This window comes from Aplidium turbinatum, chromosome 14 (genome assembly GCF_918807975.1).
Source record: "Aplidium turbinatum chromosome 14, kaAplTurb1.1, whole genome shotgun sequence".
NCBI classification, from domain to species: Eukaryota; Metazoa; Chordata; class Ascidiacea; order Aplousobranchia; family Polyclinidae; genus Aplidium; species Aplidium turbinatum.
Genome location: NC_137485.1, coordinates 441,522 through 506,300, shown reverse-complemented (window position 1 = coordinate 506,300; position 64,779 = coordinate 441,522). Strand labels below are relative to the sequence as shown.

Below are 64,779 nucleotides of genomic sequence, written 5' to 3'. Positions count from 1 at the left end.
ATAAATTCGCTAAATTTATCTAAGATACCAAAAAGATGACACTAACAAACTTCCCTGACCAGCAAATCGTAAAAAATATCAACAGGCTACTAAATTACACGGCTACACGCTTGCAAACTTTCGTTGACATCGGCGAATCTGGCACTCATTCAATTGCGAAAATAAAAACGACAACATCGCTGTGACGTCACAGTAAGCGGGAAGGTTACATTCTTTCTCTGTGATGACTTGGTAAAGTATGGTACGGCTACTGCAAAACGTGAATGTGTGGGGCTCTGTTGGTCTACAGCAGGGGTCGGCAACCCCTGGCATGCGTGCCACTTGTGGCACACGAGATGATTTTTCATGGCACGCCAAATGATTTGATGTGCACGTTATAGCACCTTAAGAAAGTGAAACCATTGCGTCACTAACATTATTATTACATCACTAACACTAGCGCTAACTGTCCAGTCGAGATAAGGGTCTTTTTGGCAGGGAAAGGCAAGGTCTACCCTGAACTGGAGGATAAAAAGTGGCTTGTAAAACTAATGTTTCTTGCAGATGTCACCACCCACCTTAACGAACTTAATCTTCGTTTGCAAGGTTCACAACAAACGGTGATGGATCTTTTTGAGGCATGGAAAGGTTTTGTAGATAAATTGGATATCTACACAAGGGACATCCAAACTGCAACTTTTCGCTACTTTAAATACCTCAGGTTTTCTCATTGGATCACCAAGTCAAAATAGTTGAAATTGATGTGTACATGAGGGATCTAACGTCTCAATTTTGCAATAGATTTCAAGATTTTCAACATTTTGGTTCTGTATTTTCATTTCTCATCAAGCCCGAGAGCAGCGAAGACTTGAACTTGTCTGCATTTAAATGGTTGAACATCGAAGACTTCCAGATGCAGATTGATTTCAAAGCATCCTTATTGTGGACATCAAAATTCGTCGAATTGCGGAAATCGCTGGAAACGATTGAAAACAAGCAAACAAGCATTTTGACGTGCTGGAAATCTTTGTCGGAGAAATTTAGCTGTCTCAAGAAGATGTCAATAGCTTTGCTATCCGCATTTGGCTCCACTTATTTGTGTGAACAAATATTTTCGCACATGAATTTTATTCTCAGTCCACATCGCAGCCGACTTACGAAAGATCATTCGGAAGCATGTGTTCTACTTAAAGTGTCCAAATATAATCCTAATACTACAGAGCTAAGCAAGAAAAAGCAAGGACAAGGATCTCATTAAAAGTGACTCTTATGACTGCATTCGATGTTTTCCAATAAAGTTAATAAAACAAATTTGTTTCCAGTCTGTTAACTAAGTCAACTTTACTGTTTAATTTTAACATTAGATAGTTGCCAGTACAAAACCAAACATACAAAAATGTTTGCCACGCGAGTTGTTGATATTTTGATATTATTCATAAACTGGCACACTGCATACGAAAGGTTGCCGACCCCTGGTCTACAGCATGTGCAAATTAAGAATTACCGAAATGAAAAAGTGAACTTATTATTACTATCAGGTTTCGATCAAATAGGTTGAGTTTACTTTTATCAAACAGCATCTCACAATTCAATTGAAATTGCAGTTTCATAGGGCTACAATTTTCATACTTTTTTATTTGTCCTAATCTGGGTAATAGCCATTTGCAGTGTAACAACAGTATCTCACAAACAGTACCTTTAATTTATGGTTGCTAGGCAATGCCTACAAATTGCTGTTTAGTGTTTATGTGACATTGTCAGTGACAAAGGCCGTGTGCTTTCTTTTCCCACAAAACAAGGTAGCCTACTGAGAAGAAAATGGTCAAAGTTTTCTTCAAGTGTTCGAAAGTGGGATGGGCCATACAAAACTAGTCGTATATGTTCACTTCACTGAAGATGATTTTGTTAATACCACTTAAGTAGAAATGCCTACAGGCATGTGTTGGAGTGTACTGTATACTACAAGTTGATGCTCTCGGAAGCCACAATCGGATTGTGATGCCGTCATGCGTTGTTTGGCGAATCCGAAACAATTTTCCAGATCCAGATGGCCGTTACACAGGATTTCAATGGCCAACTGAAGGCACATTATGAGAGAAGAGAGAACTTTTATTTATTTTTGAATAGTGATGATGAATTAAATATGAATGATGATTCGTACGATTTCTTCATGTTTCACTTCAAGTATATATATTTTAGGTTTTGTAGGAACGTATCCAGTACAGTTTTATTAAACTGCAAAAAACAATAAATATCCGAAAAAAGCAACCGCTTGTACCAACTCTGACCAAACTGTGATCCACCAATTATATACATCTAGGAAGCGTTTGTTTCATCCGTTGCTAACGACGTCCACTTAGGATGACGTAATACTACCAAAGTCGTCCCGAGCAGTGAAATATGGAGTTTCGCCTGTGGGGGCACTGCGGAGTAGTCTTTTGATTAAATTACGCCCTAACCAGTCGAACTACGAGGTTAAGATTAAAAAGTTCGCTAAGTGTAATTCTGCGCTAGGAAATGCTTTAAAAAGTTACTATACTTGGATCCAACCTGTCAAGGGCACTTTAAATCAGCTACGGTATTTGTTGATTCTATATATTTCAAATATAATATATCTCATCCAATGTTTACTTTTGTGTGCTTTCAGCCTGTAAGTTAGTATTTTGAAGGCAGTGGCTATTTGACCGGCTCCGGTCTTTGAATCTGAAACACTATTTGACCGGTCATGACGTCACTGCATAAGCACTTTTTTCTTTTTCTCTTTCAAAGCAAGAGACGAGAAGCACACAGGTATAAGTTCTAAATTCCCGACGTATTCTTCAACTCAGTTCGTGGCACGTAGGGTTCGTCTCCGGTTGTCAATCTAGAGGGGTGAGTTCGATACTATCCAGAGGTATTCTTTTTTTCATTTTTTTTTTCTAAATTTTGACCTAAGCGCATTTATGTGGTCAATTTTTAATTTGAGTAGCCTACAGTCCAAGTTAGTTAATAGTTCTCAAGTATAGTTCTCAAGTTAGTTATATACAATACTTCTTTTAAAAGAAATGATAATGGTAAAACCATTTTTTAAAGAAGTATTGTATATAACTAACTTGAGAGAAAAATGTAGGGTTGTTCGGCAACACACGTTCACTTATGACGATCGGAAAATTACCAAGAGAAATTCTCAAATTCCAGCAAATTAAAAAAACTCCAACATTATTACTCACATTTGAAAAGACATAAAAAATGGGCTGTAGGCTACTCAAATTAAAAATTGACCACAAAAATGCGCTTCGGGTGAAAATTTAGATAAAAAAAAAATGAAAAAAAAAAATGCTTCCGGAAAGTGTCGAACTCATCCCCTCTAGATTGGCAACCGGAGACGTATCGCACGCGCCATGGACTGATTTGAAGAATACGTGTTGAAGTTAGAACTTATATCGGCGCTTCTCGTCTGTTGCATTGAAAGAGAAAAATAAAAAAGTGCTTATGCAGTGACGTCATGACCGGTCAAATAGTGTTTCAGATTTAAAGACCGGAGCCGGTCAAATAGCCACTGCCTATTTTGAATGGGTTCAACCTAATTCGTACCCTGAAAAGATCAAGAGAAAAATTAATAAAAGCCGAAATTGCTGATTGGAGTTTCCGCAAACATTTCAAAAGGGTTAGGGTTGATCGGAGTTTCCGCAAACATTTTAAAAATTCCGGTAATGATCTTAAGATTTTTTGTTTGTTTGCGGAAACTCCGATCAGCGACTTTGGCTTTTTAAAAAAATTTCTCTCGATCTTTTCAGGGTACGAATTTGGTGCATCCTTTTGAACAGACTGTTCAAACTACATATTTGTTTTATATCAAAACAACCTTTTTTGGAGCACGTCTTTTAGATGCAGATGGTTAGGTGCCTGCCAAATAGGTAAGCACACTGTCGTGTCAGGATATTTAGGTGCGATGCACTGTGGTGCCTAGCATTTGCCGGTAGGTGCTAGTGCCAGTAAAGTCTATTTCATTAGGTGTGCCGCACCTAAGTATTCTGATGCCACAGTGCACACCTATTTGGCAGGCACTTACTGTCTAAACCTAAAAGACGTGCCAAAGGGGGCATTCTTAAAACGCCTTGGCTCGATAACCTTAATTTTTTAAGACTCCTGGTGAGCGTATTATGTATAATATTCGCATTATGTATAATATAATTGTACTCTGGGTTTTTTTTTTCGGTCATTGACCGATTTTTTAGCAAAATGTCCGAAAAAAATATAGTCAATTCGGTCAAAATGTCCGAAAAAATATATAGTCAATTGACATTTTATTATTCTATTTGATTTTATTATTCTATTTGATTTTATAATTCTATTTTATTATTCTAATGATTCTATTTGAATAAGACCTTCTGATGATCCGTTAGGTGAAACAATTTGTAAAGGCTTCAGATAGTAATAACTATATTTGATATAGTCAATTGACTATATATGACCAAAAATGACTAAAAATGAACAAAATAAATAAAAAATGACCGAATTTTTCCAAGTCATTTCGGACAAATGACCGAAATGTCTCAGCGAAAAAAAAAAACCAGAATTTGTACTGTACTATTCTTGCAACAGACAAACTAAAAGGTTGCCCTCTCATCAGAGTGACAGAGTGAGTTCTGGTTCAATGGAGTTCAGTTCTTTCCATTTAAAAAAATTAAAATGGCAAATTCGTATTAACAGTGTTGCCAGACGCTTTGTCAACTTCTAGTTTTCGGAAGGAAAACTTTTTCTCTTACTTTCATCATCACCTGTTTGTTCTTTTATTAATAGATGAGAGTAGAGACCTGGCATTTGTCTCTGCTAGTAGTGGTCCACCGACCACCGGTTTTAAACATAAAGATAACATTGGTTGGTTCATTTGTTATGGCCGGTTCATTCATCAGATGAACAGTTCAGTTCAGTTCAGTTGTTTTTTTATTTCTGACCATCATATCAACACAATACACATCAACATAGCAAAGGTCAAGAAAAAGGTAGAAGCAACTAGTGCAACTAGCAACTAGTGCTAGAAGCGAAGCTTAGCAAGTTGGATGCCCAGTGAGAACATCAATATTGTCCAAATGTCCATGGGTGTAGGGCGCAGGCACTCTGTCACCGTGCACAATCAATCAATCAATCAATCAATCAATCGTTTATTTATCAAAAAACAAAACACAAAAGTGACATAAAACAATAATACATACAATGTTGAGGTTTTGTTATTGATAGGGAGACAACGAAACGACCATACGGTCAACTAGTCAGTTGCCACCCTGGAAAGAATAATTTGAGTTATGAAACTAATCAACAATTTAACCAAATTAGTTACAATCAAAAAAGAAAACACAAACAAGACTAATACTTCGACTAGTAGCTTACAATTAATTGTCAGCTTCATAAAATTGTGTGCGAGATTTTCCAACAAATAGTAATCATGAAAATCAGTGGACACTGGACACCATGACAATAGACATTGTTGAATGTAAGAGCTTAGGCCAAATGAAGACCCACTTATCAAGTATCATAACTTTGCAAAGCTGATGCTTTGCTATGTTTTTTGAAATCATAAAAAGATAACTTTTTGAGATTGCTTGGAACCTCTGACCACACCACTGGTCCAAATACTTGTATGGATTTTTTGCCAAATTCTGTATTAGTGCGTTTAACAAAATAATTATTGTTTGCTTGATATCTAGTGTTATGGTTGTGGATGAGTGAAGAAGGTGGTGGTGCAGAGGGTGGTGCAGATGATAGTGACGATGGCAGTAAGCACTGCCACCAAACAGGTGCACAGTACTCTACTGAAAAGTAGACAAGGGCTATAGTGAGCAAAATATTAGCTCTAGCTCTATTTGCTATTAGCTGGAGCCTGCCAGGCGCTTTGATATAACACAGCTTCCGATCTAACAGTTTCTTTTGCGGTGATGATGTATTTCTGGTTTGAATGGTAAAAAGAAACAAACATGCGCCATTTTTCGTGCGACGTTTGTGTATGCTGAAGATAGTTTTGTATGTTCGGTCACTTCGGTTGGAATCTCGCCTAAGACTGCCCGGGGCTCCGAAAGCGGAGGGCAGGGGGTGCAATGGTGCCCTTTTAAAGTCATGTAGACTACTGCACATTTTGCAATATAACAATTTCTGCTATTCGCTTTTAGCCTAATTATAATTTTTCATTTTTGCCTCAAAATAATATTTAGCCTACGGCACAAAATTAGGCCTTAAAACTCGTTTTTTTTTTCGGCATCCATCGTGGTCTACCCGGAGCTCCTTCTCGGCGGCCAAATCTGCGTGCTTGGATGCCAAAATACAAATAACGATAGCACAAGTAAATAAAATTAAACTTGCAACGATGCTGAAATAATCACTTAACGTTGTTGAAGTCTGGGCCTGGGCGACGTCCTACAATAGAATCGTTGCACCACGCAATAACTGCTTTATCGGGATTGTAATCCAGTACTGCGGGACCATCTAACCACAGTCTCTATATTACTGTGATCATGATTACTGTAATATGATCATGATTACTGTTACTGTATGATCATGATTACTGTATTACTGTAATATAGAGACTGTGATCTAACGACACTCGCACGAGTGTCTCCAATGTGGCTGATTGTAAAGAAATTCGCCACTCCCCTAGAATTATTTTTAGCAACGAAAAACAACGTTCGACATGCAGTGGCGTAGCTATAGGGAATGTGCCGCCCGGAGCGGATTCAGATTTTGCCTCCCCTTCAAGAAAAAGCATGTGAAAACAGGCCCGGATTTAGGGGGGCAGAGGGTGCAGGTGCCCCAGACCTCCCGGTTTTTAAAGGGGCCCCCTACGTAGAAAAAATGTGATTTTGTATTATTTTTTTTGTTTCAGCCTTTGTAGTTTCTGCAAAATGCTGTGCAGTGCTGGATTAATGCTACTGTAGACGTCGGGGGGTGTTTCGCGCCGTAGGCTTCAAAAATTTTTTTGCACGGGGCCCCCCGATCTAAAAGTGCCCCGGGCTCCCCATCAGCTAAATCCGGCCCTGTGTGAAAATAAAATGCGTTTTTTTTATCAGATTGTAATAAAAATCATAAATCGTAGTCTGAAAGTGCCGCCCCCAGACGTGCCGCTCGGGGCGGTTGGATATAGTGTATCAACAACAACGCAGTTGGATAGCCTATATTGCATCAACAACAAATATTCCGGCACAATGCAACAGTGGCGATTATGACGCGCTGACCTAATTTTGCGTCACTCTTTGATACTACATATTTTCGACAGTTAATCCACAATCCTTCTATTGCGAAATTAAATAATCGGCTAGAAGAGACCGGCGGCCAAACTTGGCCGATTGAGGAGGTAGCACCGGCGGTCATTCAAGCACTACTTAGCGCCATGGCCGCAAGCTGCTTTAAGGCTTGACAATAGGTTACATCATTATAACATAGCATGATGCCCTTCTTTGTATACTGGACACTTGTAGGCTATCATTAGGCCTACTCAATACGTATTAGTGAGCTGGTAGATTAGCATTATCGCTATTTCTTATCTTAAAACTTGAAAAAGAATTGGCCTTTTAGTAAACAAAAGTGCCTTTTTTTCGCAATCTTGCCCCCCCCCAGTCAAAAATCGTTCCGGCGCCCCTGAAGACTGCACATATTGGCCTAGAACAGGGCCGTAGCCAGACCGCAGAGCAAGGGGGGCCAACTTTTTTTTACGGAGGCCGAAATAATTAAATCATTATAATTGTAGCTGTCGCTCGAGAATGTTGGGATTTTTCCGGGGGGGGGAGGGGGGTGGGGGCGAGGCCCCTCTGGCCCCCGGCTGGCTACGGGCCTGGCTTAGAAACAAAATGCTTAATTACGTAGAGGCAATCTAATCGAAAAACAAAAAAACAAAATGTAGGCCTATAAGCTTATATTAAAACTAAGCTCAGCAAAGGTCTCTGAAACTAAACTGTTTTTATCTTTGGTGTTATTAAATAAAAAATGAATAAATCACCAATAGCACTGAAGATGAAAACAGTTTAGCTTTCAAAATATTTGCTGAACATGACTTTAGTGTTTTAAAGGGAAGGCCTCAAACTCAAATTGTTCTGAGGGCCAAATGAACACTTGTAAATTAACCCCAGGGTCGCGATACACAGTAAGAAAAATCAATAAAGAAAATAATGCAGTTACAACGCAATAAAAAAGACAGTAAGAACACACCAAGAACGTTACATCGCAAGAAAAAGTAGTAAGAACAAAAAGATGGAAAATCAACGTAGCCAGGCGCGAATCTAAGAGTTTTTTTAGGGGGGGGGCCAGAAAATTTGAAAATCAATTACAAAGAAAGAAAAAGCTAAACAGATATGAACAATGATACTACGACATATACGATATGCTAGAAAGAGACATTAAAACAACCATTTTCATCAATTGTGATGCCGAGGGACTAATATCAGCTGTTTAGAAGCATATCAAACCATTTGATGCGGAAACATACAATTTTTCACAAAATTTCGGGGGGCCCGGGCCCCCTGGGCCCCTCCCATAAATCCGCGCCTGACCGTAGCCTACGAACGCGAAAAAACGCAAATGAAAAAAAAGAACGCAAACGAAACGACGAACCTGGAGAGTAGGCCAAAAATCTTGCAATCAACTTTCAACAGCGGAAAAAACTACCTTGGAGAACTGACTTCAGCAAATACCAAGATTGTTATTGCGATAACGCAGTGGTTCCCAACCGGGGAGGAATTCCTCCCTAGGGAGGAATTTCATGAGTTCAGGGGAGGAATTTCAGTTTTTGCCGTTCGTGTGCAAGAGCTACATTTAATAAGTTAATAGCTGTTTATTTGCTAATAAATTTCATACAAATATTACCCTAAAAGTGTTTCCAGAAAGCGCTATAATCCATTATTTTAGTGTAATTTTGCAAAAATTTTCCGGGGGAGCATGCCCCCGGGCCCCCCTAGAATACGCGTGCCTTCGGCACGCTCTAACCTCCCACCAGTTTTATTGCTTCCCTTGCTCAACCGACCAGGGTACGCCACTGCACATGAGGTAGCGATGTCTTTAATCAAACACTTTGTTGTTCTCTTCGATCCATCAAATATTTGGCCCCCCCAAAAAAACATTTCTGGCTACGCCACTGGCCAACACGCCACTAAAAAACCTTCACATACCTTGGGTTCCGCTTGCGCAGAATGAGGATGATCGACACGATGGTTTTGATAAGCCAAACCAAAAACTGGCATATCTGGTAATTTTTATAGACCGCCGGCTGTGCGGTCCCTGATCCCGTTTTTACTTCCGATCGGAATGAGGAAAGAGTCTTAGAACCCTAACATAATGGTGTCTATTACAATCTGGGGGAATTCTAGAGAAACCATTTTAGTTAAAATTCTAGGGTTTCTAAAATTTAAGACTCCCTTTTTTGTTTTTAGTAATATGGGGAGGAATGAATAGTTCCAAAATAGGCAAAGGGAGGAACGCAAAAAGGTTGGGAACCACTGCGATAACGATTCAAAATGAATAGGCAATGTGATTGTGATATAACAATACGAGTATCTCGCAAGCAATAAAATGATGGAACAGTAGGCGTAATGCTAAATAGTTATGTGAAGTTTGATGGGCAATTTCAGATTTTTTGAGCAATTTTAGATTGAATTTCACCTTTCTGAATCTATAGAAAGAATATGTAGGCTAGGCCTACTGTGCTGTAGCCTAATTGCTGACCGTTTCAACGTTTAAAAATGCATTGCGGCCGCACCAAAAGTCCCGCATGCTGCTCGCGTGCTAGAGACCCTAGGTTTAAAGGCTCTATACTATTTTGATCAGATTAAGTCTACACAGTTTTTAGAACTTTACATAAAAATTGAGTACTTTTGAAAATTTCAACACATCATATTGTATCTATTTTTCACTTGCCATAATTTTCTGATACAACATTGCATTATGCTTCAAGCTGTTTTAAGTCAGGCACGTGCAAATTGTGATTATTAACTACCATGATAACTGGTTGGTTTTGGTTTTTGAATTTCCATCCTCGGACTGACAAAGCCTTGATTAGTTATTCTTTGTAGTTTCGCATACTTGTAGAGGCTCTTCAATTGTTTTCCGTATGTTGATTTGTTGTTGCCGGGGAATTATTCCATTCATTAGATGCCACTGAATGGAGAACAGTCCTGTTATGCGTTTCTCAAGCGCACACCCCGAGAGTTGAACTTGCGCCGCGTGATCTTGAGCTGGGCGCGTATCCACTGAGCTAACGAGGCGGACCATGGTGCATAACTATGGTTCATTGCAAGTGAACATAAGCAAGATAACATTGTTTTTGAGCCGTGCAACTTATAGCTGACAAATGATGAACGATTAGAACCACAAAGGTACAATAAATTGATTGTTACGTTTTTGTCATCAGGTTATATGGTAAAAACAGAGTGAAACTGTTCACCTGACATTTGATAAATAAAGAGACTTGCGTTCTTCTGGTGACTATAAGCTGGGTATCGTCCTTAAACTGCCTCTGAGAGGAAAATAAATTCGCTAAATTTACCTAAGATACCAAAGAGATGACACTAACAAACTTCCCTGACCAGCAAATCGTAAAAAAATATCAACAGGCTACTAAGTTACACGCTTGTAAACTTTCGTTCACTTTCGATGAATCCGGCACTCATTCAATTGCGAAATTAAAAAACGGCAACACCGCTGTGACGTCACCATGGGTGAGAAGGATACATTTTCTCTGTGGTGAGTTGGTAAGGTATGGTATGACTACTGCCAAACGTGAATGTGTGGGGCTCTGTTGGTCTAAAGCAGGGGTTCCTAACCTTTTTTACACCATGGCCCCCTTTGAAAATTTTGAAAAATCAATGGCCCCCCTATTTTTTTCAACCTTTTGAAAAAATTAAGAAACGTCATTTTAGCCTAATGGTAAAATTTAATGATGTTTATTAGTCTCACAGCAGCCGCAATTGTTTACAACTTTACATAGAAATCTTATATTATTACTTTTGAAAAAAAAACGGAAATTAAAGACCATTTCATGAAGATTTGGGCAAAATGTACTAGTATTTTTATTAAATTTGAATTTATTTCCTTTGTTATACAGTGTTGGATTGGACTTAGAGATGATGAATTAAAAGAATCATTATTTATCAATTTTTTCCATGGCCCTTTTGAAAAAGGCTGATGGCCCGCTTGAGGGCCATGGCCCTCAGGTTGGGAACCCCTGGTCTAAAGCATGTGCAAAATGAGAATTACCGAAATAAAAAAGTCAACTTATTATTGCTATCAGGTTTAGATCAAATAGGTTGAGTTTATTTTTATCAAACAACATCTCAATTCAATTGAAATTGCAGTTTTTCTAAACTCTTGTAGGGCTACAGTTTTGATACTTTTTTATTTGTCCTAATCTGGCTATAGCCATTTGCAGTGTAACAACAGTATCTCACAAACAGTACCCTTAATTTATGGTTGAGGTAATGCCTGCAAATTGCTGTTTATGTGACAGTGTCGTGACAAAGACGTGTGCTATCTTTTTACGCTTTCAAACAAAATAAGGTACTGAAAAGAAAATAGTCAAAGTTTTGTTCAAGTGTTCGAAAGTGGAATGGGCCCAGTGGCGCGGGAACTATTTTTTTCTAGGGGGGGCTGAAACTGTCGTAGTGTTGTCAGCTTCTGGGGGGCTTCGCCCCCCAGACCCCCTTTACATGGGGGGACATTTACAACTGGGCATTCGGTCTCCTCCTGTGCAAAAAAAACGACGCTAAAACACACACATTGCAAATTGTAACAAATGAAGAACGGCAAACAGCAAAGCAGCTGTTCAGGAAATTAAAATGAAAACGAACAAATTAGAAAGTTATATGAAAACGACAGTTTGTAGAAATGAGCTCTCACGCGCTTCCGTAGATTGATTTTCGCTCAGGTGTTTTCTCTATAAACTGTGTCATAAGTTCTTTGACATCAACAGTGTCCAAAGTGTTTTGGTGGACAAGCATCAACGCAAGATGAGTAGGCCTACCGTAAGTCGTTTTTGTGTCATTGAGCTTCCCAACCACGTTTTCAGGCGTCTTAGAGCAGAAAAAGAACGTTGTGATGATGCAACCGAAACCGAGAGGCAAAAGCAGAGCTCCACGAATTTTCGCGTTTCTTTGAAAAGATTTAGTGTTTGAGGGTTTAGTTGCAATAGTATCTCAACAACCATTTGAACGGAGTTTGCGGTTTTTCCACTTATAACATCGCTGAGCAAAGTAGGCTAAGTTCCGTTTTTAGGCTATCTTTTCTGATGGCATTGGGTAAGCTGATCTCACTATCAGATCTTTCCTCACCGTTTGCATAGATCAAAAGGACCTTCTCTCTGTTGGCTGCTGTAAGCAGATCCGCCTGGTCAAATCTTCGATCAAGCTCAGCTTGAACCAAATCAAGGGCTTCGATGTATTGCCGTTTCTACGCTCCTTCTCCCGCAGACGACAAAGCATCCGATTCCTCTGTGTTTCGAAATCGAGTTTTGTTCACTCGGGGATCCTTTGGCGTCTTTAGGTTATTGACAGACGCAAATATGTTCGCTGCTTCCATAAGCTTGGAAACGGATTCATCTGTTCTGAGATTTTTGATCCGTTCGCGGAGAGTGGTGATTGATTCCAAAGCTGAAGAAGCAAAGATCTTTGGAGCTGTCTTGCGACGGCTTCTGCTGGCTGGAAAACTTTCCCGCTGCTGGTAATCGCAAAATAAAGCCGGGTCGTGCGTGCTTGTTTTACCAATACCGAATATGTTTGCACGAGCGTTTCCTCTCATTGCACTACGCAGCGTTTCTTAACCGGGGGTGCTAGCACCCCTTGGGGGTGCTGGAATAGACTATAGGGGGTGCTAAATGCATGCAGTATAATATCAAAAAATGCCATTTTAATTTTCTGCATTTTTTTGTTATTCTGCCAGTAGGCTATCAGCAGTTGTCATATCAATGATTGCTGTTTCGAAAAAGCCTACATGATTTGCTGTCATTGTAGTCATCTCCCAGTCAAATACTCAAATTGATCCTGAGTAGATTGTGCAAACTTATCTGGTGGGTGTTTTGTTGTAATATTGTTGCTCACCTCTCGCTTCTGGAAACCACCATGGCAAAGTATCCAGAGTGGATACAGCAGCCTTCTTGGCAGACATGAGTGATCATAGGCTAATAGACTAAAGGAGAAGCTATGATTGTCATGCAGGTGAATCAGAGTTGTGGGACAAACTTTCGTCCTTCCGCTTGCTGATTTCTGGTGTGACCAGTTGACCGCACATCCTGCATTGGCACGAGCAGCAATGGAATTGATCGTCCCATTTCCGACTAACTACCTGTGTGAAAAGGCGTTCTCCACCATGCTCCAAATCAAAACAATTGGCCGGAGCCGCCTTCAACATGGGTTGCTCCACGATATGAGAGTGGGTTTGACAAACACAAAGCCTCGAATAGAGAAATTGGTCACACATAAGCAACAACAGAAACCACATTGATACATGTGTAACTAGATACCCAGCTGGGTAACTTAAATATGCTTAAGTTTGTCCATGTTCTTTTACTATTCTCGGGTTTTCCTATTTCTTTTATCACCAATGACGACAGTAGTTTTAAAGAATAAACAAAATGATCAATTTGTACTTCGCTTTCCTTTCAATAGTGCAGGCCAAAGTTTAATGGCGGCGTCGAAATTTTGACATGCTATTTGATCACTGGCGGTATATTTTGTATATTTTTGTCGCCTAACAAACTATGCTGTTGTTTTAAGAGAGTTGAGTCGCTTACATATGGTTATAATTGAATTTCTGTTGGTGAATGAAAGCCAAATACCAAATCCTGAATCAACTTGGTTAAAACAACTGCTCAGTTTGTTAAAGAACAAGAGACTTCATTACAAAATATACAGTGTTGTACGCGTCATTGAAATAATTTGACGGCGTCAGCGTCAGCGCGAATTGCCTAAAAACTTTACGGCGTAAAGGACTGCGTAAGCTCTTAAATAATTCGACGGCGTCAGCGTCAGCGCCAATTTCTAGCGCTATTTTTTGCCAGCGTCTCATAAAACGGAAATATTTCAACCAAGTTCAGCCTAACAATAGCTATAAATAAAGAGCAGGTATTATGTTTTGAGACTGTATTGTAATTAGCTGCTCAGCCTATTAGTTATTTCCTTGCAGAAAAACAAGCATTTTAAAACGTTTGTCTGACAATCTGCTGCGTTTGGAACGCATATTCAGGGGCGCCGGAGCGATTTTTGACTGGATGGGCAGGAGTATGAAAAAAGGGCACTTTTGTTGCTGAAAGGCCAATTTTTTTTGTAAGTTTTAAGATAAGATATAGCGATAATGCTCATCTATCAGCTCATTGTCGAGTAATGATACAAGTATCCGCTATACAAAGAACAATGGCACGGAAGGGCATAATGCTATTTTATAATGATGTAATATAACTTACTGTGATGGAGAATTTTGTGTCGTGAATATTATTTTGAGGCAAAAATAGAACATTATAATTAGGCTAATAGCGAATAGCATAAATTGTTATAATGCAAAGTGTGCAGTAGCTTACATGACCTTAAAAGGGCACCATTGCCCCCTCTTCTCTCCCCATCCACAGAAATTTGAGGGCAGGCGGCATTCGCTCCCCCTGCTCCCCCCCGCTTCCGGCGCCCCTGCGCATATTGTCCTTTCCAAGTGAAAGCATGCGTTCCACAGCAGCGCTGGTTGGTATTGGTGTGTTGTATTTCAAAAACAAGTTGAAAACGTTTAGTCGGAAAGGTATCACTGTTCCAAGCGTGCTGTGATAGTTTAGTATATATAAATCTTTTAACGAGGTCCACTGCACCAACATCGCTCTTTTCAGGGGCATAGAGCTCTTGAAATAAAGTAGGCTATATTCAACGTCCGCGATGCCATTCATGGATTTTTCGCTTTCTGTCTCTGATCCCTCGTTCTCAATACATGGGTGATCACCATTTGGCGAAGTTCTTCCGCATGTATTCCAGGGAGCCATTCCAACCAACGCAAAAGCCGGTAATTCGGATGAGTCGCGCTGGCCAGAATACATTGTGAAACTCTTATTGTGAAACGAGATTTTCCATGAAAACAAAAAATGACGCTTAGCGCTTGACGCTTAAAATCGGCAAAATAGTTGACGGCGCTATCACTTCCGTCAACTGAAAAATAAATTGACGGCGCTAGCCTCAGCGTCAACAAAAAGTTGACGCCGTCAACGTACAACACTGAAAATATATCTCCAGCGATCTGAAGGCATGTTAAAATTTTGGCCTGTACTAAACTTTTGGTCGGTACTGTAGTAGTCTTATGTCAATGATAGTTAGGGGGTGCTAGACTGGTCAGGCCTGTTTAGAGGGGTGCTAAAGTCAGAAAAGGTTAAGAAACGCTGCAGTACGGTATCTTCTGTCATGTCGGTCAGACTTGACAAAGCAATATCATGTATTATTGTAATGTTCAGAAGTAGCCTACGCATGAAATGTAAATATTGCAGAATGATGTCCAATAAACGATGTACCGCCGTGTTAGTAGGGAAGGTGGCTAGCACCGCCACTGAGAGGTATAGCTCCCTGTGATTGACGACTCTTTATTGCAAATGATGAGCGCGACACGTAACAGGAACTCGATTCATCGTAGCAATTAGTGTTCGAAAAGATTTCTGAAATTATGTTATGTAGGCCTACCTTAAATTGTCAGAATTTTCTAGGGGGGGCTGAAGCAGTTATTAAAAATTCCAGGGGGGGCTGCAGCCCCTTGAGCACCCCTACTTCCCGCGCCCTTGAATGGGCCATACAAAACTAGTCGTATATATTCTCTTCTCTTTACTGGAGATGATTTTGTTAACACCACCAACCCGATTTGGATCTTCTCAGCAATGAGTGGCGTGCTGGGAACTCTAGGTGGTGCGTTTGCCACAAGTGCGAGTCTATGTCCCAGCCCAATGAATGTGTATGTTGCCATGAAGTGCCACAGACGAAAGAACTTTTGAAGAAAGACAAGAAAGACGCATCTAGCTGTGTTACCAATTTGACCGATTTTGAGGCACACTTACATCCTGCAGTTCTGGGGACTTTTTTTTATGAGGAGCAGGAAGAACTGGAGAAAAAGCAATAAAACGAAAGAAGAAAACGGAGACCTATCAAAAGAGTAAGGATGCTACATTAGGCTAAAAATACCCTAAACGCTAAAGAATGCACACTAAAAGAAGTGACTTTATTTCCTTGCAGGCAGTATCAGTAATTAGTCGCTTAAAGGCATGTATTGGAGTGGATACTACAAGGTGATGCTCTCGGAAGCAACAATCGGATTGTGCTGCCGTCATGCATTGTTTGGCGAATCCGAAACAATTTTCAAGTCCAGATGGCCGTTACACCGGTTTTCAATGGCCAACTGAAGGCACATTATGAGAGAGCGAGAGAAAGAATTTTTATTTATTTATGAATAGTGATGAATGATGATGAATTAAATATGAATGATGATTCGTACGATTTCTTCATTTTTCACTTCAAGTATATTTTAGGCTTTGTAGGAACGTATCCAGTACAGTTTTATTAAACTGCATAAAACAATAAATCTTTGTAAAAAACAACCGCTTGTACCAACTCCGACCAAATTGTGATCCACCAATTACATCTAGGAAGCGTTTGTTTCATCCGTTGCTAACGACGTCCACTTAGGATGACGTAGCAGTAAATAATGGAGTTTCGCCAGTGGTGGCGCTGCGAAGCAGTCGTTTTGCATAAATTTCGCCCTAACCAGTCGAGCTTCGAAGTTAAGATCAAAACGTTTGCTAAGCATAATTATGCGCCAGGAAATACTCAGAAAATTTACTATACTTGGGTCCAACCTGTCAGGGGCACTTTAACATCAGGAGGTAACCTAGTAGCCTATAGTCACCAGAAGAACGCAAGTCACTTTATTTAGGTTATATGATTCTACGTTCACGCTACATCAGGGGTGGGCAACTTTTTAACACAAAAGCCAGTTAGGAAAATGTAATGCTTACAGGAGGGCCGCACATCAAATAAACACTAATTCATATTTTCAGCAATGGAGTTTATCTTATTGAAATTTTGTTACAAGAATGTCATCCTCCTGCAGTGAATTCAATTCAAGCTGGATTTCTACAGGCGCAAAACTTATTTCACAGGTACAGGGGAGTGAAAAAACATTCATATCACTTCTTAAGCTTCGAAATAGCCTTAATTTAAATAGCCTTATTTGGGGAAAAATAGCTGGAAGAAGATGAAGGGCAGCACAAAAAATGGAAGAGGACCGCATGCGGCCCAGGGGCCGCACGTTGCCCACCCCTGTGCTACATAGATGTATTTTATTTAAACAGTTTAAATTGGAAAAAAGGATCAGAGTTTTAGAGTTTTGAGCTTTTTTGAACGTTCTTGAAGGACAAAATGTTTTTTGTTTTACATAAGGACATGTCCTCCCATGGCCACCTAAAGATACGGCCTGATTTGTCACATTTTGCAGAAATTTCCAGGTTTTTCTACATTTCGGCAAACGTTAAAATAATTTTTTCTAAAAATTAGATTTTTACGCTTTTTTTATTCTTTTCCCCAGATGACACAATAGGTTTTAACATCCTCACATGTTGAAAAACAAAGAAAATTCGATTTCGAAGATTTTAGTCAGACTGTTAATTTTCAATAACAGTCTGATTTTGCGTTTTTGAACTTACTTTTTCTCATTTGCTACTGCTTTCCCAAGGCAACAAAAAAGTTTTATGTCATTAGGAAACCGCAAAAAGTAAAAACATCTCAAAAAATGTCAGTCAATCACAAGCAGTAGCTGTAATCAAAATCTGCAAAATGTGACAAATCAGGCCGCATCTCCACAGGTGGCCATGGTCCTCCTAACCTAAACAAAGACGTATGGCAACCTTATCGTTATCACATGCAACAGTGCTGAGTTGCATTAGAAGTCAACATTGGTTTGTGGTTTGGTTTTTGAATCTTTATCCTCGAACTGACAAAACCTTGATTGGTTATTCCTGCTAGTCTAGTTTCGCATACTTGTAGAGGCTCATGACGCAGGGCCGGTTACCCAGATTGACAGAGTGAAGTTTCCGATTGTTACTGGGGAATTTTTCCATCCATTGAGTGCCGCTGAATGGAGAGCAGTCCTTAGAATGCGTTGCTAAAGCGCACACCCCGAGAGTCGAACCAGTGCCGCTTGATCTTGGAGCTTCTTCATTCCAGAAGTCACGCGCTAACCAACTGAACTATCGGGGCGGGCTGTAGGTTCTTTTCAGTGCATTCTACTTTCAAGAGGGCGGCGTGTAATTCCTCTTCTGCGATGACTGATCACAAAGAAACTAAAACACTTCAAAGTATAAAGAAGTAGTGACGTTTTGTAGAAGCGCATGTTGACTTTGACAGCAAGTTGGTAGTTTGATCAAAACAAAGTGTCGCTTTGAAGGAAGTTTAAAGTTAAAAATAGACGAAATACAGTATAGATGCTTTGTGCGATAACTCGGATTTGCACAGGAAGCAGGAAAATACTGGCGTCAGACGCAGTTTGATTTTGAAACTTGCCTCCACCTTGCACTATACTATATCAATCGTTTTTAAATCTTAGTTTTCAACAACATGTTTATATGCAAATTATCAAATCTTATATTCATTTGAAAGATTTTTCATTTCGGTGCGAAAAGAATTGAAAGAGCAAACCTTGATTAGAAAGCAAAGAGTCGCCAGAAATGACCAGTGAGGTGCAACATGTATCATTGAAGTGATGTTTAGTTAGAAGAAAACTTTAAGCAAAAGAACATTAGAATTGTCTACATCAGACTGAAGGAGATGTCAAAATCGACATCGAGCTTTTTAAAAAGAATGAGGCAGTAGCGGATCCGGAGGGAGGGGAGCACTCGGTCAAGAATGGTGACAGCCATATATTGATGACGCTCGAATATGTTGCTAATGCGTCTCTTCATTGTGAGAAGGCTACCGCGTCATAGAAACAATTAATGATTTGCTGAACCTTGAAGAAGGGTTGCCTTCACGCCTTCACGTCTAAGCAGTCTGAAGTTTCGAACCACCAGATACAAGCACGAATATGACAAAGTAAAAGTAAACGAACCATCTCACAATGTTCATTGATAAGCCAAACCAATACAATTAATTTAAAACGGTCAATTGGTCAAAGAAAACAAATCAACAGTTTTTTCTAAAGTCTAAACCAGTTGGTTTCAAACTTTTTAAAAAATCTGTGCAGTAGTTTGGCGTTTTCACTCTTGAAGATCGTTGTCTTTTAGTAAGTCTTTAAATATATTTCTGCATTGGTAAACTGTGTTGAAACCACCGGGTAGGCTGGTGCAGTCCAGGGACAGTCCAGAATCAGATGACCAACAGTTTTCCTGCTTTTTTCGCAATTTGGACAGATTGGTTAGTTTTGATAACCCCATCGATGAAGAGTGATAGCAGTTCGAGCATGAGGGGATAAAATTCTATTATAACTGATCCATTCCTTCCTGTTGCATGTCTAGAAACCAGGGTGGGGTAACGTTGGATCGTCAATAATGTCTCCACAATATGGTCGATTTCTTGTCCAATACTCTTTCCATTCATGAGTTAGAATTGAGATGATAGTTCTTGATTGTTTGGTTGTAAAAAGGAATAACGTGATTTTAGTTGATGGGTGTTTGGTTTTTGTTTATGTTTTGTAATGGTGAGTTACTCCAAGTATTGCCAGCTTCTTGAAGTCTTTGATTGTTTGGTAGTAGTTGCTTTTCTTCTCAGATGCGGCAAAGAAATTCCACTTATCGTAGGTAGCCACTGTATTGGGGTCGATTTGAGCGCTCAGGTGAGCGTCCAAATGAAGAACTGCGGACCTCACTGACAACAACTGGTCTATACCATTCGGCTATCATCACTCACAACAGTATTTCAATAAAATTTATGTTGCAGAACCTGATTTCGTCCATTAGGACTCGTCAGTACAACTAGATCGAAACGAAAAAAAATACTATTTAAATTGATCTCCATTTTCTTTTCTTCATTGCATTCGTAAAATCAGTGGCTAGGCAAAATATCAGCAAATGCAATTATCGATTATTAAATATGACAGCATCTTGTTTTAATGGCCGTCAAGGTTAAAAAAGCAACTCGTGTAAATTCACCAGAAATCCAAATATTACTAGACTCCCTTTATCTACATTGCACTAAATCATTTTACATGCATTATACATACAGTATATGTAACACTTTATGAGAAGCTGGTGTGCTTGAAACCCCTAAAATTTGTTATTTGAGTAACATCAGTACTTGGCGTAACATGCATGGTAGATAATAAAGTCACGTTTTACTTTATTTATTCCATTAGAAGTTAAAAATAGTGTTGTATTGAAAACAAATTTATTTGCAGATTCTTGCATGAAGTTATTCATTTCTCGATACCTTTGATGGGGTCTTGCTATGACTCGGAGTCTAAACGATGACTAAACCTTTTTAGGATGAATTTGAGTTACCCAGCAAAACGTAACATATAGATCTAGAGCACAGTTTCCCAACCCGGGTTTGCAGATCCCTTGGGAGATTGTGAGATAGTGTAAAGGGGTCGTCTGTGAATGTCTTGGTAGTGGATACTACTTTAAATCTCGATTGTTTGCGCAACGAAAGAGAATATTTCATATGCCACGGTCCTTTTTCTTTACTTTCAAGTCTCATATTTTTGTTCTAGACACTTTATTTTATTAAACTTCCCAGCAGTTATCTTGTATATCCACCAGCGGATTCAGCAGAGAACTTAGTCTCGTGCAACACCTCCCAAAAACTAGAAAAACCATGCGATTTTTCCTTTTATTGATCCATCACTACCAGCACAGGAATGGTTTGTTTTCAGCAGCATATATGAACATAATTGGAATTTTTACGTCGTTCAAAACTTATCGCCCCAATGTTATAGGTCCGTTGTTGTGTAGGGCTATATTTGATAAGTTATTACAATAAATATCCCTCAGTAGTAGGTCATGCATCAAGCATTTTTGATCAAATTCTTGGAAAGTTTTAGGTAGGGGTCCGCAGTCCCAACGCTAAAAAATTATTGAAAGGTGTGCGTGGCTCGAAAAGGGCTGGGAACCACCGATGGAGGATATAGAGGATGCGCATTGCCATGATGCGCGAAACGTCAGTGAAGCAATAAACCATCATGTTGACTGTTGCTTTTACTTTCATCAGATGAACGTTGCAACTAGTGCTAGAAACGATAATTGCCCTGATGAACACCCAAACGTTTCAGTATTCAAAGTATGTAGCATATAAAATCGCTTTTAGCTTTTTCAGGTGAACTGTACATTTTTGAGCCATTGTTTTGCAGTATACTTTGCCACATTGAGGCGTCATTATCATAGATCGATACAAACGTTGTTAATATTTTTAAACATAACATCAAGTTGTGACAGCAGTCGCTGTTCTTCTTCTTTATTATTATTATAGCGTCCTTATGATAGAGCTTTCTGAACAATCACCTCGCGTCGACAAACATCCACTACAACAACTTGCTGTTGAGAAGCATCTTGAGCAGGAGTTGTCAGCCTGAAGTTTTCAATTGGTTGTTGCAGCAGAAGCATACCAAAGGCAAGTCAATCTACGTGATTAAACCAGCAGAAAAAATAGCCAGGTAGATGGAAAAAGGTTGAGCGAAGAATCTTGGAAGGATCGAGGGCTTAAATCGAAAATGCAAAGTAAATTTTTGCAAACAAAAGCCAAAGACGTTTTATCAGTTATCATAACAAAACAAGCTAATAGCAACTTTGTTTTTTAAAAAGTAGTTTTTGTTCGTCGTCGTGTGAGCGTCTGGGGCCGAGGGTCTATCCTTTTACCACCCCAGATTCACGATGTTACAGGACTACACTGGAAGGCTACTAGAGAGCAGCCAGTCTTTGGTTTCATCATCCATGACATGCAGACCTTCCACTCCGTTAGGTGGCTTGAAGATGGAGCAGTCATTGATGGTGTGGTCTGCGGTCTGTTCCTCGGCACCACATTCACAGGAAGAGGAAGAGGCCATTCCCCATTGGTGCATGGTTGAGCGGAAAAGCCCGACGCCCGTACGGAGACGGTTAAGGCGCACCCATGCCTGTCTTGGTAGTGTTAGACCGTTGGGGCGTGTGTCGGCGTCAGGGATGAACGAATAGAGTCTGGTGGTGGTTGACTTCCATTCAGAACTCCATTTATGGTCCGCCCAAGCAGCCGCAAAGATGTCTTGTACATCAGCTTCGTTGATAAGAAGTTGAGCGGCTGGCACGAATGGGTGTCTTGATTTCAGTCGACAGGGGTGCCCGTTTGGGAGAGCAGAGATCTTAGTTTTTGTTGACAGATTTGATCAAGTTACAGCCGCTCAAATACAACCTGCTTCATACAAACTTTTTGCATTAATGTCACGCTTTTGCGCATGCGCGTTAGTCATACGCACAAAGCGAAATGAGGCATTTAAATTGGTAAGTTACGTAAGTAAGTATTTGCTGATTTTGAAATATTATTTGGACAATTGTTTCACCACATTCCGGCAACCAAAGACCAACTACTCGCAACTAAAGCTAGGTTGAGTGACATTGCTCACGCTTACTGTGGCACTTCCGTCCACATTGGTGACTTCCGCATGATCAAAAACTGTTACATTGCAATCAAATCCCTACTGACTAATGAAGACATTGTTGTATCCATGGCATCACTATGGTTATATCCATGGCATCACTATGGTTATATCTATGGCATCACTATTGTTGTATCCAAATCGAACAAAGGCTCTGGGGTTGTCATACCCAACAAAGACGACTACATCGGTGAATTAGAATCCATCATCAATGACAACACTCAATTCCCTAAGCTCGGCCACATCTTTGAGAATGACAACACTACCAAAATTAAATCTCGTATCCAATGGCGCCGACTACAGCTTCGAAACACCGATGATCTACTACGCCAAATTTGTGATTCTATTCGGCCAACTGGCTCTTAACTTCCTCGCATGTATGGTCTTCCAAAGATTCACAAGAAAGATACACCTCTACGACCTCTTCTGTCGATGACAGGACCTACCCAGCATCGCATTGCAACCTGGCTCACCGCACATTTAGAACCAGTGTTGCGGCTCTATTCAGACCGTTGTATTTCCAATTCATTCTCATGTGCCAGCATGATGAGGGAATCTCAAGATCATCTTACATATTGCCTCATGTGTTTAGTTGACATCTCCAGTCTGTTCACCAACGTCCCATTGATCGAGACCATCAACATTTGCGCAGATGCCCTTTACAATGGAAGCCTTACACCCACTCACTTCCAAAAGATGATTTTATTGAGCTGATGCTTTTATCAACGTCCTCGATAGAGTTCAGTTTCCAACGTTGCTATGGGGTCATCCCTTGGAATAGCTCTAGCAACATTTTCATTGGTTTTGATGAAATCAGACTGTTCAAACCGAATCCTCTCATATACTTTCGATATGTTGATGACACCTTTGAAGTTTTTGACAATGAGGAATCCTGCAATCTTTTCCTGCATCAGATGAATTCATTCCATCCTGCATTACAATTCACATACGAAAAAGAAACAAACCGGACCTTACCCTTCCTAGATGTCCTTGTCGAAGCTTCTCCCACTGGTTTGTCACTTCTGCTCACCGAAAACTCACATTTACTGGCCAATACGTACGTTGGAACTCATTGGCCCCCAACAAACGTAAAAGTAACCTTATTTCCACTTTGACACACAGAGCACTTAACATCTGTTCAAAATGCAAACTAAATTCTGAACAGGATAAAATTCGATAAATTATGAAGCAAAATGGCAACCCTGACCACGTCGTAAACACTGCAATCTCTGAAATGCCAATCCTCGTCCACCACAGTTCGGTCACAAAAATATCCAGTTTACATGAAACTGCCGTGGCTGGGTTCTGTTTCTAGAAAATTTGAATATCACATTCTAAAACTGTCAACCAATCTTTCTTTTTCGTCAAATTACGTATATTCTTCACGACCAAAAAACATTCCGTGTTACCAACTAAGACTGATTGCTAGCTGTAAAATTTAACGTAATTTACCAATTTAAGTTCCACTGAGAGAGTCGGTACGTAGGCCGCACGTGCAAACGCTTGGAGGAACGAATCAAACAACATGTCCCAAAAATATTTAGAAAAAGAAACAATACAACAAGAAATCAACCAAATTACGCTTATAAAACTGTAAAGTACAAAAACATATCCAGTGACTCTGCACTAGGACAACACCTGCTGAATAACGAAGAATGTGCACGGAACTTCAGAGTAGAAGTGTTTTCAATTCTTGCTAAAGACCGATCCTCGTTCCACCTCGCAGCACTAGAAACAATCGTTATAAAAGCTCTCGATCCAACCTTATACCCCCAAAAAGCATTCGCTTATGTGTTAAAACTTCTTAGTTAATTTTGAATTATTCTGGTTAGCCAAACTTACATTTAGATTTTCTTCTACTACAAATACTCCACCACTTTCAGACTTATTTTATTCTGACGATTTACCAGCTCGGTTGTAGAGCGACAATAAATAAAATCATAACATTATTATTATTCTGATCATAGCTCCTGAAGAAAGTCGGACGAAAACCTGCTTCGAGCTATCACGAGCAACATTCCACTCGCGATCTTCTATTAACTGAGTTATTGTGATTGTTACTTGCATTGTTTGCTTTTGTTTTGTCTTTTGCATGTTTGGAAGCAAATATGGATTTGTTGGTCCAAAATAAATAATTAACAAAATGAAACAATCACAAAGACAACCCAGACAGCAAAGTTTGTCATTTTTATACTGATTCAACATCTGGAAACGTTGAATCAATGTAAAAATTACAGATTTTGTTGTTCGCTAAGAGATTTGACACAAAGAGATGCCGAAAGAAGAATCGATTAAGAATCGATTTCGCTGTAGTAATAGTATCTTCAGCTAGCGCATGTAAAAAAGAAAATTTGTAAAATACTTGAAACGAACAAATAAAGCAAACTCCGATCAACACGAATCAAAATTCTATTACGCATATTTAGTTTAAGTCCATTGCAATAAGTTTACATTGATACAACTTCAAAAAGAATAAAGGGTGAATTGGCATGGTTGAAGAATCTACACTACAGGGGTCGGAGGTTGCTGATGACATGGGACCGTCATGGGAGTAACAAAACAGACGAAGTGGTTGGTCGAATCAATTTCTGTATATTAACACTTTCTCCTCAAAGGGAGGCCAGATTTGGCCCCCCATCATATACTCACTATACTCAAGCATCGCAGGAGCTGATAGTATTTCTGTATCAAAAATTGAGTGAAAAGGATAGATTACGAGGCATGACAACAACTTAGATACTACTGAAGAAGACTTGAAATGCTCAAACTATCCAACACTCTAGATAGAAACTTCACAAGCAATATGCAATCTGGACCACATACACAATTAAAAAAGAATGTAGAGATACAGACATACACTGCAAATCAAGAAATATCAAAGGTTCATGAAAGAGAGGAAAGACTACAAACACCACACATTTTTTTTGCAGATAAGTCAGTGAGTGAAGTTTATTTCTCTTCATTCAAATGAAGGTCAAATTGCTTAACCCTATTCGGACTAAGCTATTTTTGTGAGGTAATGGCCTGACGTGTGGACTTATTCCATCCACACTTTCATTTGCTAATAACTTTTGATATAAAAACGTTACGAGGTTGCTTTTTTCGCAAAGTTGAAGCAAAATTATTGACAAACTGGTTAAAATTTTAAGTGGACACACATACTCTACCAGTTATTTGCTATTGCTTTTTTGCTAAAAGTAGTCATTTCTTTTTGAAATTTTTCTGATGTCTCCGTCATAATCTCCTGAAATCGTTAATATCTTCGTAAAAGGCACACGGTCCAGTCATGCATGTAATCCCTCATGCAAGCAGTAGTCATGTAGGTCACGCAGTAAATCTTGGAAGGCACAAAACAATACAAATGTTTGCTAACTTGCTTGTACAAGATGATAAAGTTTTTCCGATGACCTGGCAATTTTAGGAGTAGGGTGTCAAAAACTGCTGATAACTAAAAACCTATACCACATAAAAATGTCATTTTATTACTAAAACAAAGATGAATAATTTTTAGGAAAAGTCATAAAACTTCAGCTAATTTGATCCAGTAACTTTTATGTAATCGATGAAAGTTTTAGGTATGGACGGAACCCGTCCACCCGTTAGTCCGAATAGGGTTAAATCAGGAAAGTTACACAACACGTTACAATTCTCAGTTTGAAGGCTCCATTTTTAACGTTATAAGCATCAAAACATTGGACTTGCAAGGCGGGCAGACTATTTGCACACCATATTTGCTACTTTATGATTTTGTATCAACAAATTAAAATATGATTGCTGAGCCGCAAAGTAGTTGCAGTAGAATTCGCCTTAGTTGTCATATTTTGGTCAGCCCAGCCACAATGGAAATATACAATGGGAGGTTGAAATTAGGCTAGAACGGGGTCACCAATGCGGAAATTTATCTATGATGAAGATCCTAATTGCAATCTGACACCAGAAAGGCTCCCGACTTAAATTTTCCAACCTATTCTATGAACAACGACAAATGACAAAATAAATTAATGACAAAATATGTTTACTTGATTATTCTTCTTCGTCGTATGCGCTGTCTTCTTCCGGACTATATGTTTGGGCATGAGGTCATCAGCCACTCGACAGTCTCGTCATCCAGGGCCTTCAGTCCAAGCGTTCCATGTGGTGATTGATGGATTGGGAAGTCATCAACGACACGGTCTACTGTGTGGTCTGTGGCACCACACTCGCATCCCGGTGAGGGAGCCAGGCCCCATCTGCACATGTCTGAACGAAAACGACCGACGCCGGTTCGTAGGCGGTTAAGCCGGACCCACGCAAGTCTTGCGAGGGACATTCCCGGAGGGTGGGGATCGACGTCGGGTAGGCAATCACGGAGTCAGGAGGTGTTGTTTTGCCACTCCATGTTCTATGTGTAGTTCGTCCAGTGTGCCGCACTTATTCCAAGATCTTCAACGTTGTTCAAAAGCTGTCGTGCGGCGGGCACAAATGGGCGTCTTGATTTCAGTCGCTGCTGCTCTCCAGGTAGGCGCTGGAATGTACTGTGGAGGAGGTGGTCGGGGTCCAGTGCGCAACGAGCAAGGGAAATCATGGCTCCTTTACGGCGAAGATACAGATACAATTTAACTATAGTTTAATTACGGTACAGATACAATTTAATTAGATTTTAACTCATTTTGAACTACTCCAAATGGCATATCTTCTTCTTCAAACCGTAAGTCAGCTTCTTTTACATAGATTCAACGTATTCAGGCCTTCAATAAATGTAAAATGACTTGTTCAAAAACCCTTGTGTTGAAACTCCTTAAAGGCAAATGAACTCATGCGAAACCTATTCAGCTTCGGCAATTCATTGGGCGTGGAGTAATCAGCAGTTTTTACATGAATTCAACGTGTCCAGGCCTTGAATCAAAGTGAAAAGACTTATTAAATAGCCAGTTTGAACTGAATTTCTCAAAACTGCTTGTAAACAGACCAGCTTTTTCCTTACGAAGCAAAACTATAACGATGATTTATTGAAGCCAAACTATTCCTGATAGATAACAGAAGCTTTAGGGTATTCACCGAAACGATACAAGTTGTATACGACCGTAAACGTTGTTCCAAAGTTAAGCAACAAGAATTTGCGTCTATAGACGCTTGCCGGGTGGCGCAAGCAAAACGCGCCCGCGTCTATAGACGCTTACCGAGCGTAAGTGGTTAACTCGGTCCAAATATAAATCACAATTCAAACTTTGTCCTTTCTTTTTTGTTCACTTCAAATTTTCAGGGATGGTTCAGCTTCATTTCTTTTGTTTTTCCTCCAATCAGAATCCCAGACAAAACATTTTCACTTCTCCATTAGCACCAGTTCAACAACAAAAAAGAAAAAGGAAAAACGAGGCAGGAATATTCAGTCATTTCATTTTTGACAGTGTTGCCAGAAAATAATTATTACTGCTTTTTTTGATTGTGCAGTGGGGATCGCCACAAAGAAATGGAGTCCGATAGTGTTTGACTTCGATTCGGAATTCCATTTATGGTTCGCCCAATTAGCAGCAGAAATGTTTTGTTCACCAGCTTCGTTGATCAGAAGTTAAGCGGCTGGCACGAATGGGTGCCTTGATTTCACTCGACAGGGGTGCCCATTGAAAGAGCAGACCTTAGAGTGAAGAAGATGGTTGGGCTTCAATGCCCGTCAACCGAGAGACAAAGTGGCGTCTTGGCGACGAAGCTCAGCAGGTTGGATGCCAGCGAGAATGGGAAGATTGTCCAATGGTGTGGGACGTAAGCACCCGGTCACTGTGCACAGGGAGCTATTGATGGCGGTATCGATGTTGTAGCACCAAACAGGTGCACAGTACTTTGCTGAAGAGTAGACAAGGGCGAGGGCTGCTGTACGCAACGTGTCAGCAGTCGCCCTCCAGCTGGAGCCTGCCAGACGCTTGAGTAGTCCAGCGCACAATGTCAGTTGTTTGTGCAGTGACACCAAATGATGATGATAAGTGAGCAATCTGTCTAATGTCACCCCAATATATTTTGGTTTGGGGCAGAAGGACAGTAGTTTTCCGTTGTCCTGGACATTCAACTCACGATCAGCTTCCCGGTTGTGTAGATGGAAAGCTTCTGAAAGCTGCTGCCACAGTTTTAATTTCGCTGAGTTTCAGTCGCCGATTCTGAAGATACGATGAGCGGTTTTCTTGTCCTGGCTTAAGGTGTCTTTTTGGTTTTCCCATGACTTTGTGAAGTGGAGAATTGCCAGGTCGTCCGCATATGCGTATTTTGCAGAGACTGTGTTTGGCAGGTCGTGGGCGTAGATGTTGAAAAGAAGTGAAGTCAGAACCGATCCCAATGGAACGCCTTTTTTCAGGCGTCTCAGTCTGTTTTGTCGTGAGTTACTGGTGGTAATGGTGAAGCTTCGATTCCTGACAAGTTCTATCATCACATGGATCATGGACCATACGTCGGTCTAGAAGCAGGCAAAGCAGCTTGCAAGGTCGCAATGCCATACGGTGCTGTAGGCAGCTGTAAGATCTAGAAAGACAGCGCCGGCCTTCTTTTTTGACTCAAAGCAATCCTTGATGTCTTGGGTCAAGAGTGAGACCTGATCCACGGTAAATTTTCCTCGCCGGAACCCAGCTTGCTTTTTTGAAAGAAGCAGGTCGATGATTATGTTGACGAGGGAATTGATCGGCCTATCGAGGATATTGAAAGGAACACAGACGAGAGATATCGGGCGATAACTCCTTGGGTCGTCTGGTGGCTTGTGAGGCTTAGGGATTGCAATTGCTCAAGCTCTTCTCTAGAATTTTAAGATTGTGAATTGGTACATGCAGTAAGAAATAAGTCTACATAAGCAGGACTTGAGGGCAGGGCCAGCATGGAGCACAAGATCAGGGCAGATCTTATCCGGCCCTGGAGACTTGTGTGGTTTCACTAGGCGGAGGGCGGTGGCGAATTCCTCTGGGGTGAAGTCTCCAGAGATTGCTTCCTCTTGTGGTGTTTCCACTCGCCAAAGGGCAGATACTTCCTTGGCAACAAGGCAGGATGCCTTGCAGTCCTTTCGGCCCTGGAGACTTCACTAGACGGAGGGCGGTGGCAATTTTTTTACGTAGAGTGAAATCTCCAGAGATTGTTTCTTTTTGTGGTGTTTCCACTTGCCACAGGGCAGATACTTTCACCGTTCTGCATTGGCTGGTAAGCGATGGCATTTGCAGAAACGGGACACTGGCAAGGGAAGTTTGCTGAGCGCCTAGTGAGGTTGTTGAAGGATGCTTTATGCTTTGCAGTTTGAGTGTGAGAAGTCGATGGTTTGGGCAGCTTCGTTCCATTGCTCAAGCTTCTTTGTGTCCAGCTGCTCATGTAGTCTGGTGGCGGTGGTGTTAAAAGCAGCACCAGGTGTAGCGTTTAGGTAGGAGCGATAGAGAGCTTCACACTCAGAGTCCCAGCATGGTGTGTAGCTGGTTCGATGGCCACGTGGTATTGTGGCCTTTTCCACAGTTATTATTGCATTGCAGAAGTCCTGGTATGCCTCGTCTGCGTTGCATGTTTCAGGTGATGGTAGACTCATTGGTCAAGAGGCTGTATTAATTCCAATCGGCTTTTTTTAAGTTCCATCGCTTTCCCGGTGAGCTCAGGACTGGAGCCACAAGTTTTTGGGGCGATGATGAGAGACGGCCGGTGTTGGGAACGCGAGAACTTCTCATGCACGCGTCTGAAAATAATTGTAATTAAAATAGTTGAAATAGTTGTAGTATTGATCAAACTGAAAGGAATTTTTAAAAAAGAGTTAAAATTTGTTAAAACATTTACTTTATAAAAGAGCTAATTTCTCACAGTGTTTGAAGTTTTGAGATTGACAGAGTGAAAAAACAAAAAGCGAACGTTTTCGGCTAGTCATATAGCCCTTTTCAAGCCTATAAGAAATACATTATTAAAAGAAATGCTAAAGAATCATATAGTATCACAGCAAAAATATGGTCAAAGCTAAACATTTGAGAAACTGCCTCGCTCACACAAAATGATAAACAGGTCTTTTCACAGAAAGTAAGTTTAGCCAAAATCTGTCTTTTTAGTTCTTCATATTTTCGCTCTGCGATACGCAGCTCTCTTCGCGTTTCTGTCAACTTCCTTTTTAGCAGAATTTGAAATATTGTATCTGCGTTCTTCCATACGCTAAGATTTGGCGTTTTTTTTTAAAATTTAAAACGCCAAATCTTAGCGTATGGAAGAACGCAGATACAATATTTCAAATTCTGCTAAAAAGGAAGTTGACAGAAACGCGAAGAGAGCTGCGTATCGCAGAGCGAAAATATGAAGAACTAAAAAGACAGATTTTGGCTAAACTTACTTTCTGTGAAAAGACCTGTTTATCATTTTGTGTGAGCGAGGCAGTTTCTCAAATGTTTAGCTTTGACCATATTTTTGCTGTGATACTATATGATTCTTTAGCATTTCTTTTAATAATGTATTTCTTATAGGCTTGAAAAGGGCTATATGACTAGCCGAAAACGTTCGCTTTTTGTTTTTTGTTTTTATAATGTTAAATGTAGTGTTGTTGCTGAGTTATGTCTGTTTATGACAGAGTGAAGTTTCCGTTTGCTCTGGTTGAATTTTTGTGGCCGGGGAATTATTCCATTCAATAGGTGCCGCTGAATGAAAAGCAGTCAATGCGTTGCACAAGCGCACTCTTCGAGAGCCGAACCAGCGGCGTGTGATCTTGAGTCGGGCTTGATTGTGACCAAAGTGACGTCACAGTTTGTATTGTTGTGCATGAATGCTTCTAATTTGACGTTTCTTCGCAACTACTGTAAATCGCAATTTTGTGAAATTGCTTGACAAACAAGTATAAATAATAACTTCTCTAAACTTATGGAAATTGCCTTTTCTGCTTAATTTAAAGTTAAGTCAATTTTTTTAAACATTCTACGAATCAAAACTTGTAATTAAGTAAAAATATTTGGATTACAAATACAGTCAAAAGTAGAGTAGAAATGCTGTACAGTGAAAATTTAACAAGAATGAAGGATACACAAAATTGTTCACTAAAACATAGACGTTACATTTGCATACTTTGATGCAGTTTCTCTGATAAATCTATAAACTGAACATTGTTTCGTAAACTACACACGAGTTAATTTGTTCATGCTTCAATGCATTTAGTGAGGTGCTTGGTCAAGTGACGTCAACTTGTGTTTATTCGTTACAGCGATTATGATTAGAATAACTATGTTTGAGTTATTAACTAGTTGTTTGGTGTTTGTTAATTTGATGGTAACCACTGGTGGGTATAGATGCTACAATGGAGAAATCATTGCGGGCAACTTGAGATGTTCAGGAACTTACGAATGCGATGATATGAGTGATGAATACCGGTGCCGTCCTTCCACTGGAAGTCTGTTCAACAATTCATGCCATTATGGCGATTCTCATTTCACAGAAGAACAGAGATGTGATGGTTTCGCAAACTGCGGCAATTGCTTCGATGAAGACAATTGCAATGACCCACCCAGGCGCAACTATCTTCGCTGCGATGACCGATCCTTGTGCTTCCCATTAACTTGGTTATGTGATGGGAAAGTTTATTGTCGTGACACATCAGATGAGAAACAAATAGGATTTGGTTTCAAGTGCAATGGTATTCCTACCGACTTCAATGGCAACCGAATTCAAAACTCTACAGCTGTTCCGTATCGATGCACTGTTCCACAACAATCTATGCTGCCAACGTCAAGACAATTTGATAAAAGACTTTCAGTCTGTTTCAACAATGAAGACGATTGTTATACCTTCAATGAAGATGGAAAGCCAATCTTAAACATTTCCAAATGCTGGCCTTGTCTTGATGGAACAATTATACAACGTCAGCAAGTGTGCGATACTGTGTTTGATTGCGCTGACTTATCGGACGAATGTTTATGCGAGAGACAATTTACCAGCGAGATTTGCGATCCTTTGCTTCGTGATAACAATTGCTCTCGAAACGAAGTTCCATGCGCGTTAGGAAATAAATGCATCGATGTTCATCAAATATGTGATGGCTCTAATGACTGTTCTAATGGAACTGATGAAATGCGCTGCAAAAATACTCCTGATTGTTCAATTGCAACAATTGAATGTACTCAGTAAGAAAGTGATTTTAAACCTTTGTTGTTAAAAGTTTTCAAGTACATTAACTACAATAATTTAATTATCAAATGCGCATTGACATACAAAGATTCTTTTGTAATGACCATGTTGAAGCGCATTCTCATATTGTTGGATTTCAAGCCGGAACGTTCAGACGCGTCAATTGCGCATACTGGAAATAAGCCAGTGGCGACTAGACCTGCTCAAAGTTCAAAAATTTTCAAATTTTGTAGCCTCTTACATTGTTGATCATGGTTTTGACCATGAGAAATCCGAACATGATAATCATTTTGCTCTCAGATGGTGGGATACCCTGCATCAAGAGGCCTAAACATTTTCACTTTTGCCCAAATTGCCCATTTTTGACCTGTTAACTCGTCCTACTATCAGAAGGGGGGAACTCCCGCAGTTCACTAGTTTTAAAGTTTTAGATGGAAGGAATCTTTTTAAAACGCTGCTTGTTCTTAACTTTTACTTTTTATTATTTGCGCATTGTTTACCTGATTTGGTTATTTTTGAAACATTGCGAGCTTCACAATAAACATTTTGTCACAGGTTGTGCAGAAATTTTGTCTAAATTCTTTTATTTTGGTTATCGGCGTCAAAATGACTCATATTGCCTTTCCCATTGTTTACAACTTTACACAGTGACTGCACTCAACCGAGAGTCAGGCTCATTTATCAAACTAAAAGTTTTTGTCAATTGCTAATCAAACTGGGATTATGAGTATAACTTATCGTTTCTTACCCAATCCAAGCACTTTTTGTTGCTTCAGGGCAGGATTTCAGTTGGTAAATTTGACCAGTTTTTACGATGATTCGACGTATCACGAAACATGGAAAGCAAACTTTGGCAAATTTGTACTTTGCTACTTGTGAAATTTTATGTTGCAAAATCCCTTGTGTTGCTTCAGGTTGATGACATGCATTACTTCAAGCTGATTAGTCGGCGCGGCGTTTAATCCTTGCTACTTATTTTTGTTATAAAATTGTTGCTTTCTTGCTGAACGTTCAACTGATACATGACCAGCTCAGTGGCCGAGTGGTTATCGCCTTCGGCTCTGGGGCTGGTAGATCTGAGATCGATTCCAGGTCGGGTCAAACCGAAAACTTTAAAAACGGTACCGATTGTGTTCTATCCTGCATAGCGCAGTGAGAATAAATCGGGTAATAATTGTGATAACATCGTAAACATGATATAAATTAAACATGAGCCCTGTCGCTTAAAGACCTTAGCTGTTGTAGAGCGACAATAAATAAAATCATATCATTATTTAGCTGCAAGATGTTTGTGAACTGTTTTAGTTGTTCTGTTATCTTATGTTAGGTGCTTGTGATAGGCAGACTTTAACTTGTGCTTGTTTATTATTATTATTATTTATTTTGCTAACCAACGGATGCCCTGACATATAGCGACAATACGAGAGAAGAAGAAGAAGATTATTTATTTGCTTCAGACAAGGTTGTTCATATTATAACCAAAACACAAAAAGACAAGACGTAAGGAGTCACTTGGATGACATATGCAACATATCATTGTAGTGCTTAAAATATTGATACAGTTAGTAACGTTTATTTTGCGTTATGGTAATAATAATGTTATGGTTTTATTTATTGTCGCTCTACAACAGCTAAGGTCTTTTAGCGACAGGGCTCATTTTTAGTTTGTATCAGGTTTACGATGTTATCACATTATTACCCGATTCATTCTCACTGCGCTATGCAGGATAGAACACAATCGGTACCGTTTTTAAAGTCTGCGGTTTGACCCGACCTGGAATCGATCTCAGATCTACCAGCACCAGAGCCGAAGGCGAAACCACTCGGCCACTGAGCTGGTTTGCGTTATGGTCATTGCCTAGTGCAGTGGTTCTCAACCTTTTTGACCCACGGACTATTCTCAAGCTCGCCTATATATCCGCGGACTCAAGCTATATATTAACGAAAAATAAGTTTCCTCTTTAAGAGTAGCCACTCTCTCAAGCACCTTTCCTCGTGACAACCAACGAACAGTTGAATGGAACAAAAGCCCACTGAGTTCCGCTCCCATTTCGTCAAACAAAGCACGAAATAAGCGAGTGTTCAAAGGACGAGATTTAATATAATTTACCACAGATACAACCTCTTTGAAAACTATGGCAAGATTTTCTTGTATTTCTTTTGTTGCCAAATTTTCTCTGTGGAGAAGACAACTGAACAACCGAAATGTTATTGTTTTTCTTTTTCACAAAACTCATGAAGCCTTTCTTACTTCCCATCATGGCTGGAGCACCATCAGCACAAACAGACACGCAATTAGACCACTCAAGCTGATGTTCTTCAAAGAAGTAATCCACTTTCTTGAATATTTCTTCTCCTGTGGTATTTTTAGCAAGTGGACGGCAAAACAGAAACTGCTCAACGAAATCATTTGTGTCAAAATATCGCACAAACACCATGAGCTGTGCATCACTTCCGATATCGGTTGTCTCATCCAGTTGCAAACTAAATCTTTCACAGCATCTTATGGCAGCGATTGTTCGTTGCAGAACATTTCTTGAGAGTTCTTCGATACGCCGCTTCATGGTGTCGTTTGACAAAGGAACCATTTCCAGTTTGTTAGCAACAGCATCACCACACATTATCCTGGCCATTTCAACAGATGCTGGTTTAATTAAATTTTCTCCAGCTGTGTGAGGTGCTTTTGCACAAGCGATTTTCCATGCAACCGCAAAAGAAGCACGCACTGCATGACTGTGAGAATATACTATTCCTCCTGGAGCAGTTGGGCGATCAATGCGACTTCGCTTCACCTGATGCTCTTTTTCTTTAAATACTTCAAGAGATTTGTTAACAAAATGTCCATGGTTTGATTCTAGGTGCCGACGAAGTTTCGTGTCCTTTAAAGAGCTGTGAGCTAAGACTGTCAAGCACAACACACACTGCGGCCTCACTTCGCCATTCACCTCAATCGAAGTAAATCCAAGCTTCAAGTATTCATCATTATATGCAAAAACTTGTTTTCTTTTAGCCATTTTAAGTAATTCTGTCTGAGACTGTTCACCAGGCATCTAATCTAAAACTGACTGTGTTCCCACCGGTAGAACACAGTCAGTTTTAGAATTTTAGCCAATTTATTATGACATTACAAAGATAAAGTTGGTGAAATAGGAGCATTTTACGTTTTATTTGTAATACAATATGAACTGATTACTAGCAAAAGCAACTGTGCTCGCGGACTCATCCAGGCCCTTCCGCGGACTCATTTGAGTCCGCGGACTCGGGGTTGAGAAACACTGGCCTAGTGCATTGCACCGGGTCACGAGCACTTGATTACGTCGTGCCGCCCTGTGGCTGTGAGTAGTTGGTAATTACGGCAGCAGGACTTCTTGGAAGCTACACAATGATTTGTCCTTAGTTCATTCTAGACCAGCTCAGTGGCCGAGTGGTTTCGCCTTCGGCTCTGGTGCTGGTAGATCTGAGATCGATTCCAGGTCGGGTCAAACCGAAGACTTTAAAAACGGTACCGATTGTGTTCTATCCTGCATAGCGCAGTGAGAATGAGTCGGGTAATAATGTGATGATATCGTAAACCTGATACAAATTAAAAATGAGCCCTGTCGCTAAAAGACCTTAGCTGTTGTAGAGCGACAATAAATAAAACCATAACATTATTATTATTAGTTCATTCTAGCTCTACTCGTGTTGAGACCTCTTTTCAATTCCTTTACGTTTACCTACAAGCGTAACAGTGGTGTCAGAAGTAAAATAGAATCTACGTTGCAGTTTTCTGAAGTGAAAAGATCATTACATTGTCGCAGTGGTTTCTGCACAAATTAGTCATGGAAGAAACAGTCAAAGCAATGCTAGCCACAATGGAGAAACAGCAGGAACAGTTTTTATCAATGTTAAATGACATTAGTCGAATGCAAACCAACGAATCAGCGCCAAAGTTTGAAAGTTTCAACCAGGATAAGGAAAAATGGAAAAAGTATATGCAAAGGTTCTTGCATCACATGGACATTTACAATGTTGCAACTGATGACAAGAAAAAGGCATGTTTGTTATCCTGGGTTGGACCCGAGACGTATAGCTTGATTGAGAACCTTTTTGGTGACAAAAACGTACGTGATAAATCGTTCAAACAAATTTCAGATAAGTTAGCATCGCATTTTAAAGAAACCATCCATGTTCAAGCAGCGCGCCATAGTTTTTACAACTGTAAATTACAAGTGGGTCAGTCTTATAAAGATTGGACAGCAACTTTACGAGGGCTTGCTCAAAATTGTGAGTTTATATGCAAAAGTGAGCAGTGCAATCATCTCAGCTATGTCGACGAGCAGATTAGAGATGTTATTGTATTAAACACCCCACACCCTGAAGTCAGGCGTCAATGTTTAACAAATTTAAATTTTTCACTTGATGATGTTCTCAACAAAGCTGAAGTTTGTATCAGAACTGTGCAAACCGATAACATCCTAAGAGGAGAAGGGACATCAGATGAAGCAGTTGTCGTTAATAAGATGTCCGCAACCTATATTAAGAGAAAGAAACCTTCAGTTGGTTCCACAAATCAAGGTCGCAAGGCGTGGAAGTCATGTCAGGATTGTTTTTCTAAACCTGCCTCAACGTGCGGCCAGTGCACATCCGTGCTCGTTGGTTCAACGTCAACATTTTTTCGGTAGGTAAAGCATACAATATATTCCCACTTACCATTAGGGGTTGAGCTATCTAGAGGGATAACATATCTTGGGCTGTCGGGTTCATTTTCACCATCTTCATCATCACCATTAATCGGTTTGAAGTGTTGATGGAAAAAAAAGTTTTGAAGATCATCATCATCCCGGCTTGTCACACGCTGAAGGTTTTCATAAGACATTCTTTTACCAAGCACTCCTTTCGTGTTTAAATACAAACATCAGAGTAAAAAAAGTTGAATCTGCTCACTCTTTATAGAACACAAGCTTCCTTTTTCTGACTTACTACTTCTTTATGACATAAAGTCAAATGCGCTTGTTGCACATAATTCGGACTTAGCACTTTGCGATTCACCTTTCTCACATAAATTCAATTGTGCGTCACGACTTTGGGTTATTACATTTGTTAAAAAAATTGCCCGCTCAAATAGGCAGAAAAATGTGCTCACAATATTGTCCTATTGCAGGTTAATACCGAGGGTTAATACAAAAAAGGCTTGTATTTGACATTTACTTACTACTTTTATGTTTTCGCACTTTCACCGGTTGAATTTATTGCAATATTTTATGGATTTATTTAAATTAATTTCAGTGTGATGGTTGCATTGGTTAGTACTACATATTTTTAACTATTAAGTTTGTCAATGCGTGCACCTGTTGCTGAAAGAACTTTCAAACAAAATAGCCGACACCATGGCCACCTGGAGATAATAGGTATTTAGGTATTAGGTATCTTTAGGTAGCCATGCCGACACTAATTTTTCTCAATGCCATTGAAAACAATACTGAGAAATCTATATTTTGCATAGGATTTTATTTCTACATAGGCCTAATTTTGTTTTTTTACCATAGCGTGGTTACTGATTAACTTTAGTCTGTACAAAGCAACGCGCAAGAACTTGGTGAAAAATATCGAATGCTTTCTTATAGTTAAAGCCTTTTGCAACGTCAAAAAGCTTAAACGATATAATAACCTCAAGTAGAGGAATGGTCGATTGCGAAAAAAACACAGTTTTTAATCTTTAGTGGCAAAAAAGAATACACTAGATTACAGGGGTCACCAACTTTTTTTACACGCGGGCCAATTGGGCACTAAGGAGAGCTGTGGCGGGCCGCGAAATTTTTTTTCCCACGAGATTTCTGTCTCATTTATTCTAGTCACTCTAAAAGTAAGATTTTCCGAAAGTGTTTTGAGAGATTGGTTGATTCAGATTGCGAAATAACTATTTGCCAATGAAATTCTGCAATGATAATAAAATATAAGCTTTCCCTAACCCTACTTTTTTAGAAAAGCTTGTGCACGGCAAAAATTAATTTAAAGAAAAAAAAAAGTTTGACTGCGATGGGCGTCGAACCCCCGTTCGCACGATCACTAGGCAGAGGATAAAACCACTGAACCAACCGTGCCAACGAGAAAATGATGCATTCACAGGGTTTTAATACAAACTTTTACCAAAATATGCAAATAAGACAAAAATCTCGTCGGAAAAAAAATTTCGCTGGCGGGCCACGCTAATAAAATTTTAGGTAGGTTGATTCTTATGCTAGAAAAGAACGCATTTCGTACCCAGAATCCAGTGTTACATGTTGTTCATATTTATCTTAGAATACCGCAGCAACAAAATTAGTCGAACAACGCTACTTCCAGGCCAAGCTCCTTTTACAACACTTTTGACTTCTCTAACAATGCCTAATAAACGAGGCGCACTTATAGCGCACTTGTAGCGAGGCGAGCGGTTTCATCAGAATATTCATCGCCAAGCAAGAGTGGTGTTGTTACTTCGCTTCACAAGTTGCGATTAACAGTTTCAGTAAACAAGAAAATATTTGACACATCGCAATATAGGCAGCAATAGTGACCTGCAAACATATCAGTGAAAAGTAGGCTCCAATAACAAGGAGAAAGAAACCAGGCACCATGAAACAAACGCTTGTGGAAATCACCGAAAAAACGTTTCTATCACAACTCATGAACAGTGGTTCCCTCTAAAAAAAGCAATGAGTTGGTTTTTCATCCTTTTTGTGAGAATCTGTAAAACCGCCTTTCTTTGATTAATTATCACTATGTAACACAAAATTTGTCCTTGGGTCAAAACTATTATTTTCTGATTTAATATGGCCTAAATCGACAAACATGAGCATTCGTAGGGTTCAAACTTTGGTTTTGACTTAATGAGATTCATTTATTGGATTTTCTGGCTAATTGTGCCTTTTTAATGCAATGGCTCCCACTTATATCTTTTGAAATTGGTGATGATATATCAGTTTTCTTTCACGTAAACGGTTCATATGAAGGCATAGTCCTCCATCGTACTTTCATTGTAGGCCAACTGGTCTTTATATAGCGTTCCTCAAAAACCTGATATCTTGAGCAAATCTTTCACCTTGTTTCTCTGAGGAGTCGCCCTTTTTATCTTTGAATTGATCAAGGTGAGCATGTAGTGCGTGTAGTTTCAGTGACATCCTACATTCCATTTTCTAACACGCATCCCTGAGTTGATCAAAAAGCACCCTGTAATTCTCTGTCTTGTGATTGCCCAAAAATCTGTTAACTACAGACATGAAACAGGTCCAAGCTGTCTGTTAAACTTCAGACACCAGAGGTTGTTGTTTTACATTATAAGGTCCAATCTCATAGCTGGTTCTTGGAGGCCAATTCCACTTCTTGTAGTGAAAAGCTGTGTTTCTGCTATCCCAGAGACAAAGACAGCATTGAAACTTGATAGAACCACCCTGAAGCGCCATTATGAAGGCCACTATCTTGAAATCACCAACAACCTCCTAATTGTAGAGGTCCTACTTCAATGCACTCATCACGATTTTGATGTTTTAATATTCTTCCTTCATATAAACTGAGTAAGCCGGAAGAATGGAGGGACACTTGTCTGCGTTACTCAACAATACAGCTGTGAGACTTCTAGATGAGCTGTCGGTGAAGAGCTTCCACTCAAGGATTGCAGGAAATCCCAATTTAGCCTGAAAAAGTTTTTCAATATCATGGCAGTAGCATAAACTGTCTTTAAATGTGTAGAACATTGAAAAACTTCTTTGTGAAATAAGTTGAACACTGTCATCCAATAAGTCCCATTGCTCTATTGTAGAAATGAGTAACTCAGCAGTGGACTTATAAAGATAATACTTGTTTTGGATTTGTATGTCAATGACAATTTTCCGACACTATCGTTTATATCTTTTTAATGGCGGTAGTAAGGGCCCTTTTCACCAGTAACTCGGAGTTGAAGACAAGACAAACACACTGTGTAGTGTAGGGTTGCATCTCGCAAAGCAGTAAATGTTAATAAATTGCTCAAGAAAAGTATGCGACTGCAAAAATGCTCAGCCTTTTTTGTTTCATCACAAAAGCAAAACCTTGCAAGGCTTTGTGTGCAAACAGAATCCAAGTGTTACTTAATTATACCCAATTACCCATTATTAGGTAGGCTAACTATTGCTGGAAGAACCTGACAGTAAATTTTCAACGTTATGTTTATGCCTATTTTCATGAGAAATGAGAAAAAATTCAAACTAATCTGAGGAACACAAACCTGAAGTTATTGTGGTACAATAAAGATTTTTTGTATTTTTTTGGCAAAAGCAAACAGAAAATAGCAATTATTTCCCAACGACAAAATTTTTTTCTTTTTTTGTTACATAGTGTTATTAGACAACTGTCACTTGCAGTGTTTATCAGCATGGCAAGAATAATGTTGATTAACAACATTTTGCAGTACTAAGCTAAATATTTTCATAATACAACCAGAAAAAGTCTTTAAATTTATATATAATATTTTGCCAATTTATTATAAATTAAGTTGGCACACCGACTTATTTTGCCAACAAAAACTTGCACAAAGGGAACACTGCTCGTGAAGCACAATAAACGTGAAACGCACACTATAGTGTTTACATGACATTTACAAACTTATAATAAGCAACCCTATGCTCACAGACAATTTCGAAAACAGACGTTATAATCAACCACTGGGACAGTGTGGTTGGACATCGCATTGGAATAACTTTAAGCGACCCCCACCTACAAGAGAACTACAATCTGATTGGTCGGTCAGTGGAATCGTATGCAAAGCGAAAATACGCTTCCCGAAAAGTATTTTAGAGACTACTTGAGCGGCTGGACACAAAGAAGCTTGAGCGATGGAACGAAGCTGTCCAAACCATCGACTTCTCACACTCAAGCCGCAAAGCATGGAGCATCATCAACAACCTCACTGGGCGTTCAGCAAACTCCCCTCGTCAGTGCCCCGTTTCTGCTAATGCCATCGCTTCCCAGCTAGTGCAGAACGGGGTCTACAAGACAAAGGACCGCAAGGCATCCTGCCTTGTTGCCAAGGAAGTATCTGCCCTTTGGCGAGTGGAAACACCACAAGAGGAAGCAATCTCTGGAGACTTCACCCCAGAGGAATTCGCCACCGCCCTCCGCCTAGTGAAACCACACAAGTCTCCAGGGCCGGATAAGATCTGCCCTGATCTTGTACTCCATGCTGGCCATGCCCTAAAGTCCTGGTTAGGTAGATTCCTCTCTTCCTGCCTGCACCACCTCACATCCCCAAAATCTGGAGAAGAGCTTTAGTAGTTGCGATCTCTAAGCCTCACAAGCCACCAGAGGACCCAGGGAGTTATCGTTCGATATCCCTCCTCTGTGTTCCTTTCAATATCCTCGAAAGACTGATCTACGCACGCATCAACCCAATCATCGACCCTCTCCTTCCAAAAGAGCCAGCTGGGTTTCGGCGCAAAAAATCCACCGTAGATCAGGTCACACTCTTGACCCAAGACATCAAGGATTGCTTTGAGTCAAAAAAGAAGGCCGGCGCTGTCTTTCTAGATCTTACAGCTGCCTATGACACCGTATGGCATCGCGGCCTTACTTGCAAGCTGCTTCGCCTGCTTCCTGACCGACATATGGTTCATATGATTATGGAACATGTCAGGAATCGAAGCTTCACCCTCACCACCGGTAGCTCACGGCGAAGCAGATTGAGACGCCTGAAAAACGCCGTCCCACAGCAGGGATCGGTCCTGGCTCCACTTCTTTTCAACACCTACACCCACGACCTGCCAACTACGGTCTCCACAAAATATGCTTGTGCGGACGACCTGGCAATTCTCCACTCCACAAAGTCGTGGGAAAATCTAGAAGACACCTTGAGCCAGGACATGAAAACTCTCTCAGCCTATCTCCCGAACTGGCGACTGAAACTCAGCGAAACCAAAACTGTGGCAGCAGCTTTCCACCTGCATAATCGGGAAGCTGATCGTGAGCTACACGTCCAGAACAACGGAAAATCTCTGTCCTTCTGCCCCGAACCAAGATATCTTGGGGTGACACTGGACACTGGACAGTAGGGTGGATCGAAAAATCCAAAATTTTTATTTTTTTAAGCTATTATGTCAAGAAGGTGCGAAATACCCATAATTAACATACATGCAATTTTTTTTTTGTTTTTGACAATTTTTTGATCGCCCCCCGCAAGGTTTTAATTTCCCTGATATCGGGTTCGAGAAAGTCTACCACAAGATTGATCAAAAGCATGAACACTGTGTGACTCACTTATGCGCTTTATGATGTCATAATAAGCGACTTGTACAGATAGCCTACAATTGGCCGTTTTATCACCATGGCTAAAATACTTATTTGTGTATCTCAGCAATTAGCTGATGCGGCATTTGATTCTTCAAAAGAATTCTAGACATAAAAGAAGCTTTATAGTAGATTGGAATTTGCTTGCACTGCAGGTTCCACAAAGTTTAATAAAAGTTATCTGCGCTTCGTACAAATTAAACAACAGTTAACAGACTAGTATCGGTAACCCCACTGGGCGCTGGCCTAGTTTTATTATTACTTGGTGCTTCCCTTCATCAATCTTCACCATTCAGCGTACCAGTTTGACTGCACTGGTGAATGTAGCATTGATCTGGCGATGCGAAACCCAGGGGGGCTTGAATCAAACAACATTCTATTTGAATAAGGATGGAAGCCTAGGTAGCTTGTATTTAAAAACCGGAAAATTTAAGTAGTTTTAATCTTGCCTAATACTTCTTGCTGCTTCAATTACCTTGCAAAGAAAAATGGATGAAGTTAAATGCATGCTGAAGCAATTGTCTGAAGAAATCAAGGAAATTCAAAAGGAGCAAAAGACAATAAAAGGGAAGTACCTGACTGAAATTCCTAAACCAAAAGCTGACTCTAATGGTACATCCTGTTTTGCAGATTTACAAAAAAATCCTGATGTGGAACGACTTGACAAAAGAATTGACCATCTGGTCAATAAATTCAACATGATGTCTTCTGCCATGAAGAAAATTGAAAATAAAATGGATGACCAAGAACAGTATACCAGACGTGACTGCTTGATTTTTCATGGATGCTCAGCCATGCCTAAGGAATCAATCAGTCGCTCTGCTCCTTCTTTTTTTACTAATTTTGTTATCCAAACCATAAATGAAAAGTTAGATTTAAACATCACAGATTGGGACATAAGTACTTGCCACCCTTTATCTAACAGAACTGAAAATGTACCAATAATTGTGAAATTTACTAGGAGGTCAACTCGAGATCTGATCTTCAACTCAAAACGCAAACTTAAAGGAAGCGGGATGGCCATAACTGAGTCCCTCACCAAAAGAAGGCTAGCATTGCTGAATCAGGCCAAGGAGAAATTGGGAAAAAGTAATGTTTTCTCATTCAATGGAAAAATTTATGCGTATGTCCACGACAAAAAGCATTGGATTCAGACTGAAGATGACATAACAAAGTTAAGCAATTAATATTAATTATTTAAATGATTTCTTCCATACATTAAGCTCCTTAACTGTTGAGAGTTGAAATGTTAAAACCTATTTTAGATGCAGTACTGAAAAGTACTGCTTTTTGATATAGCATTTCTTAAAGTCAGCTAGCAATATGCTGACATAACTTTAAAACCTCCAGTCAACCTCAACTGTATTATATTACCTTAATTACCTTGTTAAACTACTTTAAACTATTGATAATATACTTTTGATTATTGTTCAAATTTTAGCATATTTTTCTGCTTGTTTGTATACTCAGCAGAAAAAAACCTGAAAAAAACCTGAAAAAAACCTGGAACATTTTAAATCAATTATTAGGTAAAACCAGATGCAATGAACAGTCCCATCTTGTTAAAGGTGATGAAGTACTTATACAGAATATTGATAAGGCTAACTACTTCAATGAATATTTCTCTTCAATAGCATCAAATCTGGTGGATAAAATTCCTAATGCAAGTACCAAATTTTCAGATTATCTTTCAAATCCTATCAGTGAATCCATTTTTTTGCGCCCCACTTCTGCTGATGAAGTCAAACAAATTCTTTCTTCTTTTCAATCCAAACTTAGTTGTGGAATAGATGAAATACCAACAAAGATATTAAAAGTTGTACCACAAAACATAATTATAGCACTGACCCACATCTTCAATTTATCCTTAACTAACGGTGAATTTATAACGGCATTTAAAACATCTAAAATAATACCCATATTCAAAAAAGGCAAAACTGAAGACTGTAGTAATTACCGCCCCATCAGTCTATTATCTTCCTTTTCTAAAATACTTGAAAAAATAATGTACAACAGAGTGTATAATTTTCTTGAAAACCATAACTTTTTCTACCCCCAACAATTTGGGTTCAGACAAAATCATTCAACTAACCTTGCAGTTTTGCATCTTGTTAGTAAAATTTCAAATGCATTTGAAAAAAAAGAAACCACCCTTGGTATATTTTTAGACCTGTCTAAAGCATTTGACACAATTGATCACAAAATTTTGTTAAACAAGCTTTACTATTATGGTATCAGGGGGGCAGCCCATGACTGGCTCAGTAGTTACCTACTAAACCGATTTCAAGTAGTAGAAATATCTCAATCAATGTCTACTAAACGCAAAATATGTTTCGGGGTCCCCCAGGGTTCAATTCTAGGACCTTTACTGTTTTTGATATATATAAATGATTTCTGCAACAGCTTACAACACTCTGAATCTGTAATGTTTGCTGATGACTCCAATTTGTTTTTATGTGGTAACAGTATCCCCGAGCTTTATGAACTGGCCAATATGGAAATGTTAAATGTAACAGACTGGCTGGCAGCAAATAGGCTGTCGTTAAATGTAAATAAAACTAAGCACATTTTATTCAACAACAATAATAATACAAAGTGTTTTAACTTCACCCATACATTATCTGTGTACAATCAACCCATTGAACGTCTTAACACTGTTAGTTTCCTAGGCATTTTACTGAATGAAAATTTGTCGTGGAAATCTCATATGATTCACTTGCTATTAAAACTGCGACGAAATTTCGGAATAATCTGCAAGATTAAACCTTACTTAAACACTGCGAATTTGATTTCTCTCTATCATTCTCTCATTGAAAGCAATCTAAGATATTGCATTAGTGCTTGGAAGCATGGTCATGTTACAATTGTAAACAAACTGCAAAAAATTTGCAACAAATTCATAAAAATGATCACTAAGCATGAACCACAATACAATGTCGACAGTTTTTTCACAATTGATAACCTTTATACCATCGAAACTGGCAAATTCATGTTTAAACTAAAACATAATCAACTGCCTAAAAACTTTAACTCGCTATTTCAACTTAATAGCAACTTGCATCACATATCAACTAGAAGTAGCAATCGATTTTTTCTCCCCTATTACTCGAAAAAGTTAACCCAACAATCCATCCAATTTAGTGGAGTTAAAGTCTGGAACGATCTCCCTAAACACATTACTGAAATCGAAACCTTTTCATTATTCAGCAGCAAGCTGAAAACCCATCTGCAAACAAAAACTCAAACCGATTAGCATACGTCCATTGTGTAATAGATACCACTTTTGTACATTTAATCGTTCAAGTACTACTGTTTGACACCTAGTATCTGAGCTTATTACAACTGTCAATGTCGTACATCTGCCATCACCACCTTAAACTGTTCAGTTTCAATAGGCTGCTATTAGATACTAATATGTTACCAACGCAATACGCCTTCAATTAGCCAAACTACGTATAATATACTTGTTCACAGAACCTTATAACTCTCTGTTACTTTGTTGTGTAGATTTATTTGGCAAGAGTACTTCAACAATGAAGCTGTAGGCCTATCACTCTCCAGAAGTTTGGTTGGAAATTCATTTCAAGAAACTCCATCCCGCTCCGATACCGAAGTCACCCGCATGCCATCTAGACCATTTTCATAATTATCATCTTCACTACATTTTTCATCATTCATGATCATCAGTGTAATATCATGCTCAAATAATAAGTTAATTAATCTAAAATCCTGTACCCATCAGTTATCAATTCCTATTCAATATCACACCACTGTCGTTGCTGCGAACACTCCATTTTCCTTAAAACGATGTACTGTACATAGTATTTTGTATATGTAATATGTTTAATATGTAAATAATATGTAATATGTTTAATATGTAATAATATGCCGTATGTTCATTATTTATTCTTGAATGCTCGTGTTGTTGATTTTTCTTTTTTATATTGGTTGTAAGGTTCAGTCGTCCCCGCATGGTTTCATCAACTGGCACACCTCCAGTTGCTTTAGGTATGTGGAGCCAACTGGTTCTTCCAACTAATTCATCTACTTTAAACTGTTAGGTTTGGTGGCCGTGCTTAATTTACTTTCGTGTACGTAACCTTTAAATTTGCATCGCATGCACGTTTTAAACTTTTGTAGTTTTGCCACCTTTTCCTTTTGTTGGTTTTGTTCCCGTTCACTATTTGTAACTTTATCATTGCTGTTGTTTTCCGACAAAGAAAAATAAATTGAATTGAATTGAATTGAATTGAATTGAATCACTCGATCACGATGGCTGACTACAGCTAATTAATAGAACCCTTAGATTATGTCAGCGATAACAATCCGTATGAGAAACTGCAAGCATTGGTTATTTTCACTATCCGTGTTTATGCTCCAATGTGGTCCGCAATAAAATCACACTCATCTTGCAAAGATGGAGCAAGACACAATCACCAAATGATAACCACATCACGATACCTTAGTCAGAAGCATAAGAAAATTATCGACCCAGTTATAGCCTACACCGCAACTAGGGTCAGTAGAATATCGGGATGCGCAACTACATCCGCTTTTGGCTTATCCGCAACACTAGAAGGGTTACGATTTTTTCTGATTTACAAAATAATGTACATTTTATAGGTTATATAAGAAGAATGAAGTTGGTTTTAAAGTAATTTAAGGTTTTTAGTTGAAAACAAGCGAGCAACAAAGCGTGAAAAAAATGTCAAATTGGCAATTGACCCTTCTAATGTTGGCGGAACAACGGAGTTGCGCGTCCCGGTATCTACCGTCCCTAACCGCAACTCATACTTTGCTCATCCGGAAAATATAATTTTGGCTATGATAACTTACCATCGACCACATAGGCCTATTCGAGAACTAGACCTGCGTAGAGTCTAGCTGAAATGAAAGCTAGAGCTGCAAAACCCAGCGGGAAAATATGAATATTAAAAGTTCCCGCAAAGCTTAATTTTGATGCAGTGAGTACTTCGAATTCAATAACTGGAAAGATCTTCCTATCAAGGACCCCATAGCATCTTTTCACAAATTGGGACTAGGTGGGCAAATTTTCAAAAAAGGGCACTTTTAGCGCGAGAGTTATGTTAAAAAGGGCACTTTTTGCGCGTAAATGACGGGAAAAGGGGCATTTTTTTCCCGAGCGTAAAACTTGTAGGCCTAAGCTTAAAAATGTAGATTTCTTAGGCAAATTGTGGGTGAAAAGGCATATCAACTAGACTAAACTTTTGAGACCCATAATGGATTCTTATATTCATCCCCGCCCACAATATTTTGTAATAATAATGTAATAAAATTTAATCTAGCAACATTTAGTTGCAGAGGTCTCTTGCACTGAAGTAAAAAGAAACAACTATGGTAATAGCCTATATGAAACACAACTGCTAAGATACTATAATGATAAAAGTAATTTGCGTTCTTCTGGTGACTATTAAATAGTCACCAGAAGAACGCAAATTACTTTTATTATAAAATGCCTGGTGAACAGTCTCTCTCTGTTTTTAATACTATAATGAGTTGAATCTTTGCAGAATTAGATGATTCTAAAGAGCTGGTATTTTATTTTGATGAAAATCAGGAAACAAACTTCGGTAATTCAGACATTTAGAATCTCACACAAAATTTGAGGTACTCACAACACAAATTGATAATTAATCTGCTTGAATGGAACATTAAGGATATTATAAGTAAGGTCAAAGCCTCAAAGGTAGGCTCATAAGTTCTAAATGTATGCTAAAGCTTTCCATTTAGCTCAGTGGTTCCCAACCTGGGGATAAATTACCCCCGGGGGGGTAACGAGACCCGATTTGGAAACAATGAAGCAAGTAAAGGTTGTGAACTTTATAAAAGCGAAGGAATTGAACAGCTATCTTTTCAAGGAACTGTGCAAGTAAAGCAGGAGTTACATGGCTTTAATTACATTTTCATTAAGAATTTCAAGGATGACCTTTTTAGATGTATTTTTGGACGTAGAATCCAAAAATCGAGTGCTTACAAGCCGAAAACTGGACATTTTTGAGATATTTGCATTTTTTTGTGTTAGCAAGAGAATGCCGTCATTGCGTGGGAGCTCAGGAGAAATTCGTGGTCGTTGGATAGCGGCTGCATTTGAATACATGGATCAAACCCAAAATTGTTAGGTCCGCTGTTTTCCCTCGGAATTCGGGTAGTTTTATTTCCTGGTCGCGAAATTTTTTTAGCTGTGATGGGTTGTGGTCTGGTTGTGTCGTTTCAATTCGAACCAATATTGCTTATTGCCGTTATCGCCCATCAGTATCATAGGAGAAGAGCCAATGCATTTTCTAAGCTTGTAAATTACATTAAGATAGAAGTTCTAAAGAAGGGCAAGAGTGAGACGCTCACAAACATATCAAAAAAGTATCTTGAATTTCTCTCTGAAGAAGGAATCGCAAATGTAAGTTTCGAAGAACAATTTCTGTGTGAAAAACTGAAAAGGTATTTTGGGTCCAATATTAAAACAGATAAACAAAGCAGAAAGAACGGAATAATTATTACTGCCCACAAATACTACTCAAAAAATCTGCTGCCATGATTCTCAGAAATAAGATTAAAATGTCTTAGGTAAAGCAGTTAAAGCCACCTATAACAGCGGATCTGTTGGATGATGGTAAAATACAACCACCTGAAGACCTTGTGCAGTTCTACAAATATATGTATGGTGGCCAAGATACCATGACTGAGCGCTGTGAAAGATATGCAAGGTCATCCGCTGAAGACGATGTTTACAAAGCTACATATGGGAGAATCAAACCTGCAAAGCATCTGCTGTTAGGGATGACTCTGAAGTCGTTGACGGGCTCCAAAAAAGTCATTGAACTTCTTAACCATTTAGGACACTGCGTAGGCTACATTTTGTGTGAGGAGTAGCCTATGAAACAGAAATTTCCCTACAGGCTTTGGAGAAGGAAAAAGCTTCTCCAGAAGGAATAATTGGAGAAAAAGGTTTATCAACTGCGATTGCTTGGGACAGTATGATAAAAGTAAAGATACGCTTTCAGGCAGTGACACCCTCCATGATACACAAGGAATATGCTTCCAAAATATTACAACAGAGTTAGATGGATCAAAGGAACAAGGCCTATCACAGAGTGATAGTAGCAATTCTGGTTTGTCTTGGATTAGAAAATGGAGTCTTGAAATCCCTCACATTGAGCTGGAGCCTGTAACAAAAAAGCCAAAGATAGTTTCTACCAATTTCAAAACTTTCGATATGCCTTCTCCTGAAAATCTACAAAGTGTGACAAAAAGGGATGTGATTTGGTCAATCGCCTTTGCTGGCTGTAAAGACACGCCTATGTGGTCAGGATGGAATGCTCAACTTACAAAAGATCCCCTGCCACGCCAGACAGTTGCATACATGCCAAATGTAGGGAAACCACCTACAAGACATGATGCAGTTCTTGATACTATGAAAACAAGCTTGAAAGTAGCGGATGAATGCAAGGAACATTACTTGAATGTTACGTATGACCTTGGTATTGCAAAGCCTGCTGCCCAAATCCAGAATATTCTGGCTCCCAGACTTGATAGGTTATTCATCCACTAGGACCGTTCCACATCATGTTCAGGTACCGTACTTTGGTTGCTTGGGCTACCTGATAGAGGATTCTAGAGGTCCATACATCCTTACTCAAGCGGAATTACTAGCTCCTGGGTCAATTAGCGGCTTCTTATCAGGAAAGCATTACAACAGGTGTAAGCGATTGCATGTTTTACTTGCCACAGCGTTCAGGAAAAAACATGTAGAGTCGTTCTTAGAGCAGATGAAGGACAATGTGAATAGACATGCTATCATCACAGCAATGCTTCGAAACAGTGTACATATTGAAGATGTAGAGAAATCAGATGCCTTTAAAGGTCTTATGAATGATTATGAGAAGTTCTGTGACGACACACGGAACAGGAACCATGGCGGTACAGCCCAGTTCTGGTTTCTTTACATCAATCTTGTACAGCGATTTTTACTTATGAACAGAGCTGTAAAGACGAATGATATTGAGCTCTTCACTTATGCTCTGAAAACAATAATACCTGTGTTTTTTGCATGAAACAAGCCCAACTATTCCAGACACATGCTACTGTGCGTCCTGAAACTGTTGAACATGGACTACACACACCCTGGCATACGTGATCGGCTGGAAAGGAGCCTTCTCTGTGAGGTGGTCTGGACATTCCTTCTCCAGATTACCTGTTGATCAAGCAGTGGAGATGACTGTGAATGTGGATGCTGCATACAGAATGACTGGTTTGAGTGCGTTCACCCAGAGTTTTCCTGCCCAACGAAGATGGAATGTCACGAGGTATGCAAGGAGTCAAGTGATAAATTATGCGATGGAGAAGGCTGGTATGAAACATTATGAAACTGTTTACCAGGAATCAAAACCCTACAGAATAAAAAGAGACCATGCTGATTTCATGAAGATTGGTGAAACCATCGATTCGACCATTAATCCATTTCAACATGTTGAACAAAGCAATCACTTGATCAAGCTATCGTCTGGAAAACCAGCTCCAGATGAGATCCGAAATGATCTCTTGAACACAATTAGCAAAGGTTCTGAATGGCAACAGGAGTTCCTTGATGAAATAAAAGAAGATCCAGCTCGAATTGAGAAGCCCATCAAGAGAAGGAAGGTTAGAAATTTCGCTAGCAATGCAGCAAAGGTTTTCGTCACCACAAAAGATAAAAAGTGGTAGAGCTGAAATGTTCCGGAGACATGTTTGGCAGACTTCTTTACTTATCCTGCCAAAAAAAGCTTGATTTAAGAAAAGTCCTGTCTCACCCACTGTCAGTAGGTCCCCTTAGTCTATGCAATGTAGAGGGAAGTATGACCACAATCAACAAGTCCAAATTGACTAATCATCTTGAGTCACTTGCGACGACAGCTAATGAACCATTGAATACGGGAAGCGATGTGAGCTATTTTTGATGGCATGTTCTTGATCAGAATGATTACGAACCTTCCTTCTACTTATGGTGGAATTGCCAAAAGTCTCTTAACTATGATTTGTAAAGCTACTAGCGAAGAAGTGCACTTTGTATGTGACGATTATACTCAGAACACAATCAAAGATTCAGCTCATGAAATTCGGGGGGGGCACCGACACTGTCATCAGCATTACTGGTCCTAGCCAAAAAAGACCCAAAGACTTTTCAAATTCTCTATCCTCATCACAGTTCAAAGATTCTTCCTTGCTTCCTTGTTTTATGGATGGCAGTCAAATGCCTATGCTGAAATATAATCGGGAACAAGAAAGTAATTGTAGCAAAGGGAAAAAAAAGCTATGAATTTAGTGTGCAAAGTAACAATCTTGTAATAAGACAGGACTGCTGTATATATGACTGCGAACACAGCGAAGCGGACACAAGGATGGTGCATCACATCTTTTAGCTCTACAAAAGTAGTAACAATCCTCTGCGAGTGAATGTGCGTTGTAATGACACAAATGTAATGATCATTCTCTTGCATTATTGCAGCGATGTGGACTTGCAAACAGAAGTTTTATTAGAAAGGGGTCATGCTTACAACAATACTCAGCGTATTGTTAACATCAGAAGCATGATGGAGGAGCTCAGTGAAATTAATGGCTTATTCTGTACAGCTTTGCCAGGATACCATGCCATCACAGGTGTGATTACAATTCCTGTTTCTTTGGCAAATGATAAACTAGACCACTCTTAATTGCATTAAAGTAACCTCAATTCCTTCAAACACTGGCAGATTTAGGCAGTTCCATCAGTGCTAGCTCGGCCACGGAAGCTGCTATCGAAGAGTCTGTATGTGCATTGTGCAACATACGAGAAAGGCAACTACGTGACGTCAATGAAGCCCGCAGAGTTATATTTGAAACGAAGTTTACGCCAATACATAGTGAGCGGCCTCTGCAAAAAGTAAAAGGTTTGGAACCTACAGCAATGCCTCCTTGCAGGGCAGCGTTTGTCCAGCACATTAAGCGAGCAAATTTTATTGCAAGGATGTGGAAACTTGCAAATGAATTCAAGCCTGTGACAAAGTCACCCTTAGACCATGGGTGGAAAGAGGATAATAACGGCAAGATAGTGCCAAATTGGTTTAAAGGCTCTCAGCTGCCGATTCTCTGGAAAAGATTCAACAAGCTTCGCAAAAAATCTAGCTAAACTTATAAAAAATAAATTTTCTTGTGACATTCATCCTGTATATAAAATACTTAAAGTGCACCAATATTTCAACTGAAGTCGCCTACCCCCTTTGCTCTTTCTTCGAATGTTGTGTATAAATTTAGTTGTTTGCGTGACGCAAACCAGACATACATTGGTATGTCAACCAGACATTTGTTGACAAGGGCCGGGGAGCACTTAAACCCAAACTTAACAACCAAAAGTGCAATAAAAGAGCAGATCGCCTCTTGTGAAACGTGCACTGACAATGTCTCGATCGACCAATTTAAAATCATCTCTCGAGGCAGATCTGAATTTCAGGCTAAGATTATGGAAGCCTTAAAAATCAAACGTAATAACCCGTCTCTGAACCGGCAGTTGTTCGCCTGTGGGCTCATCTTTCCTCTTGTGTGTGTTCTAATTGTTTGTCAAATGCCTGTAGTTTACACCTCATGTGATCTGTTTTCCACCGTATAATTTATTGTAATCATTCCTGTGTCACTCGTTCAGTTTGTGCTTTTAGTCTGGAGTGTCGTTAGTACACAGTTACAGTGCAAAGTCAAATTTACCTTACAATTTTCATTTTATGTATATTGCAGATATGTAATTCCTGATGAGGACACACGTACATGTCGAAAACGTTAGAGTTTATTTTTTAATTATGTTCTATTTGTCTATGTAATACATCATGTTAAACCCGCTGAAGTTACTTTGCTTTATTTCTCTATGGTTCAATAAAGCAAACTCTCTACCAAAGCTTTATCATTCTCTGGAAGTAGACCAATATAACAATGATAGTGACTACGGGGATTCGAATTTATCTGACGATTCATATGACAGTGAAAGTCAGAATGATGATTTTAACATTATCTAACTAAATCTTGTATTTCAGATTGTATTTTGTTACAGTTTCATATTTGAAAAACACAAAAACTGTTACAGTTACTCAAAAACCATGAGAGATAACCTTTTGTTCTGGCAGAATTTGACCAATTTCACTTTTTGAACTTCTTCTTCTCTCGTTTGACTTGCAGTAGCTTAGATTGGCAATGCCTCCTCGTGCAGCCAAGATACGGTAGTTGGGTCCAGTTGTCGAATACCAGTGATTCCACTTGGGGGTCGTAAGATGGGACATTCGTGGAGTATGTGTTGCATTGTTTGTTCTTTTTGAACTAAGAAGCTGTCTTAATTCTATGACAAATTGATAAAGAAAAAAATTAGAAAATAAAAAAAGGAAGTAGTACACAAACATTAAAAATTGCTAATATCTCAAAAATGTCCAGTTTTCGGCGTGTAAGCACTCGATTTTTGGATTCTACGCCCAAAAATACATCTAAAAAGTTCTTCCTTAAATTTCCTAATGAAAATGTAATTAAACTCGTATAACTCCTGGACTAAAGAAGATGGGAGAAAGATACGAAGCGTTACTGTACCACACACAAGTACGATAGCTGTCTCCTGGCAAGGTGATAACTCGCCTGGTCGAACTTTGTGAGGCTATCCATGTTTTTCTGATAGAAAAGAAGTCAGACATGGCTGAATATTTCCCTAACCAACAGTGGATTTCCCAGCTGTGCTACCTGGCTGATATCTTTGGTGAATTGAGCAAGACAATCTTTTAATTCAAGGCAAGAATGTAACTGTGATCGACACCAAAGTAGCCGTAGCTGCATTTATCGCGAAGGTTAAATTGTGGAACAACCGAGTTGGAAGAGGCACAGTAGTGCAGTTTCAGACGCTTGACATGTAGGCTACTTCGAAGGCAATGGGTTTGAGTTGACAGCGGCGTTGAAGGAGGATATAGCTGACCACTTAGGCCAGCAAGCCAAGAAGATGGACATTGGCCAACTACTTTCCGAATTTGGACACGGCTATAGTCTCCAATGTTGCGCTGAGCACTTCACATGTGTTGACAGCCAGGTGGATGATGACGACTTTCCGGCCAAAGAAGAATTTATCACTCTCCGAATGCGCGAAGCGTTGAAACATGATTTCAAGGGGAAAGGCTTGGATTGGAACCCTTCTGGTTTGGCAGACCCCAGGACGCACCAACATTAGCGACACTGCATTAAATATCCTGACATCTTTTTCAACAACGTATCGCTGTGAACAAAGGTTTTCAACTGTCTTGGGAATGAAGACAAGGAAGTGCAATCGCCTGGATGTCGAAAGCAGCACAAGAATCGCCCTCAGTATCACAAAGCCCAGGATCACAAAGCTGGCGGCTGAAGTCCAGGTCCAACCTTCGCATTGAATGTTTACCACGCATTGTCATCTTGTATTCAGCATTGTACTGCATTTTGATTGTCATAGTTAGCCCTTTGCAATCCATAGCAATAAACACTTTCTTTTTGAAAATTGATCTTGGGGGTAATTGGCTCACTGCAGGGCGGAGATTAGGGTAACAGCCAAAAAAAAGGTTGAGAACCACTGATATTTAGCTGTTCATTTTTTAACTTGGATCTAATTTAAACAAAAATTAAGTCTTAAAAATTGCCCACCTAGTTTCAAACTAGGGGGGCAAAGAAAGGGCTAGGGGGGCAAGCAAAGGGACTAGGTGGGCAAGTGCCCACCTAGTTTATATGTGAAAAGATGCTATGAAGGACCCTCTTGTAATTAAAACAATGACAGAGGCTGAGCTCCGACAATTCATCAAGATGGATGTGACTCCCAGTGTATTTTTTCCCAAATTTCCATGTCACACGGAAGCTGTTAAAAGGCTCGTGAAGCTGGTTACTGACGCATCTTACGTAGTTTGTGGACCGAAATATCGAGCTTCATTCGTGCCCGAATTGCTTCTCGTCAGTTAATGTCAACATTTGTGTCTAAACGTGACTTTACTCACTTCAATTTGTAACTGCTTATTATATTGCTTGCAATCTTTGTATGCATGAGCGCAAAAATTAATAGGAAGTGACTTTGCTAGTGTCCCGTAGTGGGCCACCTGTCAATCCTGTCATGTAAAGTTTAAGCTTGTGAGTCTATACTCGGCCATCTGATGGTGAATGATAATAGGCGTTTACCTGTTGGAACCGCAGGTGGTCCATCAGCCAAGTCACTTTAAAATTAATATGCTGAAAGAGGGTTAAATCAAAACTAGCAAGGACACACATTTTCATTGTATTTGGTGTTACATTAGAACCTTTTGCTATGTCTACATTGCGAGTTAAAATCGAAAAAAAATTTGCCATGCAGTTCTTTTATGTTTGAGTGCCTACATTTGTATGTCGCGGGGGGAGATCAAAAACTTGTTCAAACCTCTTCAATTTTTTACATTGCGTTTTGGTGATATATTGGCAACTTTTGCCATATCTAGCTAATTAAAATTGAGAATTTTTTTTTTGCTATTTTTGATCCACCCTACTGGACAGATTGCTCACATACCGCCACCATTTGGTGTCACTGCGCAAGAAACTCACATCCCGCGCTGCGCTACTCAAGCGCCTGGCAGGCTCTAGCTGGGGGGCGAGGGCTGACACTTTGCGTATAGCAGCCTTAGCCCTTGTCTACTCTTCAGCAGAGTACTGTGCACCTGTTTGGTGTCGCAGTGCTCACTGCCATAACATCGACACTGCCATAAACAGCGCCCTGCGCACAGTGACCGGATGCCTGTGTCCCACACCATTGCACAATCTCCCCATTCTCGCTGGCATCCAACCCGCTGAGCTTCGTCGCGAAGAAGCCACTCTGTCCCTCGGTCGACGGGCACTGGGGCCTAAACACCTTCTCCACCACAAGATCTCTGCTCTCCCAAACGAGCACCCCTGTCGACTGAAATCAAGACACCCATTCGTGCCAGCCGCTCAACTTCTTATCAACGAAGCTGATGTACAAGACATCTCTGCGGCTGCTTGGGCGGACCATAAATGGAGTTCTGAATGGAAGTCAACCGCCACCAGACTCTATTCGTTCATCCCCGACGCCGATACACGCCCCATCGGTCTAACACTACCAAGACAGGCATGGGTGCGCCTCAACCGTCTCTGTTCGGGCATCGGGCTTTTCCGCTCAACTATGCACCAATGGGGAATGGCCTCTTCCTCCTGTGAATGTGCTGCCGAGGAACAGACCGCAGACCACATCATCAATGACTGCTCCATCTTCAAGCCACCTAACGGAGTGGAAGGTCTGCGTGTCATGGATGAGGAAATCAACTGGCTGCTCTTTAGTAGCCTTCCAGTGTAGTCCTGTAACATCGTGAATCTGGGGTGGTAAAAGGATAGACCCTCGGCCCCAGACGCTCACACGACGACGACGACAAAAAATAATAGAATACTGAAAAGTTTGGGTGTTCATCAGGACAACGTTCAAAATTACATCAAAACAATGTACAATGTACTCAACCAGAACGATGGAAATCTATTTCCGAAAGCTTATACATCGTTATTGTTTTGACACGCAGGCTTTATGCTACTTGAACACAGTTGGAAACGTTATTATCCAGTCGTGCAACAAGCCTGATAAAAATACGGTATTAGGTGCTGGCTACAGGTAAGCAGTGGTGGGATGGCGCAGCGGATAAGGCGCTCGCTTTCCAATCATGCAATCCTGGTTCGACTCCCGGCTTCAACTATTTGTTGAGTTAGTTGCTGAAGTTGGGGTAGTTCTGAAGGAAAGGCGGTTGAGAGAAAGGAACTGGCCACCCCACTCTCGTTAGTGCCGAAGGTGTCCCACCCCACTCTCGTTAGTGCCGAAGGTGTAGTATAATAGAACCTTGTCTTCTCATAAATTAGATCAAGTATGAGATTCACCTTTACAGATAAGCAAAGTACGAAGTCTAGGAACAGTTGATTAAATTGTTTATTTAAAGCAAAATATTCAACTTCGAAATAAAAATAAAACTGTAAAAATGTTTTAGGCTTTGGTCGTTGAAAACAAAAGCATCAACAGTATGGTTCGTTGGCAAGGTCCAGTCTATTTTCACTACGACACTGCAGATGAAGTAAACAGAAATAAAATTTAAAAGAATTGGTTTAAAAGGTCCTTTCCATAACATGAAGGCTAATTTAGTAAACTTAGTAAAAATAAAACCTTTAAAATGGCGTCAACTTTCTTCGTCATTAACAAAAAGAGAGAGTTCTTTTATTTCGCATCATCAGCACATGTGAAAAAAAAACAAAAAAACAACACACGATTACAATGTGAGCTAAGTTGCCACTTCCATCATCATCATCATCATCATCAGAAGGACCGAACTGGTCATCAAGTCTGCCACACCCGTGTGGTGTCATATAAGCCTATTTGACATAGAACGGTGTCGGAGTTAAACGCAAATATATATTACAACATAAAGAACAGTACACACAGCCTACGAAATTTAACAGTACAATACAAAAACAGGAATACAAGAAAGGATGCAGTAATACAAAAATAGCATATAGATACAATACACAACACACTGGTAAGACAAAAGCGAAAATACAGTAATTAGCGAGATACGGTGAGCATAAGTAAAAACAGTTTCATGGTGATATACCAGTTACTTATACCCAGACATTCATCATCATTTTGTTCCTTCCTCGTCTGGAGGGTTGGATACAATGCGCCATTGTTCTCGACCATGAGCTGTGCGTACTGCACATTCATAACTTAATTTTGTCCATTTTGTGATGTTTGTTGTCCAAATCATTCTTGGTCTGCCTTTACTTCTTTTACCGTTTATCTTCCCTTCTATTAATGATCTTTGTAATGAATTTTGCCTTATTGTGTGTCCGAAATACTTCAATTTTCTTCTTTTGACTGTTTGTAAGAGCATTTTGCTTGAATTGAATTTGGAGAGTACTTCATCGTTAGTGATTTTTTGTTTCCATGAAATTTTTAACATTTGCCTGTATGTCCAGAGCTCGAAGGCATCGATCCGTTTCTCCATTTTTTGTGATATTGTCCAAGTTTCAGAACTGTATAATAGGGTCGACCAGATATAGCATTTTAAGATCCTGAGACGAGTTGATAAATTTAAACGTTGATTGGTTAAAATATTTTTCATTTTTCCAAATGTAGTTCTTGCAATTTCTATCCGTCTAAGAATTTCATGTTCACACCTCCCATCTTCAGTTATTAAATGACCAAGATATGAAAAAGATTTTACTTTTTGTATAATTTTATTGTCAATTATAATTTGGAGTACTGCGGTGTCTGGTGATTTTGAGATTATCATTGATTTGGTCTTTTTAGTGTTAATTTTCATATTAAATTCTTTACCAATTGAGTTAACATTGTCCAATATTTCTTGAAGATCTTCTTGTGATTCAGCCAACAGAACAGTATCATCAGCATAGCGTAAATTTGTTATATTCAAGCCACCAACTTTCACTCCTTTCATATCATCAATTGATCGAAAAATCATTTCTGTATATAAATTAAAAAGACATGGAGAAAGTACACATCCTTGGCGTACTCCACGCTTGATATCAATTCCTTTAGATAAATCTTTTTCCATGCGAATAAATGCTTTTTGATTCCAGTACAAATTGATAATAAAACGTAAGTCTTTGCCATTCATACCAATATTGGACAAGCAATGAATCAGTTTCTCATGGTTAACTCTATCAAATGCTTTCTCATAATCAATAAAACATGCATATACATCTTTATTTACTGCATTGTAACTCTCACAAATTGTTCTGAAGTTAAGTATACCCTCTCGTGTTCCTTTACCAGTTATAAATCCACTTTGAGTCATGCTAACCTCATTCTCAATAGATTTTCGATTTCTTAATAAAATTATTCTCAACAAAATTTTCAGTACATGACTGATCAAACTTAATGTTCTAAAGTCACTGCAGTTCTTTGCTTTGGATTTCTTTGGTAGTCTGACAAAAACAGTTTCATTCATTTCTTTAGGTATAAATCCAGTCATATATATTTCATTACATAATTTGTGTATGCGTTTTAAACTTATGCCATTGAGTGCTTTTAGCATTTCTGGATAAATGTTATCCTTTCCTGCAGCTTTATTACATTTCAGATCTTGAATGGCTTTCTCAACTTCAGATATCAATATTTCTTCTCCTTCGTTATTGGTAATTTCAGGCATACATGTTCTATCATCATCATATAATTCTGTTACATACTCTTCCCATCTACTCTTTATATCCTCTTCCTGAAATAACATTTTTCCCCCACTATCCATGATGCAGCTGTTTGCTTGTTCAACTTTCTTCAAACATGTTAGCTGTTTAACTTTATTGTGTAATTCAAGTGACTTATGAGATGCTTCTAGATGTTCTATTTCACTGCATTGATTTTCCCACCACCTTTGTTTAGCATCTTTGCATAATTGGGATATTTCCTTATTTAAAGCTTTATATTTCTTGTGATTATTGAATTTGTTTTTCTTTCTCTGTTGCATTAAGTCAAGTATCTTCTCAGTAATCCAAGGCTGTTTAATGTTTTTCCTCTTTGATGGTAAAATATTGGCAGCTGCATAGACATTATGTGCAGTTTTAATTTTGTAACAAATGGTTTAAAGTTTTACTTTAATTTCAAATCAAAGCTTTTAAATTGGAAGTGGCTACGTTTACGGCGCCGTATATACAGCCGTTCCATGCCTTTTTTTCTAATCTTTACGTCGCTTTTACTGCGCATGCGCGCTGGTGCTGCGCACGTCACGCGCGAAAGCAGGCAGTTCAGTTCAGCTTGACAGCATAGGACAATTAGGACATTGTTATATTTTCCGCACTGGTGTTGCCAGATAAGGAATTCTAAAGTGTGGTAGCTAAAATTATTTTTGTTTTGATGAGTGTGAAAATTAGGTTGAATTGAAAACAGGCAGGCGTAGCAATTGTGTAATTTTGCTTAGCTGCAATAGCCTATAGGATATGGCTATACTGCAGCAATATGGCTAAATTTTCCGCACTAGTGTTGCCAGATAAGGAATTCTCCTTTAATTTGAAAATGCTAGGCTAATATAGGCGTTCAGTAGACGATATAGGCGTTCAAAATTTTGTAAGTGTAGGCCTAATTAGTTGCCTATTCTGTTTCGAATCATCCATTTTGTATTCCTTTTTCTCATTCGTAGGCTAATGAGAAGACGATATAGGCGTTCAAAATTTCTAAGTGTAGGCCTAATTGGTTGCCTATTCTGTTTCGAATCATCCATTTTGTATTCCTTTTTCTCATACGTAGGCTAATGAGAAGACGATATAGGCGTTAAAAATTTCTAAGTGTATTGTATTCCTTTTTCTTATCTTCAAAATGGGGGAAAAATTAGTTACAGTTGGGGAAACATTTCGCAATTTCGATGAAGTATCCCAAGCTATAAAACAATACGAAGAAAAAAAATTTGTAAACTTATACATCAGAAGTAGCAGAACTGTTGAGGCTGGAAGAGTAAGGGCACCAAAGCGACATTTTGCAGACGCCTTGAAGTACAGCGAGCTGAATTTGTCGTGCAAACACGGTGGTCGAAAAGTGGTGTCGCATTCCTCAGGCGTTCGACCAAACCAAAGGTAGGCTACTGTAGCCTAAATTCTTCCTGGTTTGGACGAGAGAATTTTGTTTTGATGTGTTTGAAAACATGTTTAAAAAAAAAGAACGAACGCGAAAAACGCCTCACGTCCCTACCTCTCTCCCACCACTAAATCTGTTTCCATTACAGCACATATCTACTCAACTGCCCCTTTACGGTGGCTGTACGAGTCAGCCGGGATGGAGAAACGCTTTTTGTGAAATCGTGTGTGGATGAGCATAATCATGACAGCACAGAAGTAAGTGGATTGGATCAGATGTCCATTGCTTCTTCATATTTGTTACAGATGTCCATTTATATTAACAAAACACAAGTATCAGCGCTCACTATAAGTTCTCCTGTGTAACTTAACGAAAATGAAAGTGATCACAATAAATAAAGTAATATTGATTGAAATATTCAAAAGAAATATTTCTCGGAAGTATTATGAGTGAAAGGTCAATAATTTTGTGAAGCTATATAATAGGTTTTGTTTATGCGTTGAGTGATTTTGTCAGTTTTTCAGTTCTTAGGCCTATATAGCCTAGCCTACTGTTGGTTGTTTCTTTATCTCTAAAAAACCTTGCTTTCTTTGAACTGCTTTCTTTTCTTTAAATCATCATTTGGTCAATTTTGCTTCTTACCAAAATGTACTTTCATCTCAAATTTTATTATATTTTCAGACTTCCTTCATGCACTTGCCCAAACAACGCAGACTGGATGCATCAGCACAGGAAGATGTTGCTCACATGTGTAATATGAGATCCAATAAAAAATTACTGCAATCGCATTTACTGCACAAATACGGCAAGACGGTGTTGTTAAAAGATCTCCACAACATCAGCAAAAAAACAGAGCATTCTCAGAGCATTCTCTGCTCCAAATCTTCATTTAAAACGTACAACGGAAAGTCCTATGATTGAAAATGTCTCACTTACCCCTTCAATTGGAAAGTGCATACTCACAGAACAACAGAAGTACAAAAAGGCTTTCAATCTCGCAAAGGCTTTAGCAGAAGACTTATCTGCATATGGCATGAAGGAGTTCCATGAGAAGTTCAACATTCTAAAATCAATAAAAAGGATGTGGGGAAATGGCGAAGAGGTGGTTGTTTTGAGCGCAGAATCACTTGCACAAGGTAATACATTTTATGTAGGCCGACACTATTTGAGATGAAGGTAAATGAACGATTGTGAATTAGCGTTTGTAAAGCTTGTTTCAAAGGGGCTACATCACCAACATTTCTTTTATCAACAAAAAAGTCATTATTTTTGTTTCAGTTGAAGCACAATCTGAAATGTATGAAGACACTGCAGACTCAAGCGCCCCTGTTACAGAGCGTAAGTTCGTGTATGTGTATGCTGTAGCCTATAGGGTTTGTAAAGCTTGTTTCAAAGGGGCTACATCACCAACATGTATTATCAACGTCGCACAATAAAAAAGACATTATTTTTGTTTCAGTTGAAGCACAATCTGAAATGTATGAAGACACTGCAGACTCAAGCGCCCCTGTTACAGAGCGTAAGTTCGTGTATGTGTAATTGTGTATGCTGTGGCCTATAGGGTTTGTTAAGCTTGTTTCAAAGGGGCTACATCACCAACATGTATTATCAACGGCGCACAATAAAAAAGACATTATTTTTGTTTCAGTTGAAGCACAATCTGAAATGTATGAAGACACTGCAGACTCAAGCGCCCCTGTTACAGAGCGTAGGCCTAAGTAGCGTTATCACTTTCATTGTTACCGTCATAACGGTTATACACGACAGTAAAGTAACAATACAACGAAGCTCCATGAAAGTTCCTCTTTTTTCACTGTGTTGTCAATTTTAGATGCTGAACCGCAGTCTTCTGAACCACAATTGCCCCCTGTGAGAGTCCATTTATGCGAAATTCAATTACCTAAAAAGTTATTGAAAAGAGGAAGACCAAAAGGTTCCGGGCAAACGGTGATTGGTTTACCCACAAAAAGATCAAGACACAGTGGACCCGTTCCATTTCGTCTCATGTCGAGAACGGAAAAAGCTAAAAGTAAATGGGTGATATCCTCACTAGCCTACCTTTTCAAAAAAAATTAGCTGTGTGATCGGACCGCAATAAAGTAGTCTACTTGTAGTAAAATCAAAAGACTTAAATGTGTTACGTAGAGGATTGCAACAGTCACACTTCAATTATTACAAATTGTCTTCTGCAGTTATGCTCACATGGTTCACCAATTTGCCTGTTGCTGTGGCTGCATTGAAAGGAAATAAGTTAATCTCTAAACAAGATATAAAACCACATCCTGAGTTGGTGCCCATCGAATGCCTCAACGAAGATGTGGCGGTATCATCTGTGAGGCATTACTTCACGTTTGAGGGATGGCGCAGTGTACGGCACTTCATGTCTGAACTGCAACTTAACGGGTCATGGACTTGCCAGATTTGCTGTGATGACCTCGGAGATTTGTCCAGCATTTGCTGTGACTGTTGTTTGAGATGCCTACAATGCATTGGAAGAAGAACTGCTCCGAAGAAAAAGAATTGGTTTTGTTATAATTGCCACTCAAAATTCAACCAGATGACGTAAAGGCAAGTTTTGTTCATGTTCATGGGTAGCCTACGTTTTGTTCTTGTTTTGATTTTGTTCACGTTTTGTTTTGTTTATGGGTAGCCTATGTTCCAAATGCTTAGCCTATGTTCCAAATTTAGGATTGAACACAATTTGCCCAAACACTATAGCGTAAGTCACTACGTGAACATCAAGTCTTGTGCAACATTATAACATTTGATGCATTACTTCGGAAATATGTTTTTTCTTTTGTTGGAAGATGCGAAGTATCGTCTAACTCTATTGTTGCCTCCCTGATGAGGTCCGATTGCCATTGTAGGCCTATAATCGCTTTATATCAGACCTGATGTCATCTGGTTGTTTTTATCGTTCTGAATAAGCTTACTTTCAATTCTTCCAACGCTCATTGCATGTAAATTTGTAACAGTTGTAGAATGTAGATAGCCCATTTAGGCTAGTGAGCTTTTAAACCGACGGCATCTAAAGTGGCTCTCTGTGACCTTTATGCATTTGCACTTTGTGTATTATTTCGTTGTTTTTGTTTTGGATATGGACAACTTTGTCTGACGCAAATAAATAATAATAATTAACTTACAACAATTCTATGTAGACTATGCTGTTGCCTAGTCTTGATGGCTGCCATGTCATCTGATTGTTTTCATCGTTCTGAATACTTTCAATTCTTCTAACTTGTAACACTACCGTACCATTG

The 64,779-nt window shown here is 39.4% G+C and overlaps 1 protein-coding gene and 1 pseudogene across 1 annotated transcript; both read right to left on the bottom strand.

Annotated features, from left to right (window-relative positions):
* Nucleotides 1-34,730: 34,730 nt before the first annotated feature.
* On the bottom strand, nucleotides 34,731-35,648 carry LOC145783569 (zinc finger BED domain-containing protein 5-like). The gene has a single exon (XM_082595465.1). The coding sequence runs from the start codon at nucleotides 35,646-35,648 to the stop codon at nucleotides 34,731-34,733; it is 918 nt and encodes a 305-aa protein (XP_082451591.1).
* A 3,999-nt stretch (nucleotides 35,649-39,647) lies between these two features.
* Nucleotides 39,648-40,740, bottom strand: LOC145783568 (uncharacterized; annotated as a pseudogene).
* Between the last annotated feature and the right edge of the window lie 24,039 nt (nucleotides 40,741-64,779).

Coding starts and splice junctions, on each gene's coding strand:
- LOC145783569 (XM_082595465.1), bottom strand. CDS start 35,648: ATGGCTAAAAGAAAACAAGTTTTTGCATATAATGATGAATACTTGAAG.